This window comes from Lygodium microphyllum, chromosome 16 (genome assembly GCF_053477565.2).
Source record: "Lygodium microphyllum isolate KBCC chromosome 16, Lygodium_microphyllum_v1.1.10, whole genome shotgun sequence".
Classification (NCBI taxonomy): domain Eukaryota; kingdom Viridiplantae; phylum Streptophyta; class Polypodiopsida; order Schizaeales; family Lygodiaceae; genus Lygodium; species Lygodium microphyllum.
This window is the reverse complement of record NC_141150.1, coordinates 102,951,454-103,023,542: the sequence shown is the minus strand read 5'-3', so window position 1 is coordinate 103,023,542 and position 72,089 is coordinate 102,951,454. Positions and strand designations below refer to the sequence as shown.

At 39.0% G+C, this 72,089-nt stretch overlaps 1 protein-coding gene across 2 annotated transcripts; it reads left to right on the top strand.

The window, feature by feature from the left end:
- Positions 1-31,112: 31,112 nt before the first annotated feature.
- LOC148023176 (uncharacterized) lies at positions 31,113-39,631 on the top strand. Of its 2 annotated transcripts, none has more exons than XM_087696149.1 (6): positions 31,113-31,271; positions 31,360-31,472; positions 32,056-32,126; positions 32,670-32,735; positions 38,514-38,724; positions 38,934-39,631. In XM_087696149.1, the coding sequence occupies exons 1-6, from the start codon at positions 31,219-31,221 to the stop codon at positions 39,116-39,118; spliced, it is 699 nt and encodes a 232-aa protein (XP_087552275.1). In that variant the 5' UTR covers positions 31,113-31,218; the 3' UTR covers positions 39,119-39,631. The 2 variants fall into 2 exon arrangements, with proteins under 2 accessions (XP_087552275.1, XP_087552274.1); XM_087696148.1 differs by having other exon boundaries at positions 32,670-32,882.
- The last annotated feature ends 32,458 nt before the right edge of the window (positions 39,632-72,089 follow it).

Below are 72,089 nucleotides of genomic sequence, written 5' to 3'. Positions count from 1 at the left end.
CACATATTAAATGAACCATTTTTAATCAAAATCCCAAAATGGTGCTTATCATTGGGAGCCTCTCATTTTTGCACCAACTCACAACTTGGCATGTCATTTTTCCAAATAAGGGCTACAATTGAGGATAGATAGTCAACAAGTTTGGGGTGCTTTGGTCTCATGTTTTAGAAACCTTCCCTTCATAGACATGTGCATGCATGCGCGTGCGCACACACACACACACACACACACACACACACACACACACACACACACACACACACACACACACACACACACACACACACACACACACACACACACACACACACACACACACACACACACACACACACACACACACACACACACACACACACACACACACACACACACACACGTACCCTTTTCCACATATACTAATATACCCTTTCCAACATTGATAGGAGGCCTCAATCTACATTGTTGGGTCTTAAAGACTTCCAATAATTAGAGGATACTAAGGTGGTAAGGGAAATCACTCAAGAAAATGTATCTACCTAGCATATATTGTTGTGAAAGGATTAAATCATACATGAATGTAGATTAAGATAGTTTTCACAATTAATACTTTTCACTAATTGGAATCTAAATCTAACTACTAATGCAAATTTGTAAAAATATGGATGTGATAGCCATAAAGGTACAAATAGACTCGAGCATGTTTTTGTACAAAAAAGAAAACATATCAAGTCTTCTATGTGTAATCTATATGCATTGAGAATGCACGATATCAACACTTTGTGCTATTGTCTTTCTTTAGGCACAAAGTTGTGCCTACTAGCATATATTGTTACGAAAGGATTAATTCATGCATGAATGTAGATTAAGACAGTATTGTTATGAAAGGATTAATTCATGCATGAATGTAGATTAAGACACTATTGTTATGAAAGGATTAATTCATGCATGAATGTAGATTAAGATAGTATGCACGATTAATACTTTTCACTATTTGCCATCTAAATGCAACTACTAATGCAAAATTGTAAAAATATGAATGTGATACCCATGCACAAATACATCGAAGCATGCTTTTGTATAAAGAAGAAGACTTATCAAGTCTTCTATGTGCAATCTATATACATTGAGTATGCACCATATGAAAAGTTTGTGCTATTGTCTTTCTTTAGACACAAAGTTATGCAAAAATGATATTGACAAAGAGATTCTAAAACTCTTGTGTAGGCTTATATGTGTATCCTTGTACTACCTTCTTAGAAAATAGACTTCTAACATCATTGCTCATTAACAACCCACATAGTACACATTGCTTCTCATTCACATGCTCCTTTTCTCATGCCCACATCTCACAATTTACATGTTGTCACACCCAATGATAGGCAAGCTAGAAAGTACATAGGGCCATTGATCAATTGCATGGGCAAGGGGAGCCTTAAATCATGATGGTTTGGTAGTTTAGGAGTTCTTGAGTGATTGTGATAGATTGGCCCCTACTCTTGGTATATATGTAAAACAAACCTTCATGCAAGGATTCCCAACCTATTAAACAGATGAAACCATTGTGCCACTTTTAAAAAGCAAAGACATCTTGGTCCCTACTATTAGCAACTACCGAACCATAATGATCGATTGCTATCTAGCCAAGATCAATGGTCCCATCCTTGATCATGAGCTATGCAATTGGATAAATACACACACGAATATAGCCATTGGGAAGGTTGTTTTCAAGAGGGGATACATAACATTGGATCATAAACTCGCACTCAAGGCTATCATAGAGGAGGGGCATGTATGTGGGAGGAGGATATATTGTTGTCTTATAAACTTCTATAAAGCCTTTGACATGCCACAAATAAGGCTTATAAGGAGTCTATATTAACATTGGAGTTCCAGAGAGGTACAATGGAGGATTTATGCCTTGTATAAGTTAGTGATAGGCAGAGTATGCATGCAAGAGGGTTGTAAAATAGAATTAACATCGCCATCATGGTGGGAGGGGTGCTCATTACCACCAACTTTATTTTATCTCTTTCTTGATGAGGTTATAAATTATATAGATGCATTGAGAGGCCATATTGTAAGGCTCATAGAGGTGATGATGCCCATCCTATTATATGAAGATGGTATCATTCTCATATTTTACTCCCCAAATGGCTTAAAGCAACATTTGGATGCACTTCAAACCTTCTATAAAACTATGATCTCTTAGTAAATATTGGGAGACCAAGGTTATGGTGTTTGACACCACACTTGCTTGGACAACTAGATCTAGTACTAGTTCACTTTTGGCATAGAGCCAATTGATATTCTCAATGTGGGAGGTGGCAGAGGCTAGTATGTGTTTTTTAGCACTAGGTGTAATTGAGAGACAACACTCACATGTACACTTCTAGGAGCCACACATCAAATTTTTGATTTTTAATACATTGGTCACAAAAACTTCTCTAGGGAGTAAAGATTTGGGGGCCTAGCCTATACCACATGAGGAGAGGGTTGTTTGTAGGAAAGGATGAATTGAAGTGATATTTCTATGGTGGATGTCAGCCTCCTTAGAGAGATTTCTATGGTGGGTGTTAGTCCCCCTAGAGAGACCACTAGTGATGATGATAATGCGTATGATCAAGAAGATATCAACACCCCATGAGGTTATCAAATCAGAGCTAGGCATTGCACCTATAGTTCCATAGGTGCCCTACCAAGTAGCAATATTTCTTTAGACATTGTGGGAACTCCCATAAGAGAGATACCTTGGCTTACTACTTAGGACCTCTAGATAGCTCATGGTATTGGGATATAAATATTGCTAGTAATTCCCAAACATGCACATGGCTCAGCTGACATGGGATGACGATAGATGCATTCCCACATTTTGACTATGTCCTAGACTATCCTAGGCTCAAATTGAACCACCTAAAGGTGAATTGAGTGATTTGGATGGAATTATGAAATTGGAGACTAGGAGGACTTGGATCAGCCCTATGTAGTAGCTTAGCACAAAGATGTCATAAGACTAGACACATTTCTTGAAACTTTTATCTCAAGGCAGATTTGTCACATGCCCCATCATACATGGATACATCTCTCACATAGTCTACAATGCACCATCAGCTAGATTTGGTGTATCTCATCACATGAGCTATGGGTAGAGAGATGGTAATATGAGGACATCATTTTAGAAGATCATATTTTTTAGTTATGTGAGATAAACATAGAGTCAAAGGAGTATTTATACGTCATTGCACTATATATATGAGCTTAGAGGGAGATATCATTGTCTCTTTTGAGAGGGTTTTGGACCATCACATAAGGTCATGGAATATATGGATCAGAGGTGCCTAGGATTTTTCTTGATTGAGCTTAACACTAGAAGGGGAACTTCTTAAGAGATGGGCGAGAAACACATCCAAACCCACCTAAACAAAGGGCATTCATAGAGCTCCTTGCAATGATGATCACAAGGCAAGTTTTATTTTTTTAGTTGCTTAGGCAATGCCCACAACAAGCCCATGGCTCATGTCATGGTGCAACTTGAAATGGAAGCACATCCCAAGGAATATGCATAAGCACCATTACCCAAAGTTGCAAAATAATACCCCATAATAATGCTTAGTCTAACAATGACAATCAAGTTAGGGTGAATTAATGATTACTATTATCCCATGAAAATTTGATTTCACTTTTCTTTTTGCTTGAATTTATAGTATCCAATATACACAAATTAAATAAGTATCAAAATGATCCCAAGAGTGTCAGGGACATTCACAAAAAGAAAAAGATCGCTCTTTAAAAATAGTTTTCAATGAGAATTAATCTAAATAGAACCCTAAAAATCACAAAAGCAACTATAGAATTACTATACTTTTTTAGGAATGACAAAATGAAAAAAAGCGAGGGTAGGTTTATGTAGGGCATGGATTGTTGATTAATAATTGATTATTTCTACCTTTGGTAGGATTCTTTTTAGTTCTGGTTGTAAATAACTATCCCAAATCCATGCTTGTGATAATTGGATGGAAAAGAGGATATTATGGAGAGCTCCGTTGGGATTCTCACACTAATGAGTCTTAAGAATCTTGCAAGATGTCAAAAAAATTCATTTTGGGAGATGAGGATTCTACACCTTAGGAGGTGATAGGTGTTACTTTTTTAAAACTAGTTAAGTACCTATTAAGGTAAAGGACCAAGTGATAGTACACTCATGGTGAAGGATAGCTCTAGAAGCATAATAGAAATTAATAAGACTTTGAGATCATACTTTTTTCAATGTTTGTTGAAGGAGTGCAGTCATATATGGCTTGATAGTTTTGGCCATGAAAGGTGGAGCAAGAGGTGAGAGCACAAGTTCAAGCAAGAGCTATGGAGGTTCAAGAAAGAGAGAGCAAGACTGTACGTGGGGATAAAGAAGTAGCGATGTGATTAAAAGTTTGGGCGTAGCTAATAGAGACTAGCACACACGGAGGGACTATCGAGAGAATGTACTAGAGCTGGCCTTTCATTATAATACTTCTGATGAGACGGCGGTCTCATCATGGCTCATTGATGAGACACGTGCGCCCTTGACATGCATGCAAAAGACTTCAGCCAAGAGGAAGAGAATGGAGGACATGCAGGTTGAGCACACACAACTAAAGCCTGACTATCGACAGGCTCTGAAATCGAATGCCTTGGACATGGCTGAAGTAGAGAGGACTCTCCATCTGGATCAGTCACGGCGTAGCGCTCAATGCAAAGCCCAGATTCAGGAAGGCGCCAGAGTTCACAAAGCGGCCATCACCCTCCCGCTTGACAAGGTACGGCAGAGGTACGCTGACCTGCTTACTACACCTGCCTACATGTATTTTCTGGTTCGCCCACCAGTGGAAGAGGAATTTACACGCTGGTTTGAAGGTACATATCAAGGTAAAGCAACATTGCTGCAGTTCCGTTTTGTGGGAAAAGGCTTTTACCTTGTTATTCTTGCCTCAAAGATTGAACGCGATTGGCTTCTGGCCTCCTCAGTGGGCTATCGCGGTAACTTGGTTTATACTATTCCTTGGTCCTCAACTTTCTCTCCTGAAGGAGTCTTGCTCCACGAGTGCCCGGTTTGGGTTTCTGTGCTGGATTTACCGTCTTGGCTGGACGGTGAACTTGCAACGATCGCATCGACCCTTGGCAAAGTTCTCTATACCCCAACCGTCACCAATGCATGGGGGTTGCTACGCAATGATCATCGTTTTTATGTGTTATGGGATCGCCGTATTGACCCCCCTGAATACTTGCAGCTACAGGATACTTCAGGCATGGAGATTGCTCTCCACCTCAAATTCTCCCCATTTTCTGACTCTTGTTATTTGTGTCATGCGAGTGGACACTTTGCAAAGACATGTCCACAGCGGATGGAAGGTGGGAAAGATGTCGAAGGGAAAAAAGAAACTCATAATACTTCTGCTGAAAGCTCTCAACCGCCCGCATCAGGTTCTGCTAAAGGAAACATTAGGGTGGCAGAAGAAAAAGGCAAACAGAAGGAATCTGATTCTGCACAGACCTTGCAGACAAACAAGGGGAGTCTGAAGGAGAAGGCAAATGCACCAAGTGCTCAAGCCCAGAAGAGCAACCAGGGCAGCCTGCCAAGCGATAAGGAGAGCATACCACCCAAAACTCAGGGGAAAAAGGGCAATGCAGTCAAGAAATCTGGTAAGGTGTCAATCAAACGTCTTGCCTGACAGCCACTGGTTTGACAAAAATTTCTATGCTCCTATTGGGGATCATGAGTTCATGGACACCCCTGATGTCTTGGCCTGAGCACTCGAGATGGTCCCCCAGGATTAAAATGATGTCCTGGAATGTCAGGGGCCTTGGGTCTAATCTCCGCAGACAGATATGCTATGGAATAGTCAAGAGATATAAGCCACATGCTTTAGCCCTGCAAGACGTTAAAATGGATGAAGAGGCAATAACAGGCTTTGTAATTGAAGGGTATTCAGTATTTTGGGATCTCAGGGGAAGAGGCAAAGGGGGCACGATCCTCCTGGTTCATGACATGCTTAAACCACGCTTTGCATGGAAGGTAGGAGATGGTTTAGCTGTAGCGGCCCAGGTGGATTGCTGGGGTGAAGATATCCTACTTATTTCTGTAGATGCAGCCAATATCTCGGCGCAAAGAGCCAAACTCTAGTGTATGCTCAAAGATCTTTTGAATACACACCCTGCATTGGTTGCAGGAGACTGGAACATGACCTGCCTTCCTACAGACCACTCACATGGTTCAATATGCATGCTTCAGGAAGAGATCGATGCATGGGAAATGTTCGAGCTCAGCTGTGAATTAAAGGATGTTGCCTGTCTGGCGCTAGGCACTACCTGCATCCTGTACACATGGCATAACCGACATACAGGTGATACCTTGGCGAGTGAGTCGGCTTGACCGGTTCTATGCATCTCAGGGCGCCTGGTGGATGTGTGGGAGAATTACCTACCACACAATTATGGAAATTACTTCATTAGATCATTTGCCTATTCTAATTGCATGTTGTGTTTTCATCACAGGGAGGACGCAAGGGGGCCCTCCTCCATTTCGCCTCAATGTATCCTTCCTGGAGGATAAATATTTCCTACAGAAAGTGGAGCAGGCTTGGACCAGGGCAAGAGACCCGGATCTGCCCCCAGATTTCAGATGGCAAAGATGTCTGTCTGCTGTGACTAAGGTGGCAAAAGACCACGGGAAGAGACTGGCATCTAAGAGGAGGCGAGAAGGTGAAAGGGCTGTTAAGGTACGGGAACAGCTTCTCAATGTAATAACCAACTGCCCTAACCACTCCTTTGCTCAAACTCTGCTGAAAGAAGTAGAGATATACTTGAAGGCTCTGAAGGTGCTCCTGAGGGGTCAATGGGAGGTATATGGAGATGCCCCCAACTCTTTTTTCTTCAGTTCTCTCAAAGCCAAACAAAGAAAGGAGGTGATCGCTGCTATGGAAGATGAAGAAGGGAACATGCATACAGATGAGCACACAATAGAAAGAATTCTTGAAAAGCATCTAGCCTCCATTGTCGGCACAGAGCCTAATTTGCCGAGTGACTATGATGCAAAGGTAAGCAGCTTTCTAGAAGGAACAATTTCTCCTATCTTTGCTGAAGAAGCTTTATTGCTGGACCGTCCCTTTACGCAGGAGGAAGTTCACCTTGCAGTATCCTGCATGAAAACTGGGAAGGCATCGGGACCTGATGGTCTGCCAACTTAATTTTTTCAAAAAATCTGGGAAATCTATGGGCAAGATATGGTGAATATGATGAACTACATCAGGAAGACTGGCTGTATGCTCAGAGAGGCCAACCAGGGGTTAATCAAACTGGTCCCCAAGCCACCTTCTCGCACTAAACCCTCCAACTGGCGACCATTATCCATGTTGAATTTCACCTATAAGGTGATGTCTAAAACACTGGCTCTTAGGATCAAGAGCCTTTTGGGAAGAATTGTTCATGTCAGACAATATGGATTTGTGAGTGGCAGGAAAATACAAGATGCTGTATTAAATTTAGTACTTTCAATTGACATGGCCCTTGCTCATAGCTCAGATTTTGTTTTACTCAACATTGACTTAGACAAAGCCTATGACAGAGTCAATTGGGTGCTCATCAGGAAGGTTCTTGAAGCCTTTAAATTCGGGCCAACCTTTATCAGGATGATTACAGCACTCTTCATGAATGCTACAGTAGCCATCAGCATCAATGGTAACTTAACCACGCCTTTTCCTCTTAAGAGATCTATTAGGCAAGGTTGTCCGGTCGCCCCACTTCTGTTTGCATTAATCACAGATCCATTGCTCCATGCAATTGATAAGAAAGTCCAGGAAGGGGTTATTAAAGGCATGCCATTGCCAGATGGCACTTACTCACCTTCACAGTTTTTGGCAGATGATAGCTCATCCCTAGTGGCCGCGGAGAAAGAGTCAGTTGATGCCCTTATGGACACCTTCAATGAGTTTGCTCTACTGTCTTCATCCATCATAAACAGGAGCAAGACTGAGTTTCTCCCTCTTAACTTGGAGGGACCCCAGGAGTGGATGCTTGGGTATGGCTTCAAGGTTATCAGACCTGGTGAAGTGGTAAGGTATTTAGGAGCACCGATTGGTGTTGGTCTGACAACACGGCAAAGATTCCAATGGTATGGGGGCAAAATATAGGAGAAGGTCTCTAAGTGGTTTAGTGCCCCCCTCACATTGGCTGGAAAGCTCACGGTCATCAAGAATGTTCTTTGTTCTTTTACAGTTTATATGTCATCCTTGTTTTCCTTCAGCAAAGCATCTTGGGGCCTAATCGAGAAGCTGCTAAGACAGTTTCTTTGGAGAAAGCCTAATGGTACCAGCATATCCCAGATTGGTTGGGATTATGTTACCGCCAGGAGAGATGAAGCTGGTGCAGGGATTGAGCCTTTGATGGATAAAGCCAATAGACTCACTTTCAAACTGATTCTCAGGATGAATCAAGGGCAACCGTGGTCTGTCATTCTTGCCACATGGATAGAAGGTTTAGGATAGAGATGGACTGGGGTAGCCTGGCAAGATATTGTGTGCTGCTACCAGGACCCTATCAAGCTTCCTCAGTCCCCTACAGCCCAAGCACTAGTCAAGAGCTGGCAATCAATAGCTTCGCAAGCCTCTTGGTCCACTAAATTTAGTCGAAAAGGCGACTATTCCCTAGCCTCATCAATCTGGTATAACCCCTTCGCATTTGACCCCCCAACTACCCCCATTTTAGCCAATCGTACACTCGCCAAGTCAATGTCAATTAAAGGTCTCAAATACTGGGCTCAACTATGGCTGCCTGATCAGAATAGATGGCTTACATTGGAGGACATCAAGATCAAATTTGGGCTCTTGGACAATGAGATTTTATGGCTGAGCAGACTATTTACCTGTCTGAGACAGGATTGGCCCACGTCTTCATTTGTCTGCTCCTGCCCTCCACTGTTGGCATTAACAAGCTCTGCTGACAAACAACTGATAAAATGCCGTGACAGGAAGGATCATGCTCCTCTATCCCTGGCAATTGCTCTAACTTTGAGTGAAAAATGGCAGAAACATTGTCCACATGCATCACTCTGCACCTGGCAAAGGAGGATCCTCAAGGTTTGGCACATCACACCATCGTATCGTCTGAACTGCTTCAGATGGAGACTATTACTCAGAAAATTGCCACTTAGATCAAGGTTGACTAAGAGATTCTCTGTTTCCCCTCTATGTCCCCTCTGCAAGAGACATGAAGAGGATGAGAATCATCTTTTTTGGGAATGCCCTGCAATTCAGCCCCACCACTGTGGCACAGAATGAGGAAATGGCTGAAAGGATTCAATCTCAGATTTGACTTTGCCTTTGCTACTGTCTTTTTTGGAGACCATGGATCATTGGACGATGTTGCCTGGCGACTGGTTATACTTTTGTCTACAGTGATTTTGAAAATCATTTGGCAAGAAAGGAATAACACTGTTTTTCAGAAGGCTCATCGGCTCCTGACTGAAGATCAGCTAAAGGCAGAGGTTTCTCTAGTTCTCATAACATTGAAATCCACTCATTGGGTGTTCAAACTATGCTGTAAGAAATTAGAAACTATGTCTTGAGTTCTTTTGTTTCTTGGCTGTAGCCAGCTGCACCCCCCCTTGAAATGGTGCTGTAAATATTTTTTTAACCTTTGAGAAATGGAAAGTGCATTACAAAAAAAGACTGTACATGGGAGCTCCAATAGTCATAATGTATGACCTGCCTTCCCTTATTCTATTGTCATAGAAAGAATAAAAAATAAAGTGACAATGATGAGTGGTTGCCACCTGTACTGTACATGTGTGTGGATAGTAAGTACAAGTAAATATAGGTAGCTAGGCACATGTATCCTTTAACCCCCCACTTAAAGGCAAACATGCATGAGTGTGGAGAAAACAAGAAAAAAGTGACAAAGTACAATGGGTATATAGAATTGCAATAGGATGAGGAATATACATCATCTTATCCTATACTCATTGTTTTCCTAAGAGGCATAACATTCCACTAGGAGATTGTTTATGATCAAGTCTATAGAATTATTGTTAGTCAAAAGCTCTATCTACTTGTCCTCAATCACCTCTCTAATGAAGTGACAGTGGACCTCAATATGCTTGGTCTTTGCATGAAAGACTAGATTATGTGTCAACTACATGGCACTCATTGAGTCCAAATGCAATGTAGGGGTCATAGTCACACCAAGGTCTACAACTATATGGCCTAACCATAGGGCCTCCTCACAAGCCTTAGTGGTGGCTGCAATGCACTTAGTCTTCAATTATAAATAAGATCACAAATATGATGTGCATTTCTACACCTTGGACATCTAATAAATAGCATCTCCAGCCAAGGTAAAGACATAACCAGATGTTAAATTCCTATAGTTTGCATGTCTTGCATAGTCAAAGTCTATATAGTCCATGACTCTAGTATCTTAGGCGTTATAACAAATGCACATATCTGCAATTCCCTTAAGATATCTCATGATACTCTTCATGGAATCCCAATGTCACCTACCAAGTGTTGCTATATAACAAGCTACAACTCCCACTACAAATGCTATGTCGACTTTAATGGCTATCATGCATACATCAAGCTATCCATCATAGATGCATACGGGATCTTGGGGACAATCTACATGAAATTTACCTTCACATGAGAAGGTAATGGATAGCCAATAGGGTTACCACCCTACATATGGAATCGCTTAAGTACTCGGTATATGTACTCTTTCTAGGACAAGTAAAGAAGTGGTGTAGATAAAAGCATCAAACTTATGGTACCATTCCCTAGGTGCTTGTTTAAGTCCATAGAGGCTCTTTCTTAACTTGCACACTAGTTGTTCCTTGCCCTTCTCCACAAAGCCCTTAGGTTGCTACATATAAATATCCTCATGCAAGTTCCCATGTAAGAAAAACTATTTTCACATACATACGATAAAGCTCTAGATCTAACTATGCAACCAAGGCCAAAACCAAGTGAAGGGTTGTCATCTTGACCATAAAGGAGAATATCTTAACAAAGCCAACTCCCTTTTTCTATTTAAAACCCTTTGCAACCAAATGTACCTTGCTCATCGGAAGGTGTTCCCAAGACATAATGTATAGAGAGCTCAAAACAATCAGGAAGGCATGAGGCTTTAGTAGAGCATCTCAAGATCAACTATGGGGTATGTATTGCCTATCCTCCTTATCTAACATCATGATCTTACACAATAGGTGGGATCTTGGACCAATACATCATCAGTAGCTATAGGCTATCTAACTAGGGCCCCCTATATTGTAACAAGAGGCTGTTCCTGAAATATCACGTTATGGACCTCAATCACCTACTCTAGTCTTATATGCATCTTTTCATTATGAAATACAACATCATGGTTGCAAATAACCTTTTGAGCCTATGGATGCCAAAGGTGATAGTTCATCTTACTTGCATTACCATAGCTAAAAAAGATGCATTTGACGGACTTCGAATCTAGCTTATCACATTTGTCTTTGTAATGAATGAAGCTGAGAGGAGAGGAGAGAATGAGCTGAAGAGAGAGAAAGAGAGAAAGAGAGAGAGAGAAAGAATAAGAATAAGAAGAAGAAAGACTAGAAGAAAATAGAGAAAGATAAGAAAGAGGGAAGAAAGAAGGAGGAAGCCATGGAAGCTAGAGATAAAGATGAAGAGTTAGTTCTTGATAATATGTAGATGCCCTAAACTAGGTCTCTTACACCTTATATAACCCAATCAGTGTGACTCGGTGTCTAACCCCTAGTTCTCATGTATCCCATTCATTGCAATCCATCCCTACCCTGAAAGTTATTGCTCAAAAAAATAAAAGACAACTAGAGGGACTTGATAGAGGGGCTAAAGAGTGGGGTACATAGTACTACTTTGATCCATATTATAATGAAAATGGGTGGGTAAAGACTATGGATAGCATGCTATCCACTACAGGGCTGCTGAGGTAAATATGATGTGACTTTTGATGGGCTACTCCAAATGGGGCATGCCACATGTCAAAATGGAGCTTATCGCATGTACTTTCAGCCATGTAGGAAGCACATGATAGGGGGGATCTCTAATTAGTAAGCCAACTCACCAACTCTCTTGAGGATCGGATAGGGGCCATAGAAATAATGGGCCAACTTGTTACTACTACCTTCTACAGTGAGAGTGGAATAACGAGACTTAGGCACTTTCAAGAGGACCGACTCTTCCTCTTGGAATTTCAAATGCATTATTTTCTCATTACATAGAGCTTCATGTGGGTTTGTGCCTTTTGAAGATTCACTTTGTATTGTTGAAGTAGGGCCTATATGCGATCCAACTAGGCTTTACTTTGAGGGTTGATCTTATCATCAAACAAGATTGTAGGGAGGGGGACCTTATAACATTGTGGGTTTGTGCCTTCTGAAGATTCACTCTGCATTGCTAAAGTAGGGCCTATATACAATCCAACTTGGCTTTACTTTGAGGGTTGATCTTATCATCAAACAAAATTGTAGGGAGGGGGACCTTATATTTGTATAATGCCTCAAAAAGAAAAACCCCAATGCTAGAGTGGGTGGAGTTGTTATATGCAAATTCAGCCAAGTGAAGCCATGTATCCCAACTCTATTGTATATCATGGCAAAAGTGTCGTAGTAGGTACATCTCAAGCCATGTTTTTAGTCTTTTGGTTTGGCCATCTGTTTGTGGTGTGGCTGATATGCAGTGGATGGAAGCTTGGTGCCCATAGAAATGAAAACTTCCTGCCAAAAGTTGCTCACAAACTTGGCTCACTGATCATGCACTATGACTTGTGATAATCCATGCAACTTGAGGATATACTCCATAAATTGATTGGCCACCTCAAACACAATGTATTGGGTCTTAGTGGGGATAAAGTGGGCAGCCTTGATGAGGCGATCAACTACCATGTATATACTATTCCATCCTTTCTTGGTAAGGGGAGGCTCGTGATGAAGTCCATGGTGATATGTGTCCATTTTCCTTCAACAATAGGCAAGAGCTGTAAGAGACCAATGAGTCTAAGAATGCTATCCTTGTTCTATTGGCATGGAACACATTTGGTCACAAAATTCTTGGCATCCCTCCATAGGGCTTTCTAGTGAAAGATCTTGGGAATCCTATCATATGCTTTGAAAACACCCAAGTGATGAGTTGTGGGGCAAGAATGCATCTCTTCCATGATCTTTTGTGTGAAGGGAGAAGTGTGGGGAATGACAATCTTGCCATGGGACCAAATAAGACCATGCTTGAGTTGATATTTGGAATTTTTAGCCATTAACCCATGCTATAATTTTTGGAATATGTGGCTGAAGTCCTCATCCAACAAATAAGCTTCCTAAATGTTTTCAATCCAATCACTATGCAACTCTGAAATGGAGGATACTCTGTCACATCTAAGAGAGTGAATCAACCACAATGTTATCTCTACCCGAGTGTGAGAGATGTAAAAATCATAGTTTTGCAAGGTTGCCATGCATCTCCTTTGCTTAGGAGTCAAAGTAGACTAAGTCAAGAGGTATTGGAGGACTCTATGGTCGCTCTTTATTCTAAAACACCTACCATATAAGTAGTGGTGCCATTTCTTAATAGCATGGATGATGGGCAACATCTCCTGGTCATACACATTCATTTGTATCTCCTTGTCATCAAGCTTATAGCTCTCAAAAGCAATCACACCATGCTCTTGCAGCAATATGGCACCAATACATGTGCCACTGGTAACACACTAAATGGTAAACTTCTTGGAGAAATTAGAGCATACGAGGATGGGGGCTGAAGTAAGCATTTCCTTCAATTGCTTAAAGCTGTGATCAGTAGTAGTAGAAGAATGATTCCTTTTTTAAAAGATCAATAAAAGATACTAAATGGTGGCATAATGCTTAATGAAGCATTTATAAAATGAAGAGAGACCAAGGAGACCATGAAATGAAGTAGTGGTGGATGGAGTGGGCCAATGCTTAACACATTGCACCTTCTTAGGGTCAGCATGTATGCCATTTTTGTTAACAATGTGCTCCAAGTACTCCAGTGATGTCTGTATAGAGATACACTTACTTTCCTTGGCAAAGAGTTGATGCTCTCTCAAGATATCAAACACCCTTTTGACATGAGCCAAGTGCTCCTCTTGTGACTTGCTGTAAATGAGAATGTCATAAAAGAAAACGAGCTCAAACTTGAAAAGGAAGGGGTGGAGGATTTTATTCGTGAGACTCTGAAATGTGATGGGGGTATTAGTAAACCCAAATGATATCACTAGAAAATGATAAAGCCCATGATCAGGCCTGAAAACTATTTTGATCTCATCACCCCCCTCATAAAAATTCGATGGTAGCCAGAATGTAGATCAATCTTACGAAGAAGCATGTCCCTTTCAACTCATCCAACAAGTCATCAATTCATGGGATGGGGTACCTGTTCTTAACTGTGATTTTATTTGTCTCTGTAGTTAATGCACATGTGAAAAAAGCCATCTTTTTTATTGACCAATAAGACGGGAGATGCATAAGGGGAAGATAAAATCTCGATTCAATAAAACCCATCTCAAGTAACTCATTGACTTTCTTTGCAACCTCTTCACGTTCACACTTGGAGAGTCTATAAGGTGGCTTGTTCACTGGCTTGGAATGATACTCTAAATCAAGTGGGTGATCCACTTACCTCTTAGGGGAAAGGGTTATAGGCATCTAAAATAAATCACTATACTCCTCAAGTAAAGCCTACAAGGCTGAATCCTTAGATACTTTAGAGGGCTAATTTGAATTCTTCTTTTTCAAGTGCAAGACAAAGATTTGTGAGCATTTCTTAAACTCCTGTTTGAGTTACTTTGCTTTAATTAGTTGAAAATCAGCATTATCATGAACTCCCTCTAAGCGGATGAGCTATCTATGTATCGTAAACTCCATGTAGAGTCGAGAGAAGTCCATAGCAAATTTTCCCAATTGTTTTAGCCAATCAAAACCTAAGACAACATCAATGGGGCCCATGTCTAATGTGATTAGGTCAACCAATGACACATAATTCTTAGCCAAGCATAAGGGGATTTTGGAACATAAACGTGTGCTAACTTCTTCATTGTTATTTGCTATTTGAACTTTGAGGGGGTGCTGTAATTCCGTAGGGGTGCATTTCAATCACTCAATGGTTGATTTATTGACAAAACTATGAGTACTACCACTACCCATAAGGATAAACACATGCTTCTTATTAACATTGCCTTAAATGTGTAGGGTGTTGAGGCTCCCAGAATGAGTCCAAGCATCCAAGGAGATGGAGCAAAGGGAGGTGGCATGGGATGGGCAATGGGCCAAAGGAAAACCCATCCTTTCAGTCATAGAATTACTCTTGGTCCACATCCTCAGCATGCTCTTCATTTTCAATAGGCAATTTTTCCTCATCATTATGCTAATCTTTCATTACATACATGTTATGAACTTTAAGCTTGACTGTCTTGTAAGGGAATTTGGAGGCATGGTCGGCTATGTACTTATCCCCATGTTTAAAGCATAGGCATTTTTCTTTCCATTCATTCACAACATTTGGGGGAATGAACCTTTGACTACTTGACCCATTCAAGGGTGATGCACTGTGGTGTCTATTTTCAGCATAAATGCTTTTATTCGTAGAGCGACGTGCTATCCCAAAAGTGCCGTGTTTTCTTTCAGCATGGAATGGAGGGTAAGTGGGTATTTTGGGACCGCTACAAGGCATGAAATTGCCTCTAAAACCACCCCTATATGGGCCTAACCTCAATGGGGTGTGGAGCTGTCCATAACCTTGTTGAAAACTCTCATTTTTACGGTACTTTCTTGCATATCTTTCAGCGAGTTCAATTGTATCAAATAGTGTAGTAGGCTTTTGAGCCATGACATCCATCGATAGGCTTGGTTCCAACCCGTAGATGTACTTGTGTAATTTGGCATCATCACACTAATGCTCTCCACATACATGGTGAAGTTCATAAACTGATTTGTGTGCTCTCGTATAGTGAGATTACGTTGGTCAAGAGTGTACCATCATCTTGCCAATTACTCTTTTTCCATGGAGGATACAAATACTTGAACCATATGTATTTCATAGTCTTCCCAATCAATAAACTGATGATTCTCTCGATTGGTATAGTGCTACCATGTGTGGGCTAATACTTCCAAGTGGAGAGAAGCAAATATAATTTTCTGATCATCCATACGGTCGTAAATATTGGAGTAGGACTCTAATTTGAAGGTCCATTCTTCCAAATCTAATGGTTATGGGGATTGCCTATTGTACTTAGTGAGAAGGATCTTGTCACAAAGATCGTTAGGGCTTTGCTATCCATACATACCATGATGGCTATATATACCTTGCTGTCCATACATACCATGTTGTGCATTTATCCCATGTTGTCCATTATTGCCATGCTGCCCATTAATACCATACTGTCCATAATGGGGCTGAGCCATATAAGTTCCATTGGGGCTCCTAGGAAGAGTAGGGGAGCTTCTACCAATAGTGGGTGAGGGTCTCACTCGAGGGTTGGTTGCATGGATAATGGGGGAGCTCAACAAAGCTCGTCATTAGCATAAGAGGATTCATCGATTTCATAGGTAGAAGGGGGAAGACCCTTGGATCCAAGAATGCCTTGTGGACTATGTAGTGGCTCTAATGGTGAAGGTCGTCGAGACTTGCACTTGGACTCGTTTGCCTTTTCTTAGGCCAGAGTGGTAGCTAATTGAGCTACAAGAGTGGTGAGCTACTCTAGGGTTTGTTGGTTCCTAGAGTTCAAGAGGGCCATTTTCTCAATTACTACATCAATTTGAGACATCATCTAGTGATGGTTGGCAACCGTGCCATTATGCCTCTCCATGTGATGAAGCGCATGCTGACATAGAGTACAGTTGAGCAGGTTGTAGGGATATCACCATGATAATCTTGTGCCAAGCTAGGTTCATCGTTCATTGAGGTCATGGAGTCCCTAATCTCCCTTTGGACCTCTTCATGGGCCTTACTTTTGCCTTTCTGGCCAGCCATTTAGATGCACTCCACAAGGCCCACTCTCATTAAATGGAGTGTAACCTTTAGTGGAAAACTTTGATTGGTGAGATTTTTGATCCAAATCAAAGATGAGGAAGCCCTCTTGGAGATGAGCTATTAAGCTTTGTGATAGAAAATGATTAGAGAATTCTACAATTAGATTTATGTGCTTGTCTTGGAGTGGTTTGCACCTTGTTCATAGTGACTCAGTGCACAAAAATGGCCACAAATTTTTGATTGTAGCTCCAATTGGGGAGATTTTTTATTCAAAGCAAAGGGAAAAAAGCCCTCTTTGAGAGGAGTTATAGGATTCACTCCCAGGTGTAATACAAAATTTGTTGTAATTGGATCTCAGTGATTGTCCCTGAGTGATAGTGACTAAAACATTGTCTCTCTCCCATTTCCCAATTGCACTATATGAATGGATCATGGGCGTAGAGGCCTAAGCATCATCATAAAAAATATCCTAGGCATACTAAATCATCCCAAGTATATTTACATGTCTAGCAGGAGGGTAGCAGGAGGGCTGGGAAAGGGAGTAGCCATTGCAAGATGCACCAAAAATCATGGGCTACTCCTTGGTGGCTTCTACTAGCCTCACCCAACCTATGGGGTGCTCTGTCAATTTTTGGAGATGCCAAGAATCAAGTGGAAATAGTTGCTAGTGTCCTAGAGGCAATTGAGAAGAGATCTTGGGGGTTCTTGTGGTTGGCAAGCATGGTAGCTTGCAAGAGAAGAGAGAGAAGTGGGATGGGACAAAAAGTAACTAATATTTATGCTCTCTTCTAACATTTGAGTCTCCAACTTTGGTCTTGGAACCCTAAAAGTTGCATGAAAAGGAGTGACGACCTACTAAGTTAGCCATTTTACCTCCAGATATGTCTGAGTCTCTAGCCATAGCTCCTGCTTGCTCCAAAAAGCTATAACTAACTGTGGTCCTTCTTCTTGCTATATTTGTACCTGTGACCTGAGTAACTAGGGTTTCATATTTGAAAAGGGAATTAGATGAAGAAAGAGGAAAGAAGAAAGGGACCAAAGCCTAATGCTCTAATATCACTTGTAATGAATGAAGCTGAGAGGAGAATGAGCTAAAGAGAGAGAAAGAGAGAAAGAAGAAGAAGAAGAAGAAGAAGAAGAAGAAAGACTATAAGGTGAGAAAGAAAGATAGGAAAGAGGGGAGAAAGAAGGAGGAAGCCATGCAAGTTAGATATGAAGGTTAAGAGCTAGTTTTTGATAATATCTGGATGCCCTAAATTGGGTCTCTTACACCTTGTATACCCTAGTCAGTGTGACTAGGTGTCTAACCCCTAGTTCCTGTGTATCCCACTCTATATAGTCTTTGAAAATATGGCAAAAAACCTCACATTCAAAAACACGCATGTGCATATGAGGGAGGTTTACCAAACCATATCTCCTCCATAACTCTACCACTAAGAGTAGTGCATGGGGATCTATTAATCAATTGAGCTATAGTAGAAATTTCCTCAACCCAAAAGTATTGTGCTAAGCCTACTTGACTAAGCATAGGACTCTTTCATGAAATGTCTTATTCATGTACTCTACAACACCATTCTAGGGTGGGGTATACACAATATTCAATTGACACTTAATACCCCTCTCATCAAAAGAATTGCTCAAATGCCTTGAAGACATATTCACCCCCATTGTCAGATCATAGGCATTTCAACCTATATTGCTGCCATAAAAGTTCTCAATCATAGTAGCTACAAAGCCCTGAAACATAGGCAATACTTCTAATTTTTGCTTTATGGGATAGGCTTAGACCTCATGCAAATAATCTCAATGAATATAACAAAATGCTTTACACCACCTAATCACTCACAGGGCATGGGACCACAAACATCTGAGTGCAAAAGAGTTAATAGCTTGCCCGTGCACATAGAACCAAACTTTTTATGTGAGTTACAAGTCTTCCTACCATATATGGCAATGATCACATGAATCAAAACATGAGTGGTCAAGAGGTAGTAAATACTGTAAAAATGAGTCAAGACTTTCATTCCTTTGAGGGACATATGTTGAAGACAGTAATATCAAAGAGATATATGTGGAAGATTAGTCACGACCATTGTCACCTTTGATTGATTATAAAGGGACCCTTCTTAGGTGGTCATTAGATTACCATTAGGGGTGCTCACCCCATGCTTCTCTCATAAATTAGAATCTAAACTTCCATGCCCAACTAAATCCATTGTTTCTCAAGGGGAGACTATAGCCTTGCATGTAGATATTGAGGCTTTGATCAATTACTAGAGGACTCCTCTAGGATAGGGGGACATCTTACAATGATATGGTATTAGAGCAATGGTTAAAGATGGGTAAATCAATGATATAAAGAAACCTAACTAAGACAACCATGATTGTCTAAATTAAGCCCTTGAGATAGTTTTCCACTAATTTCTAGTGTATAAAAGAAATCAGAGAGGTGTAGGTAATCTAATTGAGAGTGATTTGTCAAGTGGCCCAAGGCTTAGACAACTATTTGTACCAAAAGGATATATTTGAGATCATGGAGGAGATGCTCATTCCTCTAACTATTTTATATCCTCAAGATGGATGATATATGCTCGAGTTCTTGGCACACAGTTGAACACAATTGGGAACTTATACAAGCTAGTTTTGCCATCTCCATTATGATGTATGGAGAATCCATTGGGTACAAAAGTTGAACATTATCGATTTGTTTTATTTATATGCTTCATAAGAGGATAAATTGCTTTGCATTGATCCTTTTATGGAGAATCCATTGGGTAGAAAAGTTGAACATTATCGATTTGTTTTATTTATATGCTTCATAAGAGGATCAATTGCTTTGCATTGACAATGGACTAATACTTAAGACATTATGAATATATTGATAAGTGATGCAAATAGTACCACACGTTACATGAACTGTGGGCCAAAGGAAAAGGCTTAGGGTCTCAAGAGCCATGGCATCACAAAATGCCCCAATGGTAAAGACTAAGAAAAAGACCCAACTTGAGTTGACGGCAAAGGGAAAGGCACTTGTTTGGCCTCTTTTGACCCTTATAGCTATCCATTGGCCATTGAGAACCCACTTGGGCTAAGTTCATTATGACCATGAACTACTCAAACTGGCCACCTACCCACACCATTATTGAACCATGAGCACTATGTCCTTGAGACTAGACCAGTAGCTTAATCCTACACATCATTGTGGATATCAGAAAGAGGGGTTGATAGCTTAAGTTGAGTGACCTTTAAACCTAGTGTGTAACATTGTTGATTGTTTGGGAGTTGAGCCACATAATGCCTTGAACCATCAAAGCTCATGTTCTTGAAATAGCTTGACAATATTCATTGCTCTTGCAACTTGTGATAAGAAGAAAAACACGTTCTACCTATAAGTCCTTAAGACTCCTAGAAATCTTGCATTGGTGGAATGCCAATCATAGTCATAAAGGTGGACTAAGTGTTAGCTAGATAGTGCTTGAGAGGCTCGATCTGGAGGACTAGAAGATGGGTTAACTCCCATAACACACTATGCCCACTTACTACTAAGGTGAATCCACCTCAACATAAGAATGACACAGAGGGGATCCCCCATCAAGTAGCAAACTTGATTGACTATCTAAATCCAAGAGAGAGCGAAAAGATTGAATCATGCAATCAGTTCAAGTGTTTAAACCATTGAGTTTAAAGTCAATTGTTCAAAGAATGTGTTGTGCCTTTGAGTTTTAATGTTTGTTTGTGAGTTATACTAGAATGAAGTGAAAAGGTTAGATTGAGCACCATTATCACAAAAGCAATTGCATAGCATTCAATTTGGTTTCTTGTGAAAGAACTAAATGCCCGGTTGTGCACCATGCACTATCAAGTGCACAAAGTTGTAAGAAGTCTGTTTGTTGCTAAAAAAGAATACAAAAGCAATTTAATTCAAAAAGAACCACAAGCTAGAATTTGAATTAACTAAGAGAATCCAAGCAAAGAAAAAAAGAAACACCAAAGCTAGAAGATTGACCCAATAAATACTATGTCATGAGAGAAGGAGAGCCCATAGTAAGACAAAGCCAACTATTGGTAACCTCTAAAGAGAAACCAGTAAAAGAGACTCTAATTATTAACATGCCTTATGCCAACTGATAAGGCCTAATTGGGTGATAACCATCTTAAACCCAAGTGAACACACTAATCAAGTAATGAACTTCTAGGAGTGAGAGGTGTCTTTGTCAAAAGCACCCTCCACCCTATCCAATCTTATACACATCATTGAAACCTTACTCATGTAGGAAGAGAATGCAACCATGTCAAACTTGAGCTCAAATGTAGATGACCTAGGGATTGACCTTAGTGAATTTTGAATGAAAATCCAATAGTTATTAGCAAAATATGATCAAAAGGTGAGGATACGATAGGTGGATAGATTAGTACATGAGATGTTTACAAATTTGGAAGAAGAAGAAAGGAGGCTAGAAAAAGATTTATTGCAGCAAGTCACCATGTTCATGTAGGCACAAAGAGTCTATAAGCAAAGGAGAGAGGCCAAATTGAACTAGGTCCAATGTATCTTGGCATTTGCCACAATAACTAGATTAGGGGCCAATGCTGATAGTGAAAGAGCCCTTGAGGCAGACCTCATGTAGCCTAAACTCTTGACCAAGTGGTTGCTAGATAATGTGGCATTAGTTGCCTCAATTCAAGTTGGATTAGGAATAGCACCCAACACTAGCAACCAAGCAAAAATCCTTATCATCATAAAACAAACTGAGAAGTACAAAGTAGTAGACGATCCATATAGCTTCACGGGAGCAATTTGAATAGGTTTGTGAGACCAACAACCTCCAACACACTGATGAATGTGCATAAGCTTTTGAGTTGTGCCCAAGGGAGAAAGGATGAACTTGGTTTACTAGCCTTGATAATGCTGAAATGTAATGACTTTGACATGCTTAATGACCTCTTCATCTCAAGAGGTTCTTAGAAGTAATGTATACATATAACTTGATTGTTAAACCAAGGAATATAAGTCGAAAGGACAAGGAAGAGATTTGTGATTATGTCACCACATCTGGAGTCTCTATAAGAAGATCCCAACAACTGAACAAGTCACTCAAAAGGTAGTCTCCAGAGTGCTCATCATTAACAAGACTAAGAATGAGAAACTTTATAAAGCACTTGTAAATAATTTGACTCTACAAAGAGACATGCTAGCGAAAGTTTCCAAAGACATGATTTGTATTGATGACCTATTGAAGGAGAGGAATGCAAAAGCTATTCAACCAACATGCATCATCACCATCCACAGTGAGAGATCCACAATTTGTAGTGAGTGGCCTATCTTAGATGCTTAGGACAAGGGTAAGGGTGTGGACCTCATGCAAGAAATGGCATGACTTAAGATGGAGCTTAGTAAGCTTCAATATGCATTAAGATGGCCCATGAGACCACATGTTTAGTGCATCCATTGTGGTGACAATCATCTCTCGTCAGAGTGCCTTGATTCATGATCTCACATTTGCATGAACTTTGGAAGAGTTGGGCATGATACCATTCATTACACGATCAAAGAGGGTGCCATATTCTCAACCCTATCCGTAACCATTCTATCCCAAGATCCCATGAGAAGGAACAAGCCAATAAGGACGAAGTCGATCTAAGATATCTGGAGTGTGGCATCACACACTTGTATGCAGATTTCCCTAGGCAAAACCCCCCTATTAGTTTGTCAATTGTGCCATCAATACCACTCAAACTCTTTAGTCTCAAGACACTTGACGATGATGCCACATGGGTTCCCTTGAATGTAATGACTAGATCCCAATAGAAATATGATAGCATTTCAATGCTTAGGTCTAATAACTTGGACGCATCATCCACAGGCAAAAGGAACTACGAGAAGAGAAAGGAAAAAGCTAAAGCAAAACTATTACTCAAACTAACAGCACCACAATGATGAGAAAAGGGAAATAAGTCCCCAATATTGAGGTAGAAACATCTACCCCAAAAATGAAGGGGAAATTTTGGTAAATACCCTAATCTAAAGCAATAGTTGGACATCATAGATAAGGTCAAAAGTTGGGTTAGAGAGGCATGATCACATTTTCATAATGCTAAACCAATAATAGAAGATGATTTACATGATTTTTCAAGTGTAAACCCATCCAATCCTCCCACATATATCAAGTAAGATGGAAACTGAGTGCCAAAGGTGCCACATCAAGAGCCAAGCGATGCTACTATTATGAACACTAGCCAAGCCATCACTATGAAAGGTAGGGAATTAAAGGGCACGAGAAGGGAAAACCAAGCACAAGCCTACTTACTAAATTAACCTCAACCCCAAATTCCCTACCTAGGACAACTTGTTGAAGTGAAGCATTGAAGAAGTGGATAGAGAAACCAATGCAGCAAGAGATAGAAATCATATGAGATGACACTAACATGCATATACATAGCCTAACCCTAAACCCTACATCAAGAACTCAACAAGTAAACACACTTTGGGAAGGGATAAAGACACATGCAGTTCTTTGCATCATTGCATTAGGTTGAGAGAGACAACCCGAAAAGGGATTGCCAACACGGGGGTAGGAGTTAACATTCTCAACCATGCAATCTTGCAACTTGGGGCAATTTGCCTACAAAAATTACTTTTAATGTTATATTGGCCAATGGAATGAAAGTTAGGCCTCTTGGGGTGTTAAAGGGTTGGCTTATTAAATTTTTAGGAATCCAATTATTTGTGAACTTCATTGTCATGAAGGGAGTGGACCATGATATCTTGCTTGGTTGACCCTGGATGAGAAACGCACAAGCAATCAAGGATTGGGGCAATGGCCTAATGTTCTTTGGCAATCTCATAGAGGTAGTAAGGGTCGAGATGGACACATGGAAGACCTCACTAGTCAACCTAGATGCCATCTTTGCCTTGCTAAAAGGTGATAGTAACAAAATACCTCACCAATCAACCTAGATGCCATCTTTGCCTTGCTAAAAGGTGATAGTAACAAAAGACCTCACCAATCAACCTAGATGCCATCTTTGCCTTGCTAAAAGGTGATACTAAAGCCACAACAAACCACTCATGAAATGCATCCTCTGTTCTAATGATGAGCAAGAGTGGATGCATATTCTTACTACCATTGATATGCACTTTTCGAATGATGAGGATGACTACAAGAGGCAGCCAATAAAGTGAGCAAAATAGAAGAACAAAGAGCATTGACAAATGCACAAGGCAAAGATCTACCATCAATCGGGGGGAATTTGTAGGCAAGCTTGCTTTAGTATATATTCATTTTAGGCAAGCTTTCGCTTCGTTATTCATAGTGAGATCATGGTCAATGGTCCATTATTCACATCATTGATATATTCATTTTAGACAAGCTTTCACTCTATTATTCACATCATTGAGATCATGATCCATGGATTATTAGACATTATTATATTATTACAACAAGTAGGCATTCCAAAAGGTATCACATATAACAAATAAACATAAACATATGCATGACCCCATTCTTGGGTGTTGGACAAGGCACTTGATGCCAAATGGATCAAATAGTCTAAGGTTGCAATGCATTAATGAATAATCATGTATTAGTGGTCATGTTTCTCTAGATTTGCCAATTGGCAATGCGGCATCTACAATGCAATGGACCTGCCAAACCTAGGCCGTTGGCCTTCTTGATCATTGATGGCCCCTACTTAGATAAGTATATTTTCCTTGGTGATGGATAGTTCTATGTTCTGCTTCCTTCAATACTTATCTAGGTAGGGTTTATCAGACTATAGAAATACTTCTATGTTATTGATAGTGAAAAAGTGTTTTTTCATGGTTTTACTAGGACTGATCTAATGTGGGGACACAATTTAAAATTTAGAGGATTTGATTTTATTTATGAGTCTTAGGTTTTCTATTTTCAGGTCTATTTTTGCAATATTTTTAAGTTTGGATTCCAAGATACCATATTTAAAACATTCATTAAGCTCAATAAGAACTTTTATTTGTCCCCCCTCCCTCTCTCTTCACCCCTAAAAAAGCAATTGTGTTGTCTATCACACTCTCTTTCCTCCCTTGTTACCTTACACTCTCCCTTAGAACCTCCCATGACCCTCTTTGCCACCCTTTCTCCCTTCCCTACTAGAAGTAGCTCACGATAAACTTCAAGCCCCGTTGCCTACATGACAATGGGGCATGTGGAAGGGCCCTTTAAATGAAGAAATTGATGATAATTTTTAGGGATCTTAAAATGTAAATGATTTTATTAGTCTCTTATTGATTGCTATCATTTTATATATATTAGAAAATAGCTATTTATGGCAACGTATAGCACTAATAAAGCATGTTCAATTCAAGATACAAATGAATCTAGTCATGTTAATGGTGTACATATAACTTGTATAATAGAGAAGATTCTAATGGTTTGATAGGGGCAATACATCCTACTAAAAGAAAAGTTTAAATAGTTACAAATGCTCAAATTCCATAAATCTTTACTTCACCCTAGCTCTATTGTACAATAACTACATACTTTTTGAGAAAAGAAATAAACTAGATTGAAAAAATCCTATTAAGTATTTAAAGGCTACAATAATTGGAATATTTTGAGAAAATTATTTTCCTAAACCTAAAATGCTAGTTAAAAAATGCATACCGACATCAACCTAAAAAGCATTTCAAAATAAAAACTTGGCTAAACAAAGCTAGTAAGAATTTACAAGTCACATATAAATATGAGAAGAAATAAGGTTTTCACCATTAATTATTTCCAATAAAATACATAAGACTCAAGTTTCACTATTAACTATTTTTATATATAGTGAACATATCTCTTTGGATTTGAAATATGTTTAACTATTAACTATTTTTATATATATTGAACATATCTCTTTGGATTTGAAATATGTTTAGGGCCATAAATGCATCATGTTGCTTCTCTTTTGTTCTCATGAATGAGTTTCTTGTATGTATTTTCATCATGGAGGCATCCTTGTTTAGTCATAAAGCATTTTTGACATCTTTTGGTCCATGAACAAAAAGATAATACTTATGCAATACTATGGTTGACCGTAATGATGACGACATGACAAATTGCAACTTGTAGTTAGTACATGCTTCAAATTTGTTCTCATAAATGAGTTCTTTGTATGCACTTTCACGAGAATGGAATTGGATATGTAATTTTATGTACTTTCCCCTTTTATTGTCACTATAAGTCAAAACCATGATATGCTTAAGTGAGTCATATCATATTATCACTTTCGATGTTGTTCATCTCTAAATTTCTAATAAAATTTTCTACCTATAAGTATAGGGTGGGCTTATATGCTATCTATTCACATGCTATTTTGTAGCATCCATAGACTTCACGATTTCAATAGTTTAATACTCATTTAAAAATTTATTGGTATGAATGCTTTTGTTATTTCCTAAGAACCCCACTATTATGTATTTGGCGCCTAACAAGTAATAATGTAAGATATTGAGGATGGAATACATTATAATTATCCAAGTGGCTTTTTATGTGGAGTTCTTTTGTGTTGTAGGACCTTATCATGAAGTCAGTTGTTCAATAGGCCATCTAGGAGGGTGTGGTTGTTCCTATTGCTATCATTCTCACCAAAATCCCTACTACCCTTGACCTCCTAGAGTGGCCACTTTCAACCTCCCAAAGTGGTTGTTTTCCACCTCCTAGAGTGGCCATTCCCCACCTCTTCTGGTGATAGCTCACTTGATGAGCTAGTTGAAGCCTAGAGAGCTTTTCCTTAGTGCTTGTTGTGATTAGAAGTCTCCCACATAGAATTTGCATTAAGTCTAATACCTTGAGTAAAGAAGAATATATCGAGGTCAAATATTTGCATTTGAGTCACACTTTTTAACTTAACCTTGATTACCTCCCTTTATCAAATAGTGAGATTCAAGTCAAGGCTCAACTATATTGGACATATGATAGGTTCAAATAAAGGTTTGAATGAGTTTGGTACTAGCTTAGATGGTAGCATTATCTTCTAAGGCACACATAAGATAAGGCCAAAGTGCAACTACCTCAAATGGAAGAAATTTTATCTAATGATAGCTTAATCCTACACTTAATGGTGAATTTTTGTTAAATACCTCAAGCCGAGCTGATACCTCAAGCTATATGATTCATTGCCTGGTGCCCAAGCTTTGAAGGATGCATCTTACACATCCCCATCTTGGTTTTTGTTTAGGCTTGGTAAGTGGCATTGCCTTGAGCATGCTTATGCTCAAACCTCTTGAATGAAAAAGATTGCCTTGATGGATAATACCTTGACTTTATCCCAAATTACCTCAATGCAAGAATTATCTTAAATCCACTTGTTTGTTACATTCATAACCCTTTGCACTAAGCTTCCATACTTTTGTCATGACCTTGATGGATACATCTTTCACATCTCATGTATAATCCTCTCTAGAGCATAGATCTCCTCCTTCCACGTCTTGTGCTTGCTATGAGACCTCTCGCTTTCTAATTCTTACATTTATTCCATAGACTTGAGCCTACTTATGGAGGAATATCTTGAGCCAAAAACAACTTGTGACCATCCACATCACTTGGATATCTAAGTAGTGAGCCTACTCTTCCAACCTTGGAACATTTTCCTTGCAAAGTGTTTGAGGCTTGACGGCATTTTGTAGGACAATTTCCTCTCTTTTTTGACCTCTTCCAGTCTTTCTTAATTGTCACTTGATGTTACGTAAGCCGATGTGTAAGATACTTTTAAAGTTACTGCTTAAATTCAAAGGTGTAAGTATAATGTGTGACTCAATGCTTTATAATACATGTTTGGTAACAAGTAATGTGATTATTTGTGTATGTGGCTGCCACCTACTTTCTATTGAAGAGAAGGATATAATCATCTATATGTTTGCTAGTTGCAAGGAGTTGGGGGCCGCTAGTGCAAAGACCTAGGGCAACATTACATACACATAGAAAACAATGAGGATGTTATTTCACATGACTTGATATTTAGGATTTTATACTTTCAAATACTATTTTCATTCCATGTAATGTATTTGACATCTTATTTGTATATAATAGTCTTTGTTACATTTATCATTATACATTATATGGCGTCATCACAATCAGATATAGTCTCATTTTAATACATGGGGATAAGACTTTTTCATTGACAATTGGGGATAATATCATTTCATTGATACTTAAGCAGTAACCGTGAATAAGTTAGGTTTGGATTGAAGCACATTCCTATAAAGTCTACAATTGCTACAAATAAATTAGCTTTGCATAAAAGCAAGTATCATATAAAGTTTGGATAAACTAGCCTTGGATGGCTAATAGTGAATTATTACACCAATATAAATACAATTGACTTGGAATTGCCTTAGATTCTATTGAGCTAAAATCTTAGCTCCTTACTTTCATGGTTGAAAAGCTCACTAAGAAAACACACCTCTCTTAATCCCGATTTGTATGATGGAAAGAAGCATAAAAATAGCTTCTAGCACGACCTATCATGTGCCTACAAAAAATTTGGAACTAATGAAGATTTTGGAATTTTTGAAAAGTAAACTAGAAAATAACCTTAGTACAAACCTAAAATCACTTGAGGCTATAGAAGTGGACTAAAGTACATGACCAAATCTACTCTATAACAGGGCCGCCCTCCTAGAATAGAGCATCATGTTGAAGGAAGATGCAATATTTGCTTATGAATTTTTTGATGCAATAGACACAAAAGGTGCTTACACTGATTGTGAATCTGAGGGAGAAGCCTTAGTTATAGAGCTTGAGACAATTGACTATGACATTGATGGACATAGGATAGAGTAATAATTGTTGATTCCAAACCTAGGAAAACACATGCATTACTCGTTGATGGAATAATCGAAATAGAATGTGATAGAACTTGCTAGAGTACCTTGAGATGGTGGGTTATGAGCAAGCACTTGTCCAATGAGCATTGCAACTTTGACTCCAAATCAAAACTCAACTATGATAGTGACCCTAAAATCCCTTTGCTATCTACGACTTGAGGAACCAAAGGGGATCTTCTAGTCCACCTATAGTGCAAAAGGTTGAAGGAGGAAAGAAAGAAGATTCCCAAGAAGTTTGATATAGAGAAAAGATCTCCCTAGATGCTTCCAAGGGTAGACTAGTGAGTCAATAGAATGACTAGTCAAAGTAAAGGAAGTTGATTTAGCTAAAGAGGGCAAAAAGCCTAGACTTCCTTAATGGAGTGTCAAGTTATAACCAAGTGCATGATAATTGGGTTGAACATCTAGAAAAGCTTTGAGTTGTCTTTGAATATTGTAGAAAGTATGGTCTCTCCTTGAACCCTTTGAAGTGCTAGTTTTGGGTTAAATATGGTTGTATCCTAGAGCACATGGTTTCTAAGAATGGAATCACAATTAAGTTATCAAAGATCAAAATTATTGTTGATCTGCTACCTCCAAATGAACTACAAGGGAGTTCAATATTTTGTAGGCCACACAATATATTATCAAAGGTTTGTGCTAAACTACACATTGATCACTTGACCTTAGCATCGATTTTACATGTCCTAGACTGGAATGTGACCTTTCATGTGCACATTGATGTTTCAAAGTTTGCTGTAGGGATAGCCTAGACAACACAGTTTACATTACACAATGAGTTTTGCTTGCCAACAACTTATCGATAGCAAAACAAATTACTCTACCACCAAGAGGGAAATAAATAAATTTTGCAATTATTTATTAGCAACAATGTCCACTTTTTTCATGGATCACTAGGCTCTACTGTACCTTGTAAAGAAGCCTTGTGCTAACGATGCATATTCATGGTTACTACTTGTACTTGAAATTGATTTCTTAGTGGTTTTAAGAAAATGAAAACAACACCATATGGTCAACCATTTGTCTCAAGTACCTAATTGAGAACTTGTAGAGATCTCCAAAGAAGAGGATCTCTTTAAAGTGAACCTTACTCCATGTTGGGCTAACAATGTTGTTGAGGTATTAGAAAGAGGAAATCTAGATCGCCCAATAGAAAAGGCTTGGCTTTGTCATCTAATAACCAAAGCGCAACCCTATCAGCTTATTGCTAAGCAATTGTACTAATTAGGCCAAGATGGCTTGATGGGATGGTGCATTTACGAGCATGATATACATGAAATTTTAGCTAAAGCACATATGAGAGTTGTAGGAGCTTATTTTAATAGAGACTCTAATGCTTGCAAGATCTTGCAATCTTAGTTGTGGTGGACTCTGATGAATACCAATGTAGGAAGGTGCCATTAAGGAAATACAAAATGGAACTTATGCTTGTAATAGCACGACAACCTTTTGAGAAGTGGGGAATAGACTTTGTTAGGTGTATGAGTCATTTGCAAGAAAACTCAATGGAAGGCCTGGTTTAACAAGCATGTCAAACAAAGAGATTTTCGAAAAGGCAACCTAGTGTTGCTTTTTTCTATTAAGGGCCATAACTAGAAAATAAAGTTTAAAGGCCTAGCTCCTTTCTATATATGTTTGATCAGTAGAACCATCAATGTGGAATTTGAAACACTTGATGATGAAGGCATATGTTTTTTCAATAGCACCAGAATTAGGGGATATTATGTATTAGTACACCCACTGCACAAACCTCCAATGGTGTTGCCACCAATCGTCATACATGCTATCAAAATCATCGTGCTCGACCTTGAAGATAAAGAAACGATACTCACTGTAGACATCTTCGGGTCAAGTTGATAGTAAAGAAGTTGTAGACAATCAATGCCTTGATTGATGAAGGTACTGGCTGTAATGTCATGATATATGATGATTGGACGAGCATTGGGTAACTTCTACTAATTCCGACTATTGCAAAGGTGGATCCATATAGAGGCACTCATTATGCATTATTGGGAAAGTGCTAGGTAATGTTGACCGTTGAGATTGAACGTTTGCCTACCATCTTCTTCAATAACATACGTGTGGGGCAATGACTTGTTACCACAGCTTGGGTGAAGCAAGACTAGTTATTTCACACAATTGGAAAAAATACTTTTAAGATGTCCCTCACTCACTAGATGTAGATATAGATATAGTTATTTCACACAATTGGAAAAAATACTTTTAAGATGTCCCTCACTCACTAGATGTAGGTATAGATATACGGATACTTTGTAAAGAACCTCTATTTTAGTTTTATGAGAAGTATCTTATCCATAGCATTCACCACATTGGGCTTCCCTGAGTCCCCGTTGGTCGTCTGTGCCGCAGACCATGATAAGCTGCAGGGTGCCATTGCCGATTGCTCCTAGTGGCTCCCAGCTCGCGTAAGCCTTCTATCTCAAGGGTTTGTTGGTTGATTATTAGTTAGTCTGTGCCTCAGAGGCCATGATTCTTTGCTGTTTTATCTGGCAGTAATCGCGCATTGCCTGTTCCTGCACACGTACAATCATGTTCCTCTCGTCCGAAGTTCTGCTCACAAGTCATCATCTGCAGACAAACGGATGAGAAAGTAGTATCTACCTCAGGTATGCTCACATTACAGCATACATTCATGAGATTCGTATGCTCAACGACATTGCTTCTCAATCGGTTAATCATGGCTTGATTGCTTTTGTTTAGCAATGTTTGCACGATTGTGCAGGAATGATGTTAAGGATCATAAGGTTTTACAGCTGTAATTATAGGGCACAGTCATTACATGCATGGGGTGCAATCTAGAACCTGAAACTGAACTCGATTGTTGTTGATTAGCTACTCCCTCGCATTTCAATTCCATTGTGCTATTGTGAAGGAATGATGTTAAGGATCATAACGTTTTACAGTAGTAAGGGATGCCATAATGTTTTACAGTAGTAAGGCTCACAAGGAATTGTATGGCACAAACAGACACGCAGTTGCTTGCTTGTGGTTGCTGCCTTCTGCCTTGTGCAAAGTCTAGTGACATTCTGTTTTTTGGCTTGTTTCCCCATAACTGGTGCAATTTGGCTCAGTGACTTGTCAAATTATACAAACATCGAGGCATGCCTAGGTGATTAGTTTTTTTGGCCTTATACTGAGCATTTTGTATATCAGACATTTAAGCAGCTATAAACTTGCTGGTCACCACAGAGCCAAGGTGGAAGCAAAAGCTGGCTGCAGCAGATGACCATGCAGAAAGGACTCGTCAGCAGACACAGGAGGCAAGTCAAGTGTTTTCCTCGTTGATGGTTGTTTGTCCTTATATTTCTGCCATGCCCTGAACTGCATTTTGGCTACTGAGTTGTGCTTGATTGAGATTTTATTGCACCATTCTTGTACTTTTGATTATGTATACATTGCCATTCAGCTACATGTTTGGTCCTCCTGGTTTGAGATACTCTCAACTGCTTGATATGTAGAGGTCATTATTTGTGTAGGACTATGTAGTTGAAATTTGATGCTTTTATCAACAGTACATGTAAACAAATATTGACATCTTCCATTCTATGCATTCTAAATCATGAATTACAAGTGCACATCTCATGTTAGGTAGGGCCATAATGTATATCTAAAAGCTAAATACAGTTTGTGTCTTGTATATGTGATCATAATTTGGCTGAATACAAAACTTATTTTGCCTAGGTTAGATAATTGTTAGATTTGAATGTACTAACAAAGGTAAATGATAGCAAAGGAAGGTGGGAAGGTTCATGATGCCTACGGAGAACTACTGAATTGACTATTGTTTTGTTTTGGGTATCTAGGCTCATGAAGTATATAAAATGAGGCAAGCAGCACAGAGGAGACTGGATGCCAATGTTGCTGCAGAGGTGATCCCTTTGAAGGATCTAGATTTTTTTCCATACCTTAATGACGAAGGGCTAATCACAAATTGTAGTTCGCTAGATGCAAAAGCTAGTGTTTATGCAATCTTCGATAATGAGAAAATGCTACACTACATCGGTATCTCAAGGCAGGTGTGCAACGTTCCATAAAAGCTCATCAGTTGTGCTTTGATTTCTCAGCCTGATGTCTGCAGGATTTATTATATGGATGTTCAGCCGTAGGCTCTTTTCCAAGATCCTAGGTAAGCAAATAAGTGTGTATGATGGCTCCAATAAAAGTGTTATCAATAGGTCCTGTTGTTTTGGTTATTTGCTTATTTAGTGGGTCGAGTCTCTAGTTTTGCAAAATTTTGAGGGTTTTGATCCAAAAGATGCTTCTTGCCTGATTCTTCAATTCAGGTAAATTTGATAGCAGAGGTGTCTTGTAGCTTTATGTTTTGTGTGCACACTGAGAGTTTCATAAGATATTAACCGCCTTTTGAATGCTATACAAGAGATTGCAGGCTGTTTTCTGTCGCCCCCAAATTTGAGGTATTTGGATCTGAAATTGCTCCCATAATCGGGGCATTTCGGATCAGTCATCGCCCCAAATTCGGCGGTGATTCAGTAGGGATTCGCAGCTCAAATCTGGCTGCAATGTACCCAAATTTTGGGCAACTTGTGGCATAGTGACATGGAATGGTCATTTCCTAGCTTCTCGTCCGAGTTCTAGCCTATCCTCAAGCCGTTCCAATCGTGTCTCCTTGTCAAAGCCCCCTCTGATGGTGACAGGGGATGGCAATTCTAGTCCCCATCCTGGTTCCCAAGACCTGCCCCATGTCACTATGACTTGTGGCAATTTGGGGCATTTAAAGCTTCTACGAGACTCAAGCTGCAATCTTTCCCAAATTTGGGGCATTTTGGATGAGTCATTGCTCCAAATTTGGGGCTTTCTCAGCAACAAGGATTGGGGCCTGAATTTGTCTGCAATGCCCCCAAATTTGGGGCATTCAGGATCTGAAATCGCCCCCAAGTTTGGGGCGTTTTCAGCAAATGAATGTAGGCTGAAATGCCCCAAATTTGGGAGCTGAAATTGCCCCAAATCTGGGGTATTTTCAGCAAGGGGATGCAATCTGAAATGCCCCAAATTTGGGGCACTTCCAGCATAGGAATGCAGACTGAAATAGCATCAAAATTTGGGCATTTTTAGCACACACATGCATGCTGAAATTTGGGCTGCAATTTTCTACGATTTCATTGAACTTAACTGATTATTTGTCACTTTTTATATAGATGGCAACGTCGACATCTGTTGGATTTTCATTATCCTTAGTAGGTACTTCGTCTCAACAACAATTGGATGAAGTTGAAGCACTACTTGGTCATGGTGGGATGAGGTGGATGCAAGGGTACCATAGAGAGGTGGAGGGGCTTGCCCTTGGAAATGTAGGCTTTGCCCTTATGCTCGCACTAGTTGGGTTGATAAATCGAGAGTCTAACTTCTGCATGAGGATGGGAAAGAGGTGCATTGTTGCACCAATGTATCAGTTGAGAAAAGACATGAATTGCTTCATTGCATAGCTAATTCTATGGGGAATACACATGCGAGGAGAACACCAAACATAGTAGTGGATCCAATAGCATGGACTCCAAAGCCAGTAGGGCGTGGTGCTTCATGTAGAAGACTATCAGGATTAGCGTCTATATAGTCTTCTCATGGGCTATGAGTGGTAGCAAACAAGTCATGGTATTAGATTGAATTCATTGCACAGTTCATGGAAACCAAAGAAAAAAGAGGAAATAGATGCAAGAGTGGCATACTTTTTCTATTATGACCATATTGCATTCAAATCAGCTAGGTCATTGTATTTTATAAATATGGTGACGAAGATTGCAGAGTATGGATCCACATATAGGCCCCCTTGATCAGAAAATATTAGAACTACATTGTTTTAGAAGGAGAAAGCAGCCATAGAGATTGCACCAACAAATATTCACAATCAATTGGCAAGAAATGGAGTGACATTGATAGTAAATGGATGGAGTGATACATGGTGTAGGTACATATATGGTGTTGTCGCATATTCTCTTAGGGATGTATTCTTTATTGGTAGTCATGATGCGTCAGAGACTAAAAAGAGTGGATATGTATTGGCATCTGAGTAATGTGAGGTAGTGTAGTCTATTGGGGCAAAAAATGTAGTGCAATTTGTGGGTGATGGTGAATCTATAAACAGGATAACAGGAAATATTTTAATGGCAATATATCCACATATCACCTTTAGTCCATGCATGGCACACTACTTGAATAATTTGTTGAAGGATATTGGGAACTTGGCACGGATTGCATTTGTTGTTGTTAAAGGCAATAAGGTTGTCACATTTATATGCAATTATCAGTACTTGCATGCTGAGTTTTGCAAGAAAAGTGATAAAGAATCTCTCAAATACTTGGAACATGATTTGCATATAATTTTCTTATTCTTGGTCAATTGCACTCTTGCAAAGGTGCAATTAGAGAGATATTTGCTAGTGATGAGTATGGAAATTGGACTGGGGTTGCCATTGCTATTGCTATGTTATGTAATGCATATGTCTTTGATATAGATTTTTGGGATAAGGTGAATCACATCAATCAAATGGTTGATCCTATCATGCATATGCTGTAGCTTGCAGATGATATGGATCCATGTATTAGAAAGATATATGAATGTATGGATCATATGATTGAGAAGTTGGAGCCAAATGTTAATAGGTATGAGCGAATCAAGGAGTTATACATCAGTAGATGGACTGAGTCTGACTCTCCTATGCATGCTATAGCATAGGTGCTTGATCCTGAGTTTTAAGGGAAGATTCTAGAAAGAGACCTTGAGATGGTCAAGGCTTGGAATGCATTGCTTGCAAGGCTCTATCGTAGCCATGAGATGCAATAATGCAAAATAAAAATTCAGCTCTCTATGTATCGGCAAACATTAGGGATGTTTGGTATCGAGGATGCATTACAAGATAGGACAAATATTAGGGCTGCTTTATGGTGGGAGGATTACTAGGCAAAAGCCCTAGAGCTGCAGAGTTTGGCTATTCGTATTTTTAGCCAAACAGTTAGCTCTTCTTGTTTAGAGCAGCTATGGAGTTCATTCAATCATATTCACTCAAAGATGAGAAATCGTCTTGGTGCAATGAAGACGAATGTCCTAGTTAATGTGAGCTCCAATCTTTGTTTGCTAGCTCATACATCAATTGCAATGGTTGATTCTTTTGTACGGTGGGAAAAAGATGATGATAATGATGATGGTAATGGTGATGGCAAGGATATTGTTCAGCAAGATGAGCATTCATGCTTAGGGGAGCCATCTTTCATGAATGAGAGCACTTAGCCTCTTGGAACTTTTGAGCATTGACTTGGAATTAACTTGGAGCTTTTGTAACTTGTATCTTTAGTGTATATTTTGTGGCTTTGCAATGCACATCTGTTGAACTTATGCAACATTGTTGATTAAATGTTTTGAATCTTTATTGTCGGTGATTATTATGCCTCTAATTTCATGGATTATGGTTGATATTGAAATAGGTTGTTAATAGGTGAATTTATAAATTATGTGTACATGCCATATGGTTGACCAGTGATTTATTGAATAGATTACTAAAGTCATTTCTATACATTTCCAATTCTTCATCTCTAGATTCCAACTTTTGATTGATTTATGTGTGTGTGTGTGTGTCCTTGACTTTGGGTGTTCCACCCATTCCGAGGGGTCCTGTTCTTGTTCCTTGACTCTAGGTGTTCCTCCCGTTCCGAGCGGTCCCGTTCTATTCCCCATTCCTGGTAACTATGTTTTCTACTCATTTGTGATGCCACCAGTGGTAGTGGAGATGGAGTTTATCTAGTTGCCTTTCTTGGTTGGAAGTTGAAGGGCCCATACAGTTGGAAGCTGAATGGTTTATTGCTTTCCTATTTGACTTATTACTGGGAGCTTCTTGCAATTGGGCATGCATTGTACAAGCTGCAGCATATTCTATCTTTAGGAGTTTTGGCTCACCCCGATCTTCAAACCCTGAGGTTTCCACAAGATCTTCAAATCCTGAAGTTTCCACAAAGTCAGAGGTAGATCATGCTGATATTTGTTTTTGAGATAAGTTTTGAGATATCTTCCAATTTGGTCTCTTATGAAAGCCAGTAACATTATTTGCACCAGTTGGCCTATTTACGCCCAGTACTAGGATGAACGATGTGAGCAGAATGTGTGATGATGGCAGTGGGAGTTGAGCTCAAACGACATGGAGGCGTCAGAGCTGTCAATCAGACTTGGCCCATGGCAAGTAGCAGTTCAGAAAACATGAATGTGCTGATGAAAGTGGGAGTTGAGATCAAACCACATGGCTAGGTATCAGGGATGTCGATGAGACAAATGATATGAGGATTTGTACTTCTGTAATAAAGACCCCTCTGCAGTTTCAGTGGGATCCCAAATCAGCCCACACCACAAGTATAGTCTACCAGTGTGATGCAAGCACTAAAGAAATTTCAAACTGGTAAATCCAATAATGATACACCTATATAGGCCACCCTCTTTAGTGGAGCTCTACATGGAGTTCCCTTATATTGGACCACTCAAATCCACTATTCCTACCCACCCTACCAAGTTCTGCACACCGATGGATCTTTAAGGTCAGGACTCATAGATTTAAATATCAATTGATATGCATAGATTTGGGACCAATAAAAAGGGACATATCAGATCTGGGAGAGGAAATGACACAGGAAATCACATTTAGACCCATTATTGAGGATGCCAAAGCATGGAGAATTGGAATACACAGCACATTGGTTTGTAGTGGCTTTTGCTGGCACAACTGACTGATACTCATTGGTCTAATTGTGATCAATTGTGTTGTACTTGCCTCATTAGCATAGACATTACAAAGTTGTGATCTTTGAGACATTACAGTAACTTAGAGAAAAAATTGAACTTTTTGTGTAGCTTGGGTATATTTCAACAGTGCCTAAAGTTAGGATGGATGTAAGGCAGAGGCAATGGTGGCTTGGTTTTAGAAAGGGGTTTGCTTACGTGATTGGGATGGAATTCTACAGAAGCCTAAAGTTGGATGCATGCAAGGTAGAGATTAGTGACTAAATGCACGAGCTCTATTGTGCTGTAGGGGCCAAGGTTTTGTGAGGTGTAGGAAGTGTGGATCAATATGATTAATGCTGCTATACTAGTGGAATTTCTATTGTGAGACAGAAGCAGAGATTTTTTGAATATATTGCAGAATAATGAAAAGCATTTCAGAGACATATGTGCTTTGCTTTTATGAGATGAAGAGATGTCCTGTTCAATACTATATTTGGTTCCCTATTGTGGGCTGATGCATTATAGAGAGCAGAGATGCTTGTTTGGATGCATTTGTGGGGATTCATAACCTATCAGATCCCAGCGTTCAATGTGACAATACATGGCATCTGCAATTTTGAGACAGCACAGGCAGAGATTCATGTGCACAGGAATTGGGTGTCTTTTATTCTGTGGAGCATGTCCTCTTTATTTGTGAATGCAATATCATCGAATCCTTGTTTTTAGTGAAAAATTGGTGCTGTATTAAAGAATCCGATGTACAATCAACCGGCTGGCCAGCATCTAAGCTTTATCAACTCTGTGTGCGTGCATGTGTGGCTCTCTCTATATGTATGTCTTGTCTGTATGTATAAGCTTGGGCCAACTGTTGGAGCTTCCATGACTAGTTTTACTTTGCTTTTGATGCTGATTTGAAAAAGTTACGCAGGTCTTCATGAGCATGAGGTTACATTTTGCTCGCATCCCTTCGAAGTGCTATTATGTGAAATATCAGAACATAAGCAAACCAAGCCGGTCTCTACTTGAATTGATTAAAGAAAAGTGGATTGAAGAAAATGGTTCAACACCTGAGGGTAATGATAATGGGCCACAACAAAATGCTTGGGAAAATCCTCTTGATTGCAAACCTTTGATGACAGGTTGGTGCTCAGATATTATTACTGGTCAATTGTTTCATAATATGAACTTTGTCAAGTAATGCTCTTAATGTGGCATATTAAAATTAGTATCTGAGTGGGTAAACTTTGCCAGTGGTGCTTCTCTTTTGTTGTCAGAAAGGATTGTGTCACATATTTAGTACTGGGCATAAGCTGATCAGTGAGTTTTGTTTTTTTCTTTTGTTTTTTAGAGGAAGAGATCGAGAAATTTGAAGAAGCAGGGCCTGGTCCTCCAAAGGCAAAGGTATTGAAGAATGTTTCGAGGAGAATAGAAGCTCAGTTGGAGAGCTGTTACCGAGAACGCAACTGCAAGGAAAGATTAAGATTTGATCCAAAATTGAAAGAGAAAGGACTGCTTGACTTGAAGAACACATGACAAGAGCACAAACTGTTTCTTTAGACATTCTGTATATTTGCAGTGTAGGGAAATCTTTAGCTGGTTCACCTTCATCTCAGTGCTAGTACGACATTCTTTCAAAGGCAGAGAAATGTTGGGGAACCTTCACATTTCCAAAATTACAGGCGTTAAGCACTAAAGTAGCTGCCAAGAAAGCATTAATGTCCAACTCAAAGCAAACCAGGTAGAGTCTAGACACCTTGGAGTAGTGTGAATCTAGAGCAAATGTGAAGCAAGTACAACATGATTGTGCTCTATTGTGTAGGAGGGCTATAATTTGTATGTCAAACTATGGGTTCAAGCTTTGCTTATGGGACTTGGCTCATAACTTTGTCAAATGTTGAAGTAGGTACAACCCATGGTCGTACTCACTTGCATTTTCTTTCTTTGAGGGCCTTGGTGAACTGGGTAGGTCTTTTCTTCACAATTTTAGCAAGAGCTTTGTAGCTACTTGTATTTTGGTTATAGAACTGATGGAGATTGCATCTCTCACCCTGTGCAAAATCTCTCTCAAAATCAGTCAGCCACTTATGTGCAGTTGGGGGTGGCTAGAGCTTCATGGGACAATTCAATATTTGAATGAGATGGTGTGAATCCTTGAGTCTTTCAAGAGATTGTGTAACAAACATGATGAGTATGTACTAGGGTTTTATGTTTTCCCTAATGTGGTAGCTCGTAGTCAAAAATGTCTTGGTAACCAAATTACAATCCAGTATGTGTATTTTAGACTTTAAAGAAAGGGAAGTGGAATCGCATTGGAAACTACAAGAACATATGGCAAACAATGAAATTTGGCTACAATAACATAATCACCCTTCACAATCACACCTACAATGGAGAACAACACATCAAAACCAAATATTGCATATAACAGTGATAACAAAGCATTGAACCAACAAAACATGAACTTTTGGCACTTGCATTGTATTGAGATTTCTCCACTAGTTCTTAAAGAGAGGTTACAATCAACAAAAACATTGTCCTGTCTTAGAAACTTTGAGGGATGTAGAATGTGTTTATTGCAAGTTTTTGTGGTACTTACGAATTGTATAAATGATACACCGCACATCCAAAATGGCAAGGTTGTTTGCTTTCTTCGTTGCAAGATGTGCAATAGAAAATTGCATATTAGCTAAACAAGCATTATTGGATGAAACTTTTTAAGGGTTAAGTACCTATGATCGATTAGTCTCAATCATACTTCAACACTAGAACAAATTTATAAAATGATTTAACTTATGTGCATCATATGCTTATGAAAAGTGATGCATATAGGTTTGATGTTATATCAAGTTGGGCTAGGGTAGCGAGATCCAGTAGTAGAAGAAATAAGGCCAAGGATTATATCTTTTCAATGTAGTGGTTTTAGTATTGCATAGCTTTGATTGTTCAAATTGATATGAAGTTACATGTATAAGTTCATATGTAAATGTAAAGTATACAACTATGTAAATGTAAAGTATGCAACTGTATATGCATGCATATATACATATATATGCTCAATAATGCAATATATGTTATATAACATGCAACCATTCTTCCTTTCGTGGATGGGTGGTAATTTTTTGATTACAAGCTAGCTATAGTAGTAATATTTAATATAAAATTGAGAAATGTAAATTAACTTACAATCTCGAATAATGGACGGTCTATTGGTTTCAAAATTGGTGTTCCTTTTGGTAATTTTAAAAACTTAATTGAAGAAGTTGATGTATAATGAGAAAATTTTAATTTTTTTTGATATTTCAACTTTCATTGCTATCTAAAATGACCACCAAGTCTCCAATTTGATTTGAACAATTAATTGACATTCATTTGCTTTGATGAAGATAAAGAATGTTTCAAATTCATTGATTTGTTGATTCCTTCACTTGAATTGAAAATAACTTCAATCTTATTGAATTGAAGTCTTGGAGCTTTTAATTTTTGATATATATCTTGAAGTTATTGTCAAATTTTAATTTCTGTTGCATTTTAGAGTTTATAGTAGAGGAATAAATTTTTTTCCAGCTTTTGGTGATCTCAATGTTGTAATTTTTGGAGCAAGGTTGTAGAAAGGTTGGGGGATGAGAGAGAGTGTTGGAAGAGAGAAAATTTAGACCTTTAAAAAGAACTGAAGCAAATAAGTTATTTATTGTTGTTGCCTTGTCTCAACAATCTGTAGATGTCACTTGTTGATTAGTATTTTCATGTCCCTAGCTATCTTCAAATATCCTCCAATGGATGTAAATTATACTAGCAATATCTTCTTTTTTTTTGTAGGTTGAATGCACTGAAAATGTCTCTGTTCAATTTTTAAAGGTCATTTTTAGTCTTGTATGCATATTTTTGATAAGTGATAATCTTTTTAAATGATTTTTTAGCATTATTCATAATTAAAGATTAATGATTTATCTTTAAAGATTTAAAGGTAATCTAATAATTATTTCAATTTAAAAAAACAAGCGAATAATTAAATTAGCTAGGCAACTTTTATTCTCGAGTATCTCTACGCTATCTTTGACCAAGATACCATTAAACATTACTTACCTAGTATCACCAACTGATGCTTATGGCCAAATGAAAGACCTAGGCCAATAGTTGATACCAGATACTACAAAGTACTTGTGTGGTATAACTTATTCTATGATTTTCTCGAGTTTTAGACTCGTAAATTAAATTTAACCCTAGTTATATCTCATGTGTGTAGCTTTTACTTAACTATCTGATTAAAAATTAATCCACATATTAAGCAAGGTTTCAAAAATATATGTCCTCATAACAACCCTTTCCTTTAAAATCATTGCAATCGTCCTTGATTGCATTGTCAGATGCATCAAAAGTAAAATAGTGGACTAGAATTTTCACAAGGTATCATAGTTAACACAACACGGCGCACTGCTACTTAACTATTTTATATGCCCAACACATGTTGAAAATTACTAGCCAATCATCACATAACATGCGACTCACAAAGAATCTCAAAAACTTTGTTAGATTATCATGTGATATGTCTATTTTTCATGAGCTCAACTCATTTGACAAAAAACCAAACCATAGTATAGCATAATCAATTATAAACCATGGCTAAAACATCAATGACGTCATAACAAATGCTGTTGTCCATGGATTCAAATGTAAACAATTGAAAACTTAGCATACTTTGATAATATATTGATCAATTTGTTGATATGAAAACTGGTCACAAATAGCTGCAAATGTGACCTTAAATTGATCACAGGCTCATTGAAAAAATTGACTAGTAATCAATATAAAAAATGATGCAAAATTGATCTCAAAAGTGACCATAATTAATTCTCAAGTTGACAAAAGATTGAGGTGAAACAAATAAAAAATTTCGTCTCAAAATTGAGGCAAAATTCATATCAAATTGATTATAAGCTAAGGCAAAGTATAGTTCCAATGCCTAGGTGAAACTCATACTCATTTACATACATCTCATAGTGACTAGCACATTAAGTAGTGATCTCATGGCAAACATACTATCACGACAGTACCTTGGGTGCATGTTGAATACATCCGAGATCCTTTACATATAAGAGCTGTCCATAATTGAAGGAGTGGAAGTGCTACCTCCCCCTTGAGGATCAAGCAATACTCTGGAGCCTTGCTTTGTTGAACTTGATGGAGCCCGAACTAAAGTCGGCTTTAACTGAAAGACATCTAGGTAAATCTGCAACAATTGAGGATGGTCTGTCAAGTCATTCTCTTCCATCCATTTAACATCCATTAGTGAATAATTCTAAAATTTCACCAATATCTCCTGGAAACTTTACCTTTGACCTTTCTTTCCTTATGTGCAAAAATTTGCTTGGATACCAAAATATCATCAAGCTCCTCAACCTCAGGTTGAATTTTAGCAAACATCCTCTGGCACATCACTATGAAAAGGCCTTAACAAATTGACATGGAAGGCATTGTGTATCCGCCAATGTGGAGGTAATTTCAGCCGATATGCTACATTGCTGATCTTGTCCAACACTTAGAAGGGCCCATAATATCTCATACTCAACTTTGGATACAATCTTTCTCTTTCTTTCATCTTTTTCACCCTTGCCTTTTCAAAAGGAAACAATACATAATTGCCCTCTGCAAATTGCAAAGCACGTCTGTGGTGATTAGCTATCCTCTTTTTGCTTTTCTTGCGATTTCTGAAGTGCATATTTTATCTTTGCATAAGATGCACCCAAGTTTTCCACATAATGAGCAACCCCAAAGATCTTATCCTTAGTTTATAAAATAGGTGGTACCTTCTTGCCATCCTCAACCACCTCAAATGCACCTTTGCCTGTGCAAAACTATGCACTGTGTTGTTGTAAGCAAACTCAACGAAGGGAATACTCCTCCCACTGTGTCTTGCCAAACATAGCACTTTCCTCCCTAATAAAATTATTTACTCCCCCCCCTAATCATGCCGCCAACTGGCGGATGGTTGAGGGGGGGCTATCGTGATGTCAATGGGGGAGGGTGCTGCATGATGGCGGAGAAGAGGCAGAGGGTGCCGTGTGCTCGAGAGGAGGCGGGAGGGTGCCACGTGCCATGGAGAAGGTAGGGGGGGCTGCCACGTGCCGATTGAGGGGGGGGGGAGGGCCTCCATACCTTCCCAAGCTCCCCCCCTCTATATAAGGACCATGGGTGTTGAACGAAAGGGAGAGGGGGGGATCATTTCTAGCCGTGGTCCTGGTTCTTGTCTACGCATTGCTTGTAAGGAAAGTGAGAGAGAGAAAGGGAGAGAGTAAGAGGAAGATAAAGAAAGTGAGAGAGAGAGTGTGTGAGGGAGAGAGTAAGAGAAAGAGAGGGAAAGGGAGAGTAAGAGAAAAAAAAAGAGAGTAAGAGGAGAGAGAGAGAGAGAGAGAGAGAGAGAGAGAGAGAGAGAGAGAGAGAGAGAGAGAGAGAGAGAGAGAGAGAGAGAGAGAGAGAGAGAGAGATAATTTCTCTCTCTTTGAAGACTTCCGAGCTTGCCATCTTTCCCTTTCCCCCCTCTTCGAGAAGATTCTCACGGACGAATTCCCTCCACGAGGAGTTGTCTCTCTCGTAACCTGGGCGTGTAGCCACGAAGGAAAAACCAAAATTATACGATGCCTCCCAAGCGAAGTAAAGTCCAATTGAACACGAATCCCGCTTCAACCGATGTAGCTGTAGGTCAAGGAACTGCGTCACTTGGTAATCAGGTGCATCCCATAAATCCTACCCTAATGGGAGGCCTTAAGAACATAGATCTACTTCATTGGAAAGGGAGAAGTATTCGGCAAAGGTCTGTGATAACTAACCACCATTTAGGTTGCATCATTTTATCATGTTGGAAACTGTGTTTATTTGCACTTTGGCATGTTTTGAATGAATAAATTGTACGAAAGGTTTTGCATTCATGCACACTAAAAAAATCAAGGACCTTATTGATTGTGCCCATAATGCTTTAGATTATGCACTAACATTGGCATGCTTGAAGGCACTGAAAAATGGGTTGTTAGGATGCTTATGCATATTCGTTATTAAGCGGAAATCGTACTTGCATCACGAATTGGTTAAACTGAAAAGGTAGGAATCAAGTCCATGAGAGTCGTGAATGCTACAATAATTGGGTTAAGTATGTTTAGGTCATTGCAACAATAGGCCGGGTTTTGGGCTCTTATAATCCTTTAGAGAGATGTAGCTCGCACATGCATTAGGCTGATGACTTCGTGTTCCTCGTACAAAAGAAAAACACAAACCTCTGTTTATAATTTGCGTAAGTGCATTGAAAAGAAATTCCCAAGAGTAGAACTCCATATTGCATCATTGTCCTAGGAAAGACTCGCATTTAGATTACACGGTATTACAGACGATTTCAACGGTACTGCTACTGAGCCATCTTAAAGATAGTGATAAGACACGCATATGAAGCATTAACCTTAATTGCTTAGGTAGTTCAATGGGATAAATCCTATATGGGGCTTAACTCGACTTATTTAGGATTAAAGGTAACTGAGCCAATCTATTGTTACTTCAGAAGTGGACCATGAGACAAGTAAAACACTCACTGGTCTCTATTCCAAATCTGGCCTCGATAAAGTTGAAACAACCTTGAAGATATCACCTTCAACCATGATGCAATCTGTCGTTAATACAAGAGGTTCGAGTGTTGTTTCTTCCAATGACAAGAACCCTTGATTAAAGACTAGCAAGCTAGGACAGCTTCCATCCCGAGAACTATCGGATATAGATCCAATTGCATAATTGCTCGCTCCTATCACACAGGAGTGGGGTCGGGAAGAAAGTATTCCCTAACCCTCGGAGGATATTGAAATTGCCGCCAAGGCAAGAAGGTCAAATGAGAAGTGTCAAGTTAGGGACCCCCACCTTAGTAGATGTCTCAAGCACACTCTCCTACACCTTTATTTGTGCTTGTAAATTTAGGAACATTGCTTCTATTTAAAAAAAGAAAAAGATTGTGTAACCCAAAACTCATAAATGAGCATAATGAATGAGGTTGAACTTTTGGAGGGCGCGCCAAACCACCCCCAACTAGCTGCCAACCCTAGCCAAGGGGGTTCTAAATAGCCGTGACAGGAACATGGACCGAACCTGCCACAAGAGGTCTCTTCGCGGGTTGGTTTGAACGTAGGAGGATGCTTGGATGCTAGGGGGGGCTCTGGCTGTGAATTCCTTGCCTCCGAGTCCTACTCAAACGATCAGTGTTACTCGGGATAGATTCTCGAGGGGCCCTTGGTTGTTACTAGTGCAAAGCGGAAACTTGGTGGAAATAAAGTGAATCCTTACGGATTGCGGATATTGTCCCTTTTGAACAAGATTTGTATCTTTGATAAATTGCTAATATTAAGTTTACTTCTAGGGAACTTGTTTGAATTTGTTTTTGTGTCAGTGCCATAAGATTACGTGAACGAACCCTGTCCTTTAAAAAGGTTAATTAAGGAAGCTGTTTTTACATGTCATACCTAAAAGTGATAGGACTAATTAGACAACTAAAGTATGCCAAATGAGGGAAGCGGGAGGGCGGAACCCTCGATGGACCTGTCCTACAGTAGGGTGGTCCTAGAGAATTGGGAGGTTTCTCACAAGGTCTCACTGATGATCGACGCTTAGCAATCATTAGGTTAAAACCCCGATTCATGCCATTTTAGGGGACCAGAATGGGACTATGCCTATGGGCAGAGAGGTTGAGCACTGCATCCCTCTCGTTTCCCATTCTCTTTGAACCAAGTGCGGCATGAGTATGCGTATCTGATAATACCCACTTTTCAAATCTATATGGCTGAATATGATTGCCCCTTGCAATCTATACATAACATCATTGATCCAAGGAATTGAAAAGCTATTCTTTATTGTGATCTTGTTCAGAGCACGATAATCAATGCACATATACCATGAACCATTCTTTTTTTGCACCAAAAGTACTAGAGAACAAAAAGGAGATGAGTTGGATTGAATCAACCCTCTAACAGATCATTCATATGACTGATAATCTCCTCCTACTGGGTTGCATTGACTCTGTATGGTGGCTTATTAGGTGGGCTACTTCTAAGGATAAGATATATACCATGATCTTCTGGCTTGTCAGGTGGTAATTGCCTTGGAAGTGACTGAGAGAAGCAATCATCATACATTTTCAGAAATGACATGCAATCCTTCTCTAACTTAGATATGTTCCCAATATTCTCACTATCATCTTTAACCTTAGTATAAACCAAGTTTGTTGAAAGATGTTTCTTTACTTTAAAAATGACAACTGTGGATACAACAGGGATAGATTCACCTTTCAACTTTACATCAAGTGTGAGTACCTTTCCCTTATGATGAATAGTGATCTTTCTTGCATGAGAATTGATCACTGCTGCATACATACAATGGCACCATGGCATACAAAGCAATATATCGCAACCGTGAAGCAGAGCAATGAAGAACTCTTCATTGTCTACACATCCCTGTATATGTAAGTGAAGCTTTCCAATGAGTGGTATGACGGGCTTTGCATGGCCTTTATATACCATTCCAACTTTCCCCATGGGTCCCATCTCATCCTCTCTTACGCCTGACGGGCTTCCATGTCTACAGAGATGAAGTTGGCTCATGCACCATTATCAAAGAAAATCAATGCATGTTGATCCCTAATTTTTCCCCATGCTTTGCACAACTCAATAGCATCATCATTGGGCTGATCATTAATAACATCGAGCACCAATCCCGCTGATGTTATGGGCTTCTTTTCCTTTTTAGAATCTCCCTGATTTTTTGATTTTCCAGCTTCTTACCTATGGGACAGTCCCTTGCGATGTGACCCTCCTATTCACAAATAAAACATTTATTTGCAACCATCAATTCCCTATGTTATGCCAATGTTTTTGAGCCCTTTCTTTGCTGTTTTGGCCTCTTTTCAAGTTGATTTTCAAATCTTCCCCCTTAAATAACTTTTTGTTTGTCTTCTCCCCACTCTCTAAGAATTTTAATACAATAGCTTGTTTCCTATCAACAAAATAGAGAGAAATAAAAAGCTTAGAAAAATAACAAAGAGAAAACTCCAAAGAGAGAAATGTTTAAAGGGTTGTGCCCATAACCTCTCCTATACAAGGCAAGCTTTCCACAATTACTCTATACACTATACACAAGTTAAAAATGATGCATTTTAAGGTATTTTGTAGCAACTACTTTGTACCAAACCATTTTTCGGCTACCATTTTTTGGTAATCACCTTTTGATGGGCTAGGTTTAGATTTTTGATTGGGTTTTACTTATTGGGCAGAGTTTATTTTCTTAAAAAGTAGTGATCATGATCACTTGCAAGTGTCAGGTGCAATTTGGATCATAGATCTCAACTCTCCAAGGTCTTTAAGACCCCATGGAAGATACTATTGAGTCTCATCTAGATTTCCACCTAGTTTTGAATAATATGATTTATCCATGCAGTTTGGTTTCCTAGATTCTTGTCCTTGTTATCAATTACATTCGACCATCTCACCTTACAATGTTGAGAGTGATGCTAGGCTCTAATAACTGGTATTTTCCCATTCATCATAGTCAAGATAACGGGGCTTCTTGAATCCTCTTGCCATGTTAAAAAGTGCTCACATACATGAGTACTCATAACTCATGTTTGTAGGCTATACAGACGTCCCTTATCTCGTTTTTCTCATCCCTGGAAGTGAATGAATGATTGAATGCACTTTCGATATTTGAGATCACTGTCAATTGTTACTATGACTTTGGATTGATCTTAGTACGACTTTGGATTAATAAGGTCACTAGGCTAGATTTTCTCAGTGCTTTGCATGAGTGTCAGTACACACACCCACACCCACACCCACACGCGCACGCGCACGCGCACGCACGCACGCGTGCACACACGCACACGCACGCACACGCACATGCACACACACGCACACACACGCGCGCACGCACACGCGCGCACGCGCACACACACACACACACACACACACACACACACACACACACACACACACACACACACACACACACACACACACACACACACACACACACACACACACACACACACACACACACACACACACACACACACACACACACACACACACACACACACACACACACACACATATATATATATATATAGAGAGAGAGAGAGAGAGAGAGAGAGAGAGAGAGAGAGAGAGAGAGAGAGAGAGAGAGAGAGAGAGAGAGAGAGAGAGAGAGAGAGAGAGAGAGAGAGAGAGAGAGAGAGAGAGAGAGAGAGAGAGAGAGAGAGAGAGACGTTGACATGGTATATGTGGCTAGCAAGGTGCCATGGGTAGGCAACCAATGGGTAGGGTCAGTGTGGGTATGTAGGTTGCTGGTTGGGGGGTGCCATGTGTCATTGGGGTTCCAAGTGTTATAAAATTCTAAAACTTAGAAATTGACTTATCAAATGAGCACATGTCAAGTTTTACAATGTGAAGAGGACTAAAGTAACCACAAAGTATTAAAATCATATGTTATGGTGCAAGAATAAACGCATAACATAAATTTCCAAGCTTTCAAAATATGATGAAAAAGAATGGATATTATGACATTTATTTGATGTTGCAATGTCACACATTGTTAGAGGCTACATAAAGAAAAATTTATGATACAAGACTAATAACTCCCATCTTCCATAAACAAGTTAGCAAAAACCAATTTTGATGAGGGTTGGACCTTGTACCTACAAAGCCATCCATAACACTGGGTTAGTAAGAATGAACATATCATAATGGGATATATATGTCAATAGTTCAACATCGGTTGTCATCCCTCACATTGATCTTAGTCACCAAACTTGAGAAGAAGATGAAGAGGACATGTTTGTCTTGTAGCATGCATTGATAGCCACACTAGTAAGAAATTATACAAGCTTCATGAGAAAATGGATATGGTGACCCATATAGACAGGTGCCCATATAGGGATCCTGGCAATGTAAAATAGTCTTGCCATGTACAACAAATATAGAAATGCCCAGTTTTACATAAATAATAATGTTTTTTTTACATAAAGCACCTAATGCTACCATCAAGTTTTAGTGGAATTGATGGGATATGTATCATAAAAAGACATAAATTGCATGATATACTCCATGATCCTTATCTTCTTGAGCTAGAAAACCAATTTGTCATATTTTCTAAGGTGTGAGTAGCTATCCATGTTTACTTTCTTGTTTTTTAGACTTGCATAAGTGAAATGGTAACTTGTATTACAGGAGATAAAAGATCTATGAGCATAGAGATATGTGTGAAGGATGCTCACTTAACACTGAAATGGGTTTTTTAGGCTTAGCCATTTTTTGAGTAATTAGGAAAATCCAAGCCTTAAACATAGGGCCATTATAAGAGTACTTTTTCAATGTATGTTAATAGTCTTATGTTATTCAGATCAAATAGAGCAATCTTGGATTCATTTAGATAATCGACATAATAGAGATGAGATGCTTATTTTTTCATAGGTGATCAGACGAGTAAACTAATATAAAATACCCATTGTTCCATAACATGGATTATTATTGTTGTTTATGCTCAAGGGTTTGTGAAGAAAAAATATTGACATTTCTATTTGGATGCATGTAATATTAGCATTGGTTTATTTATTCCAAACAAGTGCAACTAATGGGTGCCATACATACAACTGCTCACTTTATGATAATCATGGTAATGAAACATATGCATTATATCACGAACTACTACTAAGAGATGAACCACAAAAGTAGTATTATAAGCTTCATTTCAACGAAATAGAGGTGTATTATTATCATTTCATTGCATGACAAATGCTCATGGATGCATATCATCAAGAAAAGGGAAAGGTTAGTCATAAAAGCATCATTACCAAGTTGTATATATACATCAAGGTACTCACCAAGATATAAGAAAAAAAGGGAAAGATTATTTGTAAAAGTGTCATTAACATATTGCATATACAAATTAGGACCTCGTGGGTCTATATAACATCATTTATCATGATGTCTTACCATGTCTTTTTACCAAAGGAGATGATTAGGGTAATACATTGAGGCCTAAAAATAGATTACCTTGCCTTGAGTTATTACAAGCAACTATGCTCATTAAAAGCCCATCAACGATACTACCATTGAGTTAGTTGATGGGATAGGAATGCCTTAATGCCTTGTACAATGATCTCAAGAGATTTTTAATCACTAAAGCAAGGTAATAAAAGCATGATACTTGAAGGGCACTCTTGTTGTTATTGCTTTCTTCTTTATAAAGCACAACCCTTATTACCAAAGTAACATTCTCCCCTCTTTGCTCCCCAAACTACTACCATTCTAGTACTAATAATTAATGGCAACATGTCTCCTCTTCCCAATTCTAGTTAACAACATTTCCACTTCTCAAGTTTTCAACTAAGGTAAATAGTTTGTTTCTAAACTCCCTCTTTCTATAATCTCTCTACATGAAAATCTAATTATCCTCCTAGAATTATGGTTCCTATTATTTTTTGAAAAAATACTCAAGGCAGAGTGATAGCCCCTCCCACAAGCACCAAAGAAAGCCCAAAAACCAGGGATTAATCCTGCAAAATCTATGTTGAAGGTTGAACCTTCAATCTCAAACCTCTCTCTTTCCAACACATAAGGCATGCAAGAAATATGCATTCTCCTCATCCTCACTATCTCCCTCTTCCATAGATAAAAGCAAGAAGCCACACAAAGAAAAAAGCAAGAGTTATGCCCAAAGAGAGAGAGAGAAAGCTAAGTGTGAGGGAGATTATAAGGAGAGAGCAAACAGTTACAACTCCCAAAACCAACCCATCACATAACTCTTAAAAGCATTGAATACATTTGACCCTTACAACATTAGAAATCTCTAAGCTTTGTTCACATGACAAATCATTCACTTTTGTTGGCTTTCATACATTGTACACTGTATAGAGTATATTGAAATATATTTTTGCCACTAAAAAGACATAGAGAAGATAGATTCGAGACCTTTTTTGGTGTAGAATCCTCTTTGCTACATTATATTTTGCACATATTTGGGCTTCATCACAGAGTATAAGGTCTAGTCCTAAGATCTAAAATATACTACTTGCTCTCTCTCCCTCTATCTATCTCTCTCTACCTCTCTTTCCTTTTCTCTCTCTACATACACATGCACTCATACTTTTCCTCTCAATTTTTCAAAAATCTAGACTTAATGAATTAGTCATTTTCTAAAGCACTTTTTTGAAATATTTTTGACAAATGCTATGTCTAAAATATATAGGAATTGGATTTTTAAAAAACCCATGTAATACGTTTTATTGTTCTCATCACAAGCTCTATTAGCTCATATATTATAGGCTTATTTGCAATTGCAATTGTATCAAATCATAATTTGAGACACAAGGCAACATCTACCACAAGAATCATGTCTTCTTTGGCTTCAAATTATGTATTATTCACATGGTGTGAAAGGGATGACAATCAAGGTGGTTCCCCGACACTTGCAAACCGATGACACATTTTAGTTCTCGCTAACTAGTGTCTTTGGTTGATTTTGCAGAAAATAGAATCACCTCTTTGGCATGTATTTATTACCTTAGATTTAAAAATGCAATTTCACATACTAAAAATGTGGTAAAAAGCAAAATTCATTGTGCTACAAGACTTTAATGTATATTCCTAAAATCGAGAATGGTTCACTCCTCTATTTCACTGAAGAAAGATATGTAGTATACAGTTGGCTACTAGAAAGAATTGAATCAACTCAAGTTTTTGGGCTTATTTTCATAGACATCAGATTTCTTTAGCACCATATAGGGGTAAGGTATGGCCATGGATGTCCTTGTATGATCAATACTAGAATCCTTAATGAGGATCACAACAATTGGAATGGATTCTAGATAAAATACAATTGGGATCTTTGAGGGATATGCCATATCATTCTACCTTGTGGGCCAAAAGCCATCCTTTGTTCCCTTAGAAAAATTTATGATTAACTTCATTGATGGCTTTTTGATAAAGACTAGTATTGTGTTGAAGACGCTCCTATGATATGTGACTAAATTTTTCAAACATGATACATCTTGGGGTAAATACTAATGGCCAATAGTCGGGCAAGCATCCCTTGTATAGGTACATATTGTGCATAATACTATATAAGTGATGATAACAAAGAATATGGGTACCATTCATAGTACCCGCAAAACTCTTATGTGATTCTCTTTCACAACGCTCTTGCACTACATAGCTTCTAACTTGCATCCCACCATTGCTTTCCTCTCAATTGCTATCAAAGTAGCATTTGGCATTTGTGGGAGCTTATGATTGGAGTGAGAAGTGCAAGGAGCAAAGTTTTTTTGTGAAGATTGAGGATTTAAGCTTCTTCTTCAACATTGGTGATTGTTGCTATTTTCATCTTGTTAGAGGTATTGTTCCAAGCTCTACGTCTAAGTCTAGTCTTGAGGAGCCATTGAGACTTGATTTGGGGGCTGCATAGTCTAATTTGATTGTATTTAGGTAGCCATGAGTGGCTAGGATTGAAGAAAAATAGTTTAGTTTTGGATGCTCAAGAAGAGGTTTTGGTTCATACCTTTTATGCATGCAAGCACAAGGTCTACTTAAGCAAGGGGACAACCTGCCATTTGGAAGTAGGGGGATTGACTTGCCAAAAGAACATGGCTTAGGTAGGGAGTTTGAGCAACGCCTTTAAGTAGGGGGACCTGCCACAATTTATAAACAAACAAAAGGAATGAGAGAGAGACTTTATGGTTTGTTGAGATCACAATATCTATGGACTATGTTGCTCATTCGGATGCACGAAGAGGTTGTTTATGATGAAAATGACCTATACTGATATATTTTGGTGCTTCGAGTTTCTCACATTATTTTTCCACATTTTCTCATGCCATGGAAGCTACAATGAGTCTATTTTATTACATAAATTAATTGTTGTAACCTTTGGATTAAGGTAGATTGAGCTAGAATTAGTTTCACACTATAGAAACAAGAGATATGTGCATTAGAGGTTGTTTTACTTAAGACTAACAGCCAAAGAATTCCAAAAAAGAATTTCAAAAAGATGGTATATGCTAAAAGTGCTCAAACTATTTTGGTGTTGCTTTTATGTTTGGTCTTGTAGTTGACTATATCTTGGTTGGTTGGTATGCATTTATCTCATCTTTGGGATCTTAATGCTATTTTAAGCATTGTTTGGCTTTGCAAGTAGTTAGATTGCTATCAATTGGTCTCTCTTGAGCTATAGTTGAGTATAGTTTGGGCAATAGCTTCTTGAAGGGTGAGAACTGAGTGAGTGGTTGAGAGGGAGAGTATGAGATTGAGAGTAAGGGACCATTTGGATAAGCTGTTCTCCATTGTTTTCTTGTCTTCTTCTCTTTCTTCTCCTCTCAATAGTTGAAGGTAAATGCATGAATGCTTGTAGATTGGGGGGGTGAGCTAAATGCATCTCAAGCTCCTTGTGAAAACAAAAAGAACCCCTAAGTCACAAACAGAGCATTCGTGAGATAGGATGTTCTACTTTGTTTGAATAATGGTTTAGGGTCATTTGAATCTAATAAAATTGGGAATAGCCATAGGTTTGGTGGACTTTTTTTTTTTGGGTTTTTCACTTCACATGCACACACACAAGCATGCATGCATGTGCGCACGTACACATATGCTTTCATATAGGAAAAAGTAGTTCAACATATTCAAAATTTCATCAATAAAAAGAGATACATTACATCCACCAACTCAACGATCCTAGCATTGATGGAGAAAATGCTAATTTGAATAACTATAATATTGTAAGTTAAGCCTCCATACAAACTTTGATCGACTTCTAGACTAGCAACAACCATTAGAGGGACCACCAACAAGGCTAATGTAAAAAGAAGAAGGAAGATATAAGACAACTCCACCTACATGACAAATGCGGATGCTTGAAATCTATCTTGAGCCATTTTGAATGTTGGTCCTAATTTTTCTTTGGAAGGCATCACAGAGAATGATTTTGAAGATCGAAGTAGTGTATATACATGAGATACAAAAACTGAAAGAGTGGATGTGAACCAAAGAATTCTTGGAAGGTTATTATTAATGGGGAAGATGTTACTAATTCTATAGAAGGTACCGAATGCTTACACCTAATAGCTTGTTGAATGGTTTGTCAATAGAACTCCCCAAAAGATTCAAAGCTAATTTGAATCATAATGTTTGCTTGGAAAAATATCTAAGAAAATGATGATTCAAGCTGGCTAACCTAATGGATAAAAAATGTAAAAGTTAAATTATAGCAATATAGATGCAGGTTGAGACATACACTTGTTAGTGATTAGTTATGAAAGATGCACTACAATGTATTTCTCTAGATTTAAAGACAAATATAAGAGTTTTTAATCATGGAAAAAAGGACAAAATATGATCAAAATTATGGTATAGACAAAAGAAAAGTAAATCTTATCTCTTAGTATACAGGATACACAATATTGAGTAAACTAGCTAAACTTTAGCATTAATAATAAGCTTAGTTAAAATATTAAAAAGTTAAAAGAGTTTTGTATGTAATTGCAAGCTGTCCCCTTTATTTTCTTGATGAGAATAGAGCGAGAATAGAGTAGTGGAGAGACTAAAGTTTAGATTATAGTTTAAAAAGAAGCACTTGCATCCTAGCAAGAATGTTGATGTATCCTAGTTTCTCATGAAAATCTAATAATTTTTTTTATTTTTGGGGGTTTTCCATTTAGACTATGTATCTACTTGTGTATCTGAGTATATATGCGCCTATATGGATGCATTTTATGTATGTGTGATATGTGTGTGTGTGTGATCGTAAGTGTGGATAGTTTGGAGGATTTTTGTATGAAGAAGGGTCACTTGAAGATGTCAATGATTATGGTAGTTAAAGTTGAAGAGAAGATCTACATGATGTTTTGAAGATGGACATGTAGTGGAAAACTCTCATATCATTTAAAAGTTTGTTTTGTCATTTTCTTAATGATTGATTGGTTAATGGATCACTATGCTTTCCTTCCATTCCTTTCTTAGAACTAGGTTATCTTGAAGATTCAATTGGGTTAATGTTATTGTTGGTGCTAATAAACTCAAGATGAAAGGATGAATATTTAGAAGGGTTTTATTCTAGCCCTTTTTAAGGTCGTGTGAGGACACTCCCTAGCTAAGTGTAGGGATGTGTTTGTATGCTTGAAATGATTGATTTTTGGGTTTTTTGGAGATCTATAGCCTTTTTAATGTATGATAATGAGGGTTGTGACCCTTTAATGAGTGATTTTGAGAGTTTTGGGATGAGTTTGATTTGATTGAATATCTTTAAAAAGCTCATTGTTGTTTTTTTAAATTTGAAATATTATGATGTGTTTTGTTTGATAACTATTGGGTTTTGTATATACTTTTCTTTATCATAGTTGAGCCTTGTTTTTCTTCTATTTGAGGTCTTATGATTCTGAATATATGTGTTTGGATATTATTTGAGATCTCTTTTGATGGTTTTGATTTGTTGATATGAGTTTCTTAGTCTTCTTTTTACCTTCCATAGCTTCTTTGAGCTCTTCTATGCTTCTATAGCCTTCTACATGTGTTTTTGGATTCTATATGATGGATTAGTAGTTTTGAAATAAATTTTTTTCTTTGGAAAGAGGATAATAGAAGCTCTCTTTTTCTAGTCTAATTGATGAAAGTAGCAGCAACTAAAGATTAGAATTAAAGACTTGATGTGACAATGATAGTAAGTTAAGTGCATAGAAAAATCTTTTCTTTTAATGAAATAAATTGTGCATGTTATAAAACAAGATAAAATTATTTAGAAAAATCCAATATTTATACATAATCCATTAAAGGACCATTCGATAACTAGGATAGGCCCACCTAGAGAAAGAAGGTACGATCCTTATTCAAGGGAACAATTACAAGGGTCTATTGATCCTTTCCTCAAAAAATACCATATTAGAGAATTTGGGAATCTCCCAAGTTCCACTTTCAAATAAGGAGTAAAAATTTGATCAAGTAGCTAAATCTTAATCCCATGTTTGAGAGTGGGACTTGGGGGGATTGTATATAGGGAAGATTTCACCTTCAAGTAAAGGCACACGATTTGACCATGTGTCCAAATATTAATCACATCAAGAATTTCCAAACTTTATTAAAATTCCAAAATTCTTGAATATGTGATTAAAATATTCAAAACTTAAATCCTTTAAGAAACACGATACATCTTTGATAAATTACTTAGTATCGATCTCTAAATGAGTATGTTCTAGGAAGACCCCGAAGTCTTGACTTAGCTTTCCTAAAGTGAGCCAAGACTTATCCTACTTTTGATCGCCATCTTGTTTATGGTTTGATAGTGCTTGCAAAAGATTGGATGATGCCTTGTAAATATATGTTTGTATTGTGCAGTTTAGGATCCAAATTGAGTCTTATTCACAACAATAAAAAAGAAAGAGTCAATCTAGACCTTCCCCAAGGCTAGCTCTACAGAACCCTACACCAAGGGGGTTGGTTGTTTTTTAAAGTTGCCTTAGAGAGCTCAGATTGGCCCCTCTGGAAAGGGATCACTACATAGGGAAGCTATCCCTTAGGCTTCTAGGAGCTACCCAACCCCTGTATGATTCAGGATGGAGTTTTTGAGAGACTTGTTACTAGTTAATGGCAAAAATCTTGGTGGAAATAAGAACTTCGGGATGTTCTTCCATATGGGTGGAAGGTGGAATTATATAAGACTCTTCAAGATAAATAAAAGATATTTTTCAAAGGATTGCTTTTTTTTTTTTGTGTATTGTGATCCAAAATTACATGATTGAGCCAGGTGCTCTAAAAGATTAATTAGATAAGCTCATTTTTCATGTTCAAATAGAATCATGATAGGTAACTAGTTAACTAAGTTGACCGATTGAGGGAAGTAGGAGGGATAGATTCTCAATGGATTCATCCTGAGGCAAGGTGTTCTCGGTGAGCCAAGAGCTTCTTCAAACTTGATACATTAGTTGGAAAGTAAACGTTGGCTAAGTAGAACATTAGCTCGAACCTTGACTCTATGTCATTTAAGGGAACTAGAGTGAGGCTATCCCCTTTGGGAGAGGGGTTGATATACGTATACTCCCACTTGTTTCTCACTCTCCTTGAACCAAGTGTGACATGAGTTAGCTTCAATTTGAGTGATCTAGTGCAAGCAAATGCTCAAAGATTGATGCTAGAAAAATCAATATCTAACTCGCTTACTTTAGAAACATGGATTCATATAGATCCTTACGTGTTACAACCAAAACGTTTCATTGCAAAGTGGACTTAAGAGAGCCTAAGCAATAAACCCATGTTACTCTAAGGAGTGTTGGTTAGCTTTGCATAGGAAAAGCTACTTTTTGATAGACCACTAAATTGTGCTATTGAGAATTTCTCAATTAGGCGTGTTACGTATGGTGGTACTAAAGCGTAAATGGAGCTATGATTATGTGGCAAAAACTTATGGAAAAGATGTTAACCTAAGCTAAGGATTCAAGAAGTTTTGTCGTACAAATGTGGGTGTGCTTTGGTAGAGCATGGAAGCTTGGGGTCATTTTCTTCCAAGCCATGTGCACATTGTTGATACACTCCTCTAACTATGGATGGAGGAGAGAGGTAATGTGTATCTTGGACCGATTGTACGATCCATCCCCAATGTATCGAGAAAGAAAGTGGGTTTGGGATGGGCATTATTATTACATAGATGCCAATCGTTTCCACTACATCTAGAAAATCTTAAAGAGAAATCAATGGATGGAGAACCTTGTTGAGAAATGTGCAATCACATCCACTATAGCCTCTTTGTAAGGAACAACAAGGCAAAGAAACACATTGCAAATAAAGCCTTAGACTAGGTCACGTATGCATGGTTGATTAAAACCACAGTTGGTGAATACCATGGTCACTTTCCACCTTTTTCCACCTACCAATACCACCTAACTACTGTGAGCTTATAAAAGGCACTCATCCCCACACTCATTTCATCAGTCATTATCATTCAGTTGTACTTGCATTATGCTTGGATAATATCAATTGTTCTTCTTCGTCATTACTTATGCCTCATTATGATTGTCTATTTGCTCATTTGTGATCCACCTTAGCATGCATCCTCAATATTTTAACAAACCTAAAGGCATAATTGCATTTATATTCTTTCCATCAAGGAGAAATCCCACTTTGTACCTCGCACTTGAGCTATTCACTAGATCACTATGTTTATGATAAAGTGACAAGAGTAATCCCGGTCGACAAAATGTTAGTACAAGTCTTTTTACATCACCATGGATTCCACATAGAAGGTCTCCTTGACCCTACTTTATAGAACAAGATTTTGAATATTCATTAGCTATAGATAAAGGAGTAGGTTTCAACCCATGTAGCAAAGCATCGGGTGTAGCAGCAATCTCTATGAGTTGAGACATGCTAGACACGGTGGATTTAATGCAAAAATCCACGATTCTTTTGGGAAGTCCATAAATATATTTTTCACTTTCTCATGAAGGGGTACGGGGCGATAAGAAGTAATAGGTAGCAATGCATCCCAAAACTTCTTATTATATTTCTCCAAATTCTTACATTCCTCAACATCCAACTTATTGCAAGCTGTCATGATGTCCGCCTCAAAGGTACTTGCTGTCAACCAATTCGATGCAAACATTTTCTTGAATTGTACTCACATTAATGGTGCTCTACCTTGCATCAAAAGAGTGGACCACCACTGTAATGCATTCCCTTTCAAGAAAGTGGTTACCTTTCGAATCTTTGAGGACTCGATGAAGCCCCCCTTGAATACATTGCATCAAATTGTTGAATAAAAGTCAAAGCTTTTAGCCTATCTTGTGCACCACTGAAGGACTCAAACTTCATTGCTTTTCCACCCTCATTATAGTCTTTTGCTACCCCCTTTGGATATCAAGTTGTCATATACTAGCTGTTGTAAAAAGGGTGCATTTAATGAATTTACGTCAAAACCAACACCAAATAGAGCATTTGCATAAGTAGCATTCATTTCTTGAGTCCCATAAGCATTTTGAGGGTGTAAATGCAGTATCAAACATGCTACCTTGTGTTCCTAGCATCAAACTAATGCTACCATACATAGGGATTTACATATTTTCAACCATACCTGAATACATTGAAATGATGCATTGGTTGCTACATATGATAGGGATTTTTGCCATACATTCTCGTATGTGGTCCCTATCCAACCATAGCATGAAAAATCGTGCTTCCACCAAACTATCATGGCAGCCTCATCATAGCATACATACTCTGTTGGGGGCAAAGGCGCCTCCGCCTAGCCGCCCGTGTATTACTACACTGATAGTCACTGCCATTGCACACTGCAGGTGGCGAGCGCCTGTCACCGTCACTTTATTCATTATTCTTTTAGTGACAATTTGAATAAAGGAAGGCCCGGTCATACATTGTGACTGTTGGAGTTTCCATTTCTTGTCTCTCTCTTTCTTGCTCTTGCTCTCCCGCCATAGCTCTCGAGTGTAAAGCTTCGATCCTTCTCACTTTTCAACTGGTATTAGAGCACGGCTTCTGACTCTTGAGCTTGGCTCGTGGCATTCTCAGCTTCCCATTGACTCCCCACTCGCATTGGGTCTCCTTCCCGGCAGCCCCATAGCTCATTCTCTTGAGCTCCCGTCACTCCCCGGTTTTCCGAGCTTCTTCCCGGCCTATTGAGGCACCATCAGGGCATTTACATTGAGGTATTGCTTCATTATTTTAGAGTTTTACTTCAGTCCACAGGTTTAGGTAAACAGGGTTTTCACAAGTTGTGGGCAGCCATAGCTCACACCTCTTGGAGCTTCCTTCACTTGGATCTTGCTTCCAGCCTATCAAGGCTTGCTAAGGCTTGGTGTAGGCCTTCTTTGGCTCCCATTTGTGCCCCCTTTGGAGCCTATTGTTGATATGTGGGACCGCAGACCCCCCCCAGCCAGCTCACGTTTTTTTGGCGCATGTTCAAACTCTGGCCCAAAAATCATTCTTTTTGTCATATCTCGAGCATTCGGAACCCGATTCAGGCAAGCTAAGAGTCTAAGTTGGGGTTTTGCACGCTCTGGACACAATGGTGATGTCAGATTTGCCAAGTTCTGATGACAGAATATTCTGCAACAGATTTCAAGTCTGAGATAGCATGTATTTGTATGCATATGGCTTATGTGATGCTTCTACTGATGTCGATTGATTTGGGGATTGAAGCTACATGTAATGCTATGATTTTGGCCTGATTGCAGGGCTGGAAATACTCAGTTTATAACAATAAATGATGTTGAATACTCTTGGGCTGAAGCTATCTTTCATGCTTTGACATATGCCTATTGGTTCCGTATGTATGTCTTGGGATATGCTATGATGTATTGATCATCGACGGACGACTTCAAGCTTGTTATTGGATCCAGATGCTTTTGGAAGCTTGAGCTTATTTCAGCCGTACTTATTGACATTGGTTTATGCTTGACAATGGTCAGTGCTTTGACAATTACATGCTCTTTGGGTACATGCTTACCGACGCCTACGGCTTGATGCATTTGTCTTGGCACAGTGTACCATGTACTTGTTGAGCTTCAGTGCTCTTTGAAGACTTGACTTGGATTCTCATTTGCTATTCCGGAATTTTGTATTGGATGTCACTTTGGTTGTTAGAGATATTTATTGGGATGTATATCTTGCTCATGGATGCTACCTACAGTTGCTTTGTAGTCGTCATGCTCTTGGGATGCTATTGAGGCATTGTCTTGGTTACCTGTCTCTTTGGTACTCTGACCTGGTTTGATTGAGCTGTTGAGCTCGTTTATCCGCCTCTTGTGCCAGTGGGAGCATCTTGTATGCTTGACCGACATTGAGTAGGAGGTTTATGCTATTTTGAGCATTTTGCAGATACTTGAGACTTTGGGATCTCTAACACTGAAATGTTGCATGGTTCATGCAAGCACTGATATCTTGGAGTTGCTTTTGACCTGAGCTTGGGCTTTGCACTTTTGTAAGCATACACCTACTGGTGTCAGGTCTTGCCAGTGTTATGTATACTTTGCCCTATTGTCCAGGGGGTATGCCTACTCATTGACGGATGCTTTGATGACATGTTTGGGTGTTTGCTCAGGGTCTTGATGACTATTTGGTACTGATTTATGCCTGTTTATGGTTGGTCATGCCTTGGTTGTGATTTATTTACGGGGTGCAATGATTTGGTCAGAAATTGACTCAGTACCTTGTTGTCATTTATTGCAGCAAGCATATAACTCCGGATTGACATGGATTTTTCATGCTGAAATATTCTGAAATGATATACTTTCACTAGTACTTGGTGGGCAACAGCTTTGGTTGCACTTTTCTCGCCATTTTCTCTTGATTTTGGTGATTTTTTGGTCATTTTCTACAGTAAATAGCAAGCAGTTTTGAACTGCCTACAGTCTTCTAGCCTGCATTATGGCGAGTTCATCCACTGATCATGCTATTTTCAACATCACTAAGCTTGATGGTATGAATTACTCTTATTGGAAGAGCCAGATTTGGCAGGTATTGGTGCAGAAATCGCAGATCAAACCTTTGAGGTTGAGCATGCATCCGCCTGCAACTATGCCAGATGAGGAATGGCTTGAGCTTGATGAGTTATGCAAGTCCACTATTGTGTTATCTCTCACAGAACATGTTCATTACAATGTATTTGAGGAAGAACAGAGTGCATGGCAGTTGTGGGATAAAATCAAGAATCTATGACAAGAAAAGTCCAGCGAGTCAGATGTATTGGCTGAAGCAGCTTATGGATCTGCACATGAAGGATAATGTGACTATGTCTGCTCACTTGAGCCAGTTCCATGCTATAATTAAGAACTTGACTTCGCAAGACATCACTTTTACAGAGGATGTCACTTCTCTTTTCTTGCTTGGTACTCTTAATGAGTCATGGGATGTATTCCACATTGCATTATGTGCATCTACTGCTACCTTGAAATTATCTGTTGTTGAGAGTGCTCTTCTGCAGGAAGAGGTTAACCGTAAGAATTTGGATGCCTCTCGTGTGTCGCATGCTATGACAATTAGAGGCTGGAATGATGGATATGGAAAGCATGGCAGTGGCAGTGGCCGTGGACGGAATTCTTAGAAATCTTGATCCAAGTCTCGTGGGAAGTCACCTAGCAAATCTCATGGCAGGAATGCAGATGTTACTTGTCACCATTGTAGAAAAAAGGGCCATATCAGGCCACAATGCCATGAACTGCGCAATGAAAGGCACAAAGATAAGGGGAAAGACAAAGTCCAGGATAAGTCTTCTGATCGCAGCATAGTGCCTGCAAAGTCCAGTGTTAAAATTGAAGAGATCAATGTTATGCAGCCTAAGGATGTTGATGATGATGATTATATCCTTGTAGATTCTTCTAGTGCTTCGTGGATGACAGAGATACACTCTATGTATGCACAGTGTTGGCTCTTGGACTCAAGTGCATCCTTTCATGTGACACCTTGTCGAGAGTGGTTTCATTCATATCGTATTGTTTCGGGTTCTGTGCACTTGGGTGATGGTGACAGCTCTCTTGATATTGTGGGCATTGGTGATGTTAGGCTGCAGTTTCCTTCTGGCAGTAGTTTTGTTATGCAGGATGTACATCATGTACCTGCTTTGACACGCAGTCTCCTGTCAGCTGGACAGCTTGATGACGCAGGTTATCATGTATCTTTTGGAGACTCTGCATGGAAGATCACTCGTGGCAGACTTGTGATTGTGAGAGGTGCCAAGGCTGGCAGCCTCTATCCCTTGATTGTACCCGCTTCTTCCCTTGATCATGTTTTGTCTGTGGATTTTATCCCACATGTATCTCTTTGGCATGCCCATTTGGGCCATATGTCTTTGAAGGGAATGAAAATAATTTCTGGTTTGCAGTACTTACCGCCCCTTGATTATGCATGTTTTGATTCATGTGAGCATTGTCTTTATGGCAGGCAAACTAGGTTGACGCATAAGAAGTCTGGTAGGCCACGCATCAGTGAGCCCTTGGCATTGGTACATTCGGATGTCTATGGGTCCATGGCTTGTCAGTCTATGGGTGGTGCAAAGTATTTTGTTACGTTTATAGATGATTTTTCACAGAAAGTTTGGGCTTATCCCATTAAGCTGAAATCCAATGTCTTGGATGTGTTTCAGAGATGGCTTGCATTGGTTGAGAACCAGTCTGGGTATAGGCTAAAATGCCTAAGAACAGATAATGGGGGTGAGTATGTCTCACGTGCTTTTGAGCAGTTATGTGATGAGAGGGGTATTAAGCGTCAGTTGACCGCCCCCTACACCCCCCTAGAATGGTTTGGTTGAGCGGATGAATAGAACCATCCAGGAGCGTATATGCAGTATGCTTAGCCATGCAGGCCTACCACAGAGCTTTTGGACTGAGGCCGTTAGTACAGCTGTGAATGTCATAAACAGATCACCTTCTAGTGGTTTGGATTTCCAGGTTGCAGAGGAGGTATGGACTGGAAAACCTCCCTCTTATGCCCATCTCCGTGTCTTCAGATGTGAGACATTTTGCCATGTGCCCAGGGACAAGAGAAGTAAGCTGGATTCTAAGAGTGTTAAATGCATTTTCCTTGGTTATGGGGATGCAGGTGAGATGGGTTACCGTCTCTGGGATCCGCAGGCCTGGAAAGTCATCTGTAGTCATGATGTAGTCTTCCATGAAGACAAGATGCATAGGCAGCCTGAGAGAGATGTTGAGATCCGTAGGGTCATATTTCAGGAGGAGCCGAGAGCTCCCGCACAGCCAATTGGACAGCCTACAACTGCAGCAGATGCTCATGGTCAGGGTATTGGACAGGTAGCTGGGTAGGCAGTAGATCGTGTCATGAGATGGTCTACTAGAGATAGACGTCCACTGATAGATTTCAGCCCTCGATGCATTATGTATTGGTTACAGATGGAGGAGAGCCTTTCATCTATGATGAGGCTATGCACAGGGGTGACAGTCACTCTTGGGAGAGGGCTATGCAGTTTGAGATAGACTCTTTGCATAAAAATGACACTTGGGATTTGGTTTCCTTGCCTATGGGCAAGAAGGCTTTGCCATGCAAGTGGGTGTACAAGCTGAAAAGTGCCCTTGGACACCCCAAGCCGTCATACAAGGCTAGATTGGTAGCAAAGGGTTTTAAGTAGGAGCATGGTGTGGACTTTGATGAGGTCTTTTCTCTTGTGGTTAAGATGACCACCCTGCGCTTAGTCTTGGCTTTGGTTACTCAGCTTGACTTGGATTTATGCCAGATGGATGTCAAGACGGCTTTCTTACATGGGGACTTGCATGATGAGATTTATATGGAGCAGCCTAAGGGCTTTGCAGAACCTGGCAGGGAGCACCTAGTATGCAAATTGAAGAAAATCTTTATGGCTTGAAGCAGGCACCTAGGGAGTGGTATCATAAGTTTGATGCCTTTATGCAATCACAGGGCTATAGCAGGAGTGCTATGGATCCGTGTCTTTACATGAAGAAAGCCCGTGACGGTTCTTTATTGATTTTGGTACTCTATGTGAATGATATGTTGATAGTAGGGAAAGCTCATGATGAGCTAGATGCTCTTAAGGCTCAGCTCAAGAAGAGCTTTGAGATGAAAGATCTGGGACATGCCGCTCACATACTTGGTATGTGCATTAGACGCATTAGGGACTCCGCTACTTGCCACAGAGAGAGCACATTCATAAAGTCCTTGAGCGCTTCCACATGCAGGACGTAAAGCCTATTGGTTGTCCATTGCCTTCTTATGTGAAGATATCACAGGTTAATTTTCCACAGACAGATGAGCAGAGGGCCGAGATGGCCAAGATTCCCTATGCATCTGCAGTGGGCAGTCTTATGTATGCCATGATAGCCACTCGTCTAGATATTACCTTTACAGTTGGTGTTGTGGCATGCTATATGGCTACACCTGGCAAGAAGCATTGGGATGCCGTAAAGGGTATCATGAGGTACCTAAAGGGAATTACAGATATGTGCATAAGCTATGGCAGCCAAGATATAGAGTTGTGAGATACACTGACTCTCATTATGCAAGACATGCAGATAGTAGGAAGTCCACTTTCGGCTATGTATTCACCTATGCTGGAGGTGCTGTTTCTTGGATGTCCAGGGTGCACAAATGCACGCTCTTTCTACTACAGAGGCCGAGTATGTTGCAGCCACTGAGGCTTGCAAGGAGGTCATTTGGTTGGGTCATTTAGTTGCTGACCTTGGTATTGATGCTATCCCTACATTGCATTCGAATTCTATGAGTGCTATTCAGTTAGCCAAGAATCCTAGCCAAGAATCCGGTCTTCCATGCAAAGATGAAACACATTGAGGTGAGGTATCACTTCATATGTGGGGTCGTTGAGGACAAGTTTGTTGATCTTGTCAAGATCTTGACTGACTAGAATCCTGCACATCTGCTCACAAAAAGCCTCTCTACAGAGCGCTTTGCCTTCCTCAGGAGGTTGATGGGCGTGGGATGAGTTGACGTCTTTCCTCATCCTGTTGTACATGTGTACATGTTGTACTGTCTTTTTTTTTTCTATTTTCACTCCTCACTAGGGCAGATTCGCCTTTAAGTGGGAGGTTGTTGGGGGTAAAGGCGCCTCCTCCTAGCCGCCCGTGTATTACTACACTGACACTCACCGCCACTGCACACTACAGGTGGTGGGCGCCCGTCAACTATCACTTTATTCTTTATTCTTTTAGTGATAGTTTGAATAAAGGAAGGCCCGGTCACATATTGTGATTGTTGGAGTTCCCATTTCTTGTCTCTCTCTTTCTTGCTCTTGCTCTCCCGCCATAGCTCTCGAGTGCAAGCTTCGATCCTTCTCACCTTTTATACTCAATTGTCCAAAATTTGTCGGATTGACACTTTCATGATGTCCTTTCATTTGCATTCCTTGCCCTATAGGTACCAACTATTTTGTTTCATTAGCATTTGTGGGAGCTTCAAATGAAGGGTTTGGAATTATCTTTGGTGCACCTTGCTATCCCGAAGGTGTAGAAGATGTCTTCTTCTTCTTGCCTTTGCTATCCTTCTTTGGAGCATTCAAAAATTGCGCAAATTGAGGATGCTTTGCCAATTCAACAAAGAGATTTGTTGCAGTTCTCATTCGATTCTTGAACTATTTTTCAAATTCCTCTTCACTTTGGTGGTCATCAGCCTCCTTATACCCAGAAGGCCGTGCATCTTGCCCAATAGCAATATTTTCAACTTGTTGTCCATGGTCTGAGCCTTATCCAAGGTCACATTGCATTTCCTTTATTCCCATGTGAATGTTCATACTGAGAGGCATCATGACTGCTTGAGTCTATCTCATTGTATGAAGACATATTACTATAATTTCTTGACTGAGAGTAAAAATTAGCAATAGCACAAAGCTTTGGCTTGCAATTAGGTACCTCGGGCCCACCAAATCAAGGGATTGAGTGGTGTCGCAATAAAAAAAACCATGAAACCAGCCTTTCTTTTGTGGATGGGTGATAATTTCTTGATTACAACCTAGTTACGATAGCAACATTTATTACAAAAGTGAAAAATGTAAATTAACTTGCAATCTTGGATAATTGATACTCGGTTGATGCCAAAATTGGTGTCCCTTTTGGTATTTCTTTAACTTAATTGAAGAAGAAGTTGATGTACAATAGGATTTTCCCAATCCCTTTCACTATTCCAACTCCCCTTGCTATCCAAAATGACTAGCAAGTCTTCAATATAATTTGTCCTTTGATTTGGGTAGTCAATTGGCCTTCACTGCTACTTTGATGGAGATGGAAAATGACCCAAATTCATTGATTTGCTGGTCCCTCCACTTGAATTTGACCAAAAATAGCTTCAGCCCTATCTAACCCAAGTCTTGGAGCTTCTAATTGCTGGCACACTTTTTGAAGTTGTTGCTAAATCATAATTTTTGTTGCCTGCAGATTAGGGTTTATAGTGATTTGAGAAAATCACAAAAAAATATTTGTCTAACACTTTGTTAATTTTTTGTACATTTGGAGGTTTGAAATAAAGAAGAGGGTGGGAACAACCTCTTGGGAAATCCAATAAATCGCTGGATGGAAATATTTCATGGACCGGTTTACCAAGGGGGGATAAAGAGTAAAGATCAATGGAGAAAGGTGAAGGAAAAATGTGTAATGTGGAAAGAAAAGACATGAAATGGATTTGGAGCCATCCAAAGGGCATGTGAGGCTCATAATGTCATGGCTTTTGGAGCCTTATGATAATTCAAACAAATGGGACCCTTCTTGGAAGCATTAGTGGAAGAAAAATCAGGTACATGATTTTGTAAGATTTTTTAAAAAATACTTCCACTCCGATCCAAAAAAACTTTAACATTAAACTTGTAGCGCGTGAGCTGAAGTTTCAACTGGTATTTTTTAAATAATTTTTTGGAGCTACGAGTTGAGAGATATGGCCAAAATGGTGGAGTTCTCAAGTGTTTTTCTAAAAACTGAAAACCCCTAGCCAAATTGTAGTTAGGTTTGATTTCTGCTAGCTTAGTTGTTTGCGTGACAGTTTGTTTTGTTGTTTTGTAATTGGATTTCTTGTGTTTGTCTAGATTAGGATTTGTTTCTTTCATTTTGTTTAATTTGTTATGTGTGAAACTTGATAGCCTTGGTCGAGCTTGGTATTTTTTTGAACATGATGAAGCTTGTGTTTGTCAATAGCTACCGAACATTGAGGAACAAGGTATGTTTTTTTGTCGAGACTCTTGCACATCATGGGGATAATGGGTTCACGAGCACTTCACATTGCACTTGTTAATGCACTACACTCGGCGGTCGTTTCCTGTTCTTGTCAAATACTTTCATGCCATGGGTTGGGATTATGCACGCTTTGCACCATCATTGAGCAGTAGCATGACATGAGGTCCGCTGCAACTATATATATTAAATCTTAGATACACGTGCACATGAGAGAGCACCTGTCATTGAGCACACACAATTCTTGCACACACCATTTGGGATGTTCATCACAAAGCTAGGAACCTTTGGTTGAGAGTGTAAGGTGGTTGGGAGAGTTCGAGGGTCGTGAAGGATGCCATAAATAGTGAGAAGGGTTGTTCTTATCTGGTCAACATCTTGAGGACCATCATTTTCTAAGTGATTGTGAGATTTTTGGATGGGTGGAGCAGAGTATGTCATATCTTTTTAATGAGAGTTGAGAGGTGAGGATAAGGAATTTTGTTTGCATCTTGCATGATGCACAATCACCTCTAGATAGGCTAGGCACAAATATCTTCAGTACATCCATATTTTTTTGTGTGAGCATTGTTTGAATGGTAGCATGCCATGGATTTGATCAATTGCATGCTTTCTCAAACAATGTATGGTTGTGCACGGAGTTATCTTCCAAATCATATTTCTGCTAGGGCACATTGCATGAAAATATAAATTCATTTTAAAAATTCCAAGAATGGTTTCGCTCCTAGCATTTTGAAGGATGCTGAGTTGGAAGAATGGCAGCTTGCTGGTGAAAGTCCAGTTGACATCCTTAGAATTAACACAGATGTAGCATGTTCGACAGTGCACAAGGATGCCAAGTTCATGGTCGGCATTGAGAGAAAAGAGCATGAACTGGTGAAAATCTGGATGACGTCCTCGAAACCAGGGTAAGTAAAGAAGAGACAGATGGTATAGATTCTCAGATTGAAAATCAATAGTTTCTTAGAGCTCTTAAAGGAGCAGTGCCTACTTCAATTTTAGAGCTTGTGACAAGAGAAGAATATATTGACCTTTTCACCAGAGAAACTAGGGGTTTCAATGGCCATATAGATTCTCTGGCCTTGATTTCAGGCGAACAGATCAAAGGAGGACCTATGCAAGACATTGGAGAGAGTTTCAAGGATTCTAGCATGAGAACTGGAATGAGGGGCTCTTCAGCCACTTCATTTGAACAATCAAACAAAAGGAGGAAGGACCTTGTTATTTCCAGTCATACCATGCCGTTGGGTGAACAAAGTACAAGAGAAAGGAGGCGGGCATTTTTCATACAGGACTCTAGTTCTGAAGGTTATAGCAGAAGTATTGGAAAGAGGGACACATCTAATGAAGAAGAAAGCAACCATAAAGAGAGAATTGCTCCAGTTGGCACTTGGTGCGCAGATCGGATGCTGTACGCTCGCGTAGTGAATGCCGGAAGGTCCCCAAGAACAATAGAACTCTACTTTTTGCACAAATTACAAGGTAAAAAGCATGAACGACGTGAACAAGAGACCAATTGGGTGCAATCTCCCCCCATGCCTTGTGTGAGCACTCCACAAAGCATGTATTTTATGTATTATTCATCTTCAAGCTCAAATAATAGCCCAAATTACAAAATAGCAAGCTTTTAGCTTTTGAGTTTGCTTTAACACAAAATAGGAATAAAGCTAATGGACGGTGCCCAAATAGTTTGGCATGCCCAATACAATGTCCAAGTAGAAATAACATAATCGTGCGCCCATGCGCATACAAAATAATAATAAATATCCAACGCCTCAATAAATAGGCGCGACAAAATATAGGCGCCATGTCTAAGGTATGCGCCCATCAAAATATAATCAATAAATCGAATACTCGCTATCCTCCAATGCTTTCCTCCGCCACTGCTGCTATCTCTACACATCAACTGAAGCATTCACAATCGTTAGTAAAATAATACAATTAAACCGACAAAAGTGAATACCTAGCAGTCTTCAGCTACATAAATAAATCAAATAGTTAGAAATAAATCCTAACCTTAATTTATTACGAGTGCGCACTCTAAACTCATAAACATTTATTAATTTAATATGCATTTTTGCAGAATCACCCGCTATGGAATCACCCATGTACACACTAAATTAATGAAACGCCCGAAAAGGACAGGCGTTCCCATCAACTTCTCGCACAAAGAATCCACTTTGTGTATGAGCCCCGGTCATCAAAGTTTACGGAATCCACCGTAAAACCTCACGGAATCCACCGTGGCACGGAATCCACCGTGAAATATGCCTCCTGGCATCATACCCCCGGGGTGGGATAGCAATTGACCTCAATTGCTATTAGCTCAATGCGGAGCTAACAAAGTGGGGAAAGCATTTAAGTCTCTAGCGTGCATCCATTGTGCTTCCTCTACAGGATGGTTCTTAAATTTAACTAGATATCTAGAATATCTTCGGCCAGTTCTAGTGGTCATAAAATCTGTATCTATGATAGCTTCAGGTTCAAGTATTTCAGTCTCTTCCTCTAACAAAGGTGGGTTTTCATAAACAGGGTGTACAGGTAATTGGCCTCTAAATGGTCTTAATAAACTAATGTGAAATGTGTTGTGAATTTTCCAGTGAGGTGGTAATTCTAACTTGAATGCATTATCATTAATTTTATGAATGATCCTAAATGGTCCATAGAATCTAGGGGCTAATTCAACAACTGGGTGTCTATCTACACTTTGTAGTCTACGTTTTTCTATTCTCAACCAAACATAGTCATCAACTTTGAAATTCATTGCTTGTCTTTTCTTATTGGCTTGTTTGGTATATGATTGCTGGGCTTTGGCAATCATGTCTTTAACCTCATCAAAAATAGTATTATGCATACTAGCAATATCATCATCACTCTGTATTCTATTTGACAGAGATACAACATGTGTAGATAATCTATAACCATAAATCACTTCAAATGGTGCTTTCTTTGTAGATGTGTGTGGTGTATTGTTATATGCAAACTGTAATAAATGCAAATGTGTATCCCATGTCTGAGGTTTAGAAATAGTATAAGCACGTAAAAGATCTAGAATAGTGCTATTAGTGGCTTCTGTTTATCCATTAGTTTCAGGATGAAATGCAGATGAGAAATCAATTTTTGTGCCTAGGTTAGCAAACAGAGTAATCCAAAAGTTACAAAATCTAGAATCACGATCTAAGTTTTCTTACATGGAATGAAATATGCTTGTTTACTAAATCTATCTACTACTGTCCAAATCATATTATGGTTAGATTTAGTATTAGGTAAACCAGTAATAAATCCATAGAAATTTGTTCCCATGGTCTAGATGGAATAGACAAAGGCATAAGTAATCCATACTGTTTACCATGATGTCTCTTAACTCTTTGACAAATCAAACATTCAGAAACAAAGTTAGATACATCAGTGTCCATATGCGGCCAATAAAAATCTTCAGTTAATGTGTGTAAAGTAGATATGATACCTCTATGACCTTGATATGGAGGACAATGAATCTCATTCAAAACAAAAGATCGGAATGGAACTGTAACACATAATCTCTTTTCCTAAAACATAAATCCATCATTATATGATAATGAATCAATAGGAATCAAGTTATTGTGAACTAATTTATTCCAATCAGCATGAAAAGTAATATCCTGATGATAAGTATCTTTCATAGCAATCAAAGAATCAAAAGATATAACAGAAATATTATAAATGGCAGGTCTTCTACTTAATGCATCAGCCCTACATTTTCTTTACCGGATTGATATTGGATGATAGGATGAAAACTCTGGATAAAAGATGCCCATTTGATAT

Coding starts and splice junctions, on each gene's coding strand:
- LOC148023176 (XM_087696148.1), top strand. CDS start 31,219: ATGATAAGCTGCAGGGTGCCATTGCCGATTGCTCCTAGTGGCTCCCAG. Junction 31,473..32,055: donor GAAAGTAGTATCTACCTCAG/GTATGCTCACAT, acceptor TGGTCACCACAG/AGCCAAGGTGGAAGCAAAAG. Junction 32,127..32,669: donor CTCGTCAGCAGACACAGGAG/GCAAGTCAAGTG, acceptor TTGGGTATCTAG/GCTCATGAAGTATATAAAAT.